We start from the raw sequence: 51,356 nt of genomic DNA, 5'->3' as shown, positions 1-51,356 counted from the left end.
CGGGAAAATTAAAACAGCAAAGGACTCTCTCTCTCTTCTCTCTCTCTCTCTCTTTCTCCCCCTCCTCTCTCTCACACACGCGCGCGTGCCTTGGGCGACCGTTTAATTTGCAACGTTCAGCCAAACGTGCTTTGCTTTAAATGAATTAGGTCTGTATGAATTTACGGGCTGTGCACAACAAGTGTTGATGCAGGACCAGGTTCTACCGAGGACCAGGTTCTACTGAGGACCAGGTTCTACTGAGGACGAGATTATACCGAGGACCAGAACACACCTTCCAACCTCCGTGCGTAAAAGGGGAGCAGAGCATGGATGAACTGTAAAGGCTCAAATAGGGCGCAGTTCTCTCAGATGTGCGTCCTTCTTCTTCACGCGCTTTATTTCATCAGTCGTTTAAACTGTTTGCTGACTTTATAGAGTTGCTCGTTTTTTTCTTCTTCTTTTTTTGATGCAGCGTTGCAGCGCGGTTGTCAATCCAGACCACCCACAGTGTCCCAGATCAAAACACGTCTTCATTACGCATGGACACATCCACGGGTGTTCTGCTAAAAGACGTTTAAAAAGCAAATTAAAAAAGAAGAAAAAAAAAACAACATTGTTATATAAAGTGGCAGTTAGGTGGCTTCGCAGTCACCACAACACATGTATGAAAATAAGTCAATTCCCGTTCCTATAATCCATATAACCACTTCCATACGCTCTATTGCTGAATGGGCGTGAGCCTGTTTACGCACCATTTATTCTGCGCACTTATTCTGTTCCACAACAACTGCGGATTTATTTGCATTTGCCTTTTTTTAATTTATTTTTTGGCCACTGGGATTTTTTTCTTTTCTTCTTCTCGGTTTTTCGTTGAGGTGTGGGGAAGAGTTGCTGTGTAACTACAATGTGCAGCATCGTGTGCACCTTAACGCGCGCAGGCTGCAGCGTCCGCACACAGCGGTGGGTGGATAGACGTGTGCAGGCGGAGCGGGGGGGGGGGTGGCGGGGGTGACGTGAAATCGTTGCAGCTTAAACCTCTCATATCCAGCCCCGTCTCTGCTGTGCTAAGGAGGTCCCATCGCTAATCGATGCGTCTTTCAGGCCCACCACCCCGTCCTGAAGGACACGCGGGACAGGAGACGCCGTGCCGATGATGACGTGACGAGGATGGACGGATATGCCAGCGCAAGCTGTTTGTGTGTGTGTTTGTGTGTGTGTGTGTGTGTGTGTGTGTGTGTGTGTGTGTGTGTGTGTGTGTGTGTGTGTGTGCGCGTCAGTTCGTGTGATTATGCACCTTTGCGCATCGTGTGTGTGTGTGTGTGTGTGTGTGTGTGTGTGTGTGTGTGTTTGAGAGAGGTCATTTGTACCTACACGTCATATTATGACGTCATGTCCAAGACTGACCAGCACAGTGAAAAGACAGACAGGTCCTGAGAATCAAGGCCTGGACGATGATTATCAAACTGAGTAAGTATCATGACCACTGCAAAACTCAACACATCTCATTCAAATTATATAATATAATGTAATGTAATATAATATAATATAATATAATATCATACAATATGTTGTTATATTGTATTATTATTTATTTTCGAGTCGTGTTATATTCTATATGAAACTGGTTATTATATTTCTCAAATTATTAATAATATCTGTCTTTTTTGATTCACAATAATTTACTGTGCTTCATTATTTGGTCATTTGGAGCAACCACTGCAGTCACAAAGCCACCAGATGGATTTATTACGAACAAAATATCTATTTTTGCGGTATTTGGCTGCTCGTGATAAGATCTAAATGTGTACCAACTAAATGGTGAGAATGAGACGTCCTCTCCAGTCGCGTGTCAAATTAGACGTACACAATCTCCAGTGGCCAGTTACAAACACACACAAACACACACAAATACACACCGACTGGTTTCAGTGGAGCCGATTCAGACACGCAGTCAGACGATGATGGGTGCGAAAGGGTGCGCGCACGGAGGAGGCTCCTGGCAGGGAGGTGAAGGGGGTGTACTCCTGGCAAACGCGACTGCTGCTACATTACTTTCACTCCATACCCGCGCGCGCATGCACGCACGCACGCACGCACACACACACACAGACACACAGACACACACAGACACACACACAGACACAGACACACACACAGACACAGACACACACACACAGATACAGATACACTCACGATGCACAAAGGTGCGTAATCACACGAACTGACGCACGCACGCACGCACACACACAGACACACACATACACACACACAGACACACAGACACACACACAGACACACACACAGACACAGACACACACACACACACACACACAGATACACTCACGATGCACAAAGGTGCGTAATCACACGAACTGACGCACGCACGCACGCACGCACGCACACGATGCACAAAGGTGGGGAATCACACGAACTGACGCACGTACCCACGCACGCACGCACGCATACACACACACACTTCCATGAGAACAAATGTGGGAGAAATAGTCAGAGGCTGCAGCTCTTTCACGTCAACCATCAACCTTGATGGGTGTACCGGGCTGGTGCTTATATTAGTTGCTGAAAACACACATATCCTTCCTTTTCTTCCTTCCTTCCTTTCTTTCTTTCTGTGTGCGTGCGTGTGTGTGCGTGTGCGCGTCAGTTCGTGTAATCACGCACCTTTGTGCATCGTGGGTGTATCTGTGTGTGCGTGCGTGTGCGTGCGTGCGTGCGGGTGGGTGCGTGTGCTGTGGATGAGACCGCTCGCCCCCACAGAGCGCGGTGGAATGCGCCGGGCCGGTCCCCTGGCTCCCCGGCCTGGAGGAGAGGCGAGCCGTGGCCCCGCACCGCCGCTATAAATCACGAGCCTCCCCCCTCGCGGCTCCCCGCCTCGCTGCAGCCGCGGTGTTTTTGCAACAGACAGAGGAATCCTCCGCTTAATTAATTTAGAATGTGTAAATAAAGCCCGGACAGTGAACTCCCATCATCTCTGGAAACACAATATTAACTTTGGAAGATCTTCGCCCCGTCGACTCGGACACACTACACGCACACCTGCTGCACGGAGGGGCGGCATCCCACACACGGAGCGCGCGGCCAGGGGGGATTCGTGACCGCGTGGCTTTCAGCCTGCAACCATCACCAGAACATGATAGCAGGTGATGTACTCCCACCGTCCCCAGCCCTATTTTGGAAATGTGTGCGTGTGCCTATACGTGTGTGTCTGTGTGGTTGTGTGTGTGTGTGTGTGTGTGTGTGTGTGTGTGTGTGTGTGTGTGTGTGTGTGTGTGTGTGTGTGTGTGTGTGTGTGTGTGTGTGTGTGTGTTTCCACGGGTGCAGTCGTAAAGCACGCACACATGCCGGGACGTGCGGGGGAGACGACGCCGGGTGATTTTTTTAAAAACATTTTTTGGCCCCCTCTCGTTTTAAGAAGATGATTATCTCCATGGAAACCCAGCCATCTCGCCTGTCTGTCTGTCTGTCAGTCTAATTGAGAGGACACTCCTCCCTTTGGAATTGTGGTCGGTTTGCGTCGTGACGCATGGAAGAGGAAGCAGACCGATCCAAAGGAAAGGCTCAGCTGTTCCTTACGCACGGCTGAGCCAGCCCGGAGTCACGACATGAGCCGTAAATACCACGCATCGCTGCTAAGGCCGCGTCGCCTGCTATCACGGCGCCTTCTCTTCTCTTTCCTCTCTCTCTCTTTTTCCTTTTCTTTGCGTGTCATCCCCCCGCGCCGTTTTCCCCGCAGACGTCACCTCTCCTTCTCCGCCCGCGTCACGCGCCGTAACGGCGGCGGCTCCGCACGTCAAACAGCTTCTTCTTCTTTTTTTTCCCGGCAGACACCGCACCTGACCGTGACATCACATCCGGACCTCACCCAGCTCCTCCCCCTCCTCTCGCCCCCCCACGATAACCGGCACACCTTCATTGACCAGCGCCGCGCGGCGGTTCGACGACACGCGTGACGCAAAAACGCGCCGTGATACCACGCGACATGACCTTAGCAGCGGCGCGCGCTGTTCATACGCAGTCACATGACATCCCGCCGGACAGGCAATAAACAAACAAACAAACAAACAAACAAACAAACAAATAAATAAATAAATAAATAAATAAATAAATAAATCGTTGTTTAAAGAACCACTCAGCGGCAGGGAAAGTGCTCAACAAATAAGGAGCAACACAATCCAGAGTCCAGCACACTCTGCATGAGACACTACAGCCTGTTTCATGCCGCGAGCTTCACCAGCTGTCAATCACGATGATTCAATCATGCCAATTTCATGTCAGAATCACGATGATGTCAGTCAGCTGTCAATTGTCAATGTCTCTCTCTCGCTCTCACTCTCTCTCTATATACACACACACACACACACACACACACACACACACACACACACACACACACACACACACACATTGGCACCCCCCCATGCACCAGCTTTTTTACTTTGTTTCTACTTTTTTCGATGCTAATGGCTGGCTCACAGACCGGACTGACGTGGAATGGGAAGGTAGCCTATAAAGTCCTGACGGTGTCTGTGATGCGCCGTGTGGAAACACAGGCCCGGTCCCGCAGCCTCCTCAGCACCGCCACCTCTGATCGGTCGGTGGATGTGCGCGTGGATCCAACGCACGGCACGCCGCGCCGCAGCGCGTTCCTCGATTAGTCTTAAAACACAGCTGGCGTGCGTTAAAACACACCTGGCGTGCGTCTCCCTGCCCAGATGTCGCTTCCTTAACGATACAATTAATTAAGATAAAATAGTTAAATAGTAAAGTAAGTTTCAATGTGAAAACACGGAAACATACTAGTATTTACATCAGGGTATGCGTATTACAATAATAATGATAATAATAATAATAATTATAATAATCATAATAATGATAATAATAATAGTAGTAATAATTATCATAATAATGATCATAATAATAATAACAATTATTATCATTATTAATAATAATAGTAAAAATAATAATTTATCAATATTATTATTGTTATTAGTAGTAGTAGCAGTAGTAGTAGTAACAACAACAATAATAATAATAATAGTAAAAATAATAATGTATTATTATTATTATGATTATTATCCATTATATCTGATGTGCTTCGAGTGTAGGGATTATAATCCCAGACTGATTCAGCAGTGCAGTAGAATGTGTAAAGCGAAGGCGTCGCGGGAAAACAGCAAGTTTTCACTTCCGGTCATGCATATTAATTAATCCAGCCGTGGCGCACACGGACATTACGCGCTTTATGTGCTTTACGTGAGGGCTGCACGGTTCCTCTCCCGACGCCAGTCAGTTGAGCAAGGCAGGGGCCGGGCGCGGGAGGAATACCTGCAGACGGAGGGAAGAGGGGCTTGGCCGAGGCTGACATCCAATATCTTTTCCACTGTGAAAGTGTGTTTTCCAAAAGCCGTGAAAAACCTCGCGATGAGTTGGAAGTTTACTAGGCGGGGTGAAACGTGATCGGGCCGGGGTCGAGGGGCCAAACTTTTTAAGACTAATGTTTATTTAGAGAAGGGAGCGCTGTCTGTGCGCCTCCCCGTTCCCCCGCAGCAGCGTTGCGCTAATGTCTTTACCAGACCCGACCAGACCACCGGCGCTGCCCATGCACCGCCATTACCGGCCTGCGCCAGCGACGCGTTGCGCGTCGAGCGGACTCCCCCCCTCCCCTCCCCTCCCCCCCACCGGCCCCTTCAGATCGACTCCTACACAGCCGCCGCACCAGACACGACTCCTCCGTGGACACGGACGGTCACGACCATACCGAGTCCCTCACAGCCTGCATACAGGGGCAGCTCCGCCGAGCGAGCCCGCGTGTTTTCTTACAGTTGGTGAAATTGAATTAGACGCGGTGGTGGTGGTGGTGGGGGGGGCTGACCTCTTGCCAGACCCTCACATTTCTGCACACCCTCAGGTTTATGGCGCTCTTTGGTTTTTCTGTTTTCTCAGCTGGAATCGCCATCGGACGTTGCGACCGAGGCGACCGTATCTATGTAGCCCATCTCCGTCTCTTTACTCCTCCTGGCTTTTGGCCGCGGGTCTGGGTCTGGGTCAGCCCCCCCCTTCCCGACACGCCAACCTGCCTCTGCGGACTGCCCACCTGACCTGAGGCTGGACGTGGACTGTCTACCTGTCCTGGACATGAAGCTGGACACCGACTGGACGCCCGTCCGGAGGCTGGATGTGGACTGGACACCTGACCTGAGGCTGGGCATGGACTGTCCACCTGTCCCAGACGCCTGACTTGAAGCTGAACGTGGACTGGACGCCTGACCTGAGGCTGGACATGGACTGGACGCCTGACCTGAGGCTGGACATGGACTGGACGCCTGACCTGAGGTTGGACGCGGACTGGATGCCTGACCTGAGGCTGGACGTGGACTGGATGCCTGACATGAAGCTGGATCTGGACTATCCAGCTGTTCTGGACGCCTGACCTGAAGTTGGACGTGGACTGGACGCCTGACCTGAAGCTGGACGTGGACTGTCCACCTGACTTGAGAATGGACATGGACTGGACTACTGACTTGAAGCTGGATCTGGACTGTCCACCTGTTCTGGATGCATGACCTGACGCTGGATGTGGACTGGACACCTGACCTGAAGCTGGACAGGGGCTGGACACCTGACCTGAGGCTGGATGTGGACTGGACGCCTGAGAGTGCTGTCCAAGGTCACGCGCACTAGTCTGCACGCATACGTGCATGCAAACCCGAGGAAATGCGCGCGCCCATGTATGAACTAAGCGGAAGTGAACGGCATGGGTCTTAAGTCATGGCCATTCTACAATGAATAACAGAGGTCAACAATGAGTCCTGTAAAGTAAAACCAGGAAAACCCAGTGAATGAGTGGGCTATACACGACATCCCATTAAAGCGGAAATCCGGGATTTTTCACCATGAATAAATCATCATCTTATTTTTCCCGACCGAAGAGTCAGGCAGCATAATACTAACGGGGCTCTTCGTAATCTCCGCATACCGCTGCTGAGACTTTTAAGCAGGCAGGATGAAAACCGGTGCAGCGGCAAACATGTTCCGACTCAAACAGGAAGAAGGCTTGAAAAAAATATTTATTTCTTTCAGTATACTTTATTGATCCCCGTAGGGGACTTCCTCTCTGCATGTAACCCGTCCTAGCTGTGTAGCTAGCAGCAGCGGGCACCGCCGTGCAGCACCCAGGGACCAACTCCAGTCTGTCTTGCCGTGCCTTGTTCAGGGGCACAGACAGACAGGAGTATTAACCCTAACATGCATGTCTTTTTGATGGCGGGAGAAACCGGAGCACCCGCAGAAAACCCACCGCAGACACGGGGGGGGGGCATGCAAACTCACGTGCTCATGAAGTGGGAAGACAATGTGGCGATGCTTCTGCTGGACGGGTCAGTATGACGTCACAGCAGGGTTGCCATACAGTTGGATGTAGTTTGCAATACACTGGATAGCCTGCGTTAGCTTTGGGCCGAGGAGGCCATGTTTACAAAGGTTTACTGACGGCACACCAGCCACAATGGCCGCCACACCTGGTTTGCAGTTCTTGCTGCCAGCGGGGGAACAGATCAGGGAAATCACGGATTTTCGCTTTAGTTTTACAGTTGAAGCCTGGCTACTTAGGAACAGCATGCATTTGCATAAAACCTTTGTTTCACATATTTTGATAACAGCTTTGTGAAGGCGCAGACTTCTTGTTATGAACACCAATTGTGCTTTAGAAGAAATTACAACTTGTTACCTCAGAGGAGACACACAAAAGTGAGCTGAAGTTTAGACTGGATTGTGGAGCGCATAAGTGGCTAGAAAAGTTCTGAACACTGATTTCCTTAAAACACGAGGCCATGTTTTAAACGTCGTGGTAATTTGGCCCTGCCGTCTTGTGCTGATGGTGTCGGTTCAGTACAGGTTTGCTCAGGGTTCTGGACGCCCTTTTCCACGCTCATCATCACGCGCTTCCCCGAATCAGAATCAGAACCAGAAACACTTTGTCATTTCATTTCATGCACTTGCGCACATGAAATGAAATGAAACATGGTTTCTCCCAGCCCACAGCAGTGCAACACAAAGACAACAACACATCCGAAAACTACAAGTACACACATATATCCAAACTAACACATATATCCAAACTAACATATATATCCAAACTAACACACATATCCAAACTAACACACATATCCAAACTAACACATATATCTAAACTTTAGAAAACAAAAAATCACTGTCCAGGAGAACGAACGCCAGCCAGGAAGACTAGTGGAACTGCTGGTCTGCATGGGCTAGCAGTTAGCTTAGCCTGCCCCGCTCCCCCGCTCCCCCGTCCTGCCAGACCGCCCTCGGTGTTTCCTCTTCGGGCGCAGCTCCGGTCAGCGCCATGGTCTTTGGGCTTACAGGACGCAGCAGATCAAGCTCCCTCAGCCGATCCAACGCCAGCTCTCCCAGCCAGAGACCTTAGACACACCTCCCTGCACTCCACACCACGACACTAAAAACACAGTCAAGGCTAGGCTAGGCGGCCACCATCGGAACTGCCGGTCTGCATGGGCTAGCAGTTAGCTTAGCCTGCCCCGCTTCTGCATCCTGTCAGACCGCCCTCGGTGTTTCCTCTTTGGGTACAGCTCCAGGCAGGGACGTGGTTCCTGGGCCCACAGGATGCAGCAGACCAAGCTCTCCCAGCCGATCCAGCGAAGCCAAACTTAGACACAGACGTGGACAAAGACACTGCATGGACGGTACTGGGTGAGGCCGCCGCAAACGTGAATTTGCGCCGCCATCTTCTCACACCGGAAGCGGAAATACGGTATATATATATATATATATATATATATATATATATATATATATAGATAAGGAGAAGGAAGGAGGGGGGGTGATAGTGTCGGAAAGAGACTAGAGAAAGAGAGACGGAGCAATAGAAATAGTTAGAAAAAGACCAAAAGAAGTACTGAGACAATTAGAGGGGGAATCATATTGATAAAAACCCACCTCCCGCCTGCAGACAAAGATGGAGCGAGACATGAATAATAAATGGTTATAAAGTTTGTAAACCATCGCAGTGCTTTCAGTTGTTGGAGTCCAGCAGTAAAGGGACGTTCACCACCCTCCAGGAGAAAGCCTGCTGAGAAGGATGGCGTGGAAGAAGCATCCATCTCCCTTTTTTACATTCATTAGTTTTGTGCACAGGGACGTCCAACACAGATGGTCCCAATGACTTGAAACACTGTCAAAACAAAGCCACTGTGGCATTATCGTGCTATCTGTGTTGTTTTTACACAACCAGTCATCTTATTTATTCGTTATTCACATGCAGACGGCTCAGTAGGGACATGTCTAATGGAATACATGGGTGGGAGTCCTGGGCCTTTAATTCCCAAAGTGAACTGGACTCAGGCAGGGGGACGTTCAAGACTCTAAATGTTCCAGCCCCACCGCCACACACACACTTGCCCTGATTAGAATGTGTACAATGCGAGATGGCTTGAGGAATTTTGGGACAACGGTGTCCTTGAGGAAGGGGTAAAATTTGGGGGTCATGCTGCATATGTTGAGCATCAAAATGCCACAAATATGTCATCACCCTCATGAGAAATGTTTTTAATGGCTAGGCGGTTAGCTGTTGTGTTAAGTGAACTCACACACAAAGAAAAACAAACAAATGCACACACACACACATTCCACATTTATGCATAAGCAATATATTTAGGGTTAAAGTACTTTGGCCATTTCCACAGTTACACAGATAAATCCGACAATAATTTTTTTTCTCCAACAGTTGAAAATGGAAATGAAAATGACAATGGCGGCGCGAATTCACGCTTGCGGCGGCCTCATCCGGTACCGTCCATGCAGTGTCGGCTGGGGGAGCCTGGTCTGCTTCGTCCGGTGGGCCCAGGGACCACGGCCCTGCCTGGAGCTGTGCCCGAAAGAGGGAACACCGAGGGCGGTCTGAGAGGACGCGGAAACGGGGCAGGCTAAGCTAACTGCTAGCCCATGCAGACCGGCAGTTCCGACAGTCCCCCTGGCATTCACTCTCTTGGACAGTCATTTTTATTTCTTATTTTTGTGTGTGGTTATGTTGGATATATGCGTTTTGTGGTTTTTTTGTAGTTTGGATATATGTGTTCTTGTAGACTGGGTGTGTGTTGCCTTTGTGTTGCACTGCTGTGGGCCGGGGGGAAAGATACGTCGTTTGACAAATAAATGTTCCCGATTCCTGAAAATGCAGACTGAGTTGAGACGTTTTCCAGGACTTTCAGCTGCACTATTACACAACGACAACACGGTTCTCACAAAGAATAAAGGCAGCTAAATGTTGACTGTGACAGATTCCCTATCTCAAGCAAGGTTCAAGCCTCTGCAAGTTGATTTTCGTACCATGCTGAAACGAAGTGAAACCAATGGCTGCGTGGAAGGTAGGGAAAAACCCATTCAAACATGTGGAACCCCTCAGCAGGCTGTGGAACACGGTAGGGGGCGATGTAAAGTATCCCCCGTTTGTACTCAATGGGCTATAAAATGCAAAAACTCCGGTATGTCCTTTAAGCTCTTTTTCATTTGATTTGGCATTTTGGTGTGGATGCCAAACTCTGGAAATGATGTGAAAATGCTCGAATGGACGGAAAACCCTCGACCTGTTTTCAACATGAAAATGGCTTTTCTCAATCTCCCGGGATTAGCCACAGACACACAGACTCACAACCCAACATAGACACACACACACACGCACACACACACACAGATTGCCTTCTGATTTTTAAAACAGAAGTTTTAAGGCAAGGACACTTGCACAGAAGGAGAGGGATGGCAAGAAGACACAAGACCCTATTTCACTCCTACCTTAAATGACCGCCCACGGGTTTTAAATTCTATAATATTCCGTCGAGATAAAGACCCAGTTGACCGGGCTGTTCTCATTCCCTGGTCGTAGTAAAACGTACGAAAAGTAATGCACTAACGTATACACGCCTTCACCCGAAACGAGTAAGAACACAGGTTATTTTTTTTAAGAACACAGGTTAATGTGAGGCTGCTGCGCCCTAGATGACGTCACTATTTGGTGCTCTATAGCGCCCCCTGGCAAGATTTTCCGTTGCTCGGCGGCACAGCGGAGCTGAGACGGAAGAAGAATCCTGTCGCTTTTTGCCGGAACTGCTGCCGGGTCGACAAACAGAGCTGCCGGTTGCCGGAACGCGTTATTATTTTTCCCACCTGGATTCCGGGAAGACTCGCCCCTACTCTTATCTCTGATTGGCTAACCCTATCCCTAACCCCACCCTAACCCTAACCTTAACCAACCTAATCAACGGAGGCAACGAGTACTATCCAATCAGAGGCAGAGTTCCCGGAATGCGGGTCGGAAAAAAAAGAAGGCTGCCGGAACCGCTGTCAAGTTGGCTGAGCGGAGCCGCCATGGTTTACCCTCTCCGGGTACCGGCAGAGTTACCGTCTCCAAGCCTTTGCCTAAAGAGGCATCGACCCACAAGGCAGCAGGTGGATTTGAAACCAGAGTTCCCTAAATGCACTACAATTCGTACGTAACCCACATAATCGTGGAAGGCTGTGATCACGTGACCTAGGCTGGGGCTGTCGTAAAAAAATGGCGGACGTTTTTTTTTTATTCTCAGTGGAAAACGCAACATTTTTAAGACAGTTTGGCCATTAAAATGCGGTCTGATAACGTTTCTAGCGAGTGATGTGCATTTTACTGCCACGATCGTGGTTTATTGAATATGTACGATCTTTAGTTTATTAGTTATTGCGAAGTTATTGCGAAGCCTATACGGGTTCTATCGTTGCTATGGCGGTTGCTGTGGACGCTGTGTATTTTTCTCTGGGTGTCCATCCAACTCATTCATGTTTATTTAATGGAGTAGCTCAAATATTCTATTCTTTAAACAGGATAAATGGGAGTCAGGCTGGCAAACGCTACAAGATCCGAATTTGTGGAAACCCCTTTCGTCATTTTCTCGGATTTTGTAAATGAACAATCATTTTCTTCTACCCCCAGTAATTCGAGAAGGTAGGCCAGACGGTGAGCCGTCAAAGAGTCACTAGGCGGCGCTGTTAAGTGTATGACAATAGGAGCGATCAGCGTGACGTCACAACAACAAACAACCTTTCTTCCGGGTGGCTAGCTTCGCGGAGCGCAATGTTTACACAACACAGAAGGCAGAGTCGAAACGCGTCGGTAGCAAGGGGTCTGTAAGGTTTGTCCCACGTGTGTATGAAATAAAGAGCACAATAAAGTAATTTTGAGTGCAGATTAAATTAAACTATTTTTTTGTGTTCATTTTATCTTCAACTTGCTGTGAATAACGTGTGTAAACATCAATACAAAAGTTTGTTGGATTATGCTCTCTAGCCTAGCTAACGTTATTTGTGTTGGAGCCTAGTCCCACAGTGGGACATTCAGCTCAAACCGGTCTCGAGGCATAATATGCCTGTGTCCCCTTCTCGAGACATATCTCTCGAGACATTCGTAGGATTATCCACGAAAAATTGTGCAAAACTTTTCGTACGATATCACACGAACCGTTTCACGAGAATACGTTAAACTGACATATTAATGCATTGCATATGTTAGTATATCTGTTAAGAAACGACTGACACCAAAATTAACATTTTAACAACTATAATACTATTTTAAAAAAATTAAACTTTAGAGAAACATGGTCGAACTTGAATAGCAAAATTGAAAAAGTGAAAATATTACCTGAAAAACAAAACAGAAAACTCATATTGCTGATCTAACAAACGTAACAAGGTCTATAAAACGTGAAATATAAAAACAGGAGAAAAAAAACTGACGCGTACGACATACGTCATCAATGGTGACATGACGCGCACGATGACGCGCAAATTACGCGCCGTCATTTTGACCCTCTGTTGTGTAGCGGTCCAAGCATCGGCTTTGTGTCGATGCAGTTGCCCACTGGGGACCGGGGTTCGCGCCCCGGTCTCGTCAGATCCGACCATGGCCGGACTCGACGAAGCAGCGATAATTGGCAGCGCTGTCTTAGGGAGGGGGGCGGAGTCGGCTGGTGTTCGTCACATGAATGCGTCTCTGTGTGTGTAGGGGGAAAAGCAGCGGTTCGGCCTGGATTCGAGGCGTCTCCTTCGAGACTGCCGGCCGGAGAGATGCAGGTGGCGAACGCATGCAGTACGAGGGTAGGTGTGTGAACTAAAAATAGGGATCGATTGGCCGCTAAACTGGGCGAAAAAGGGAAAATCGGAAATATATATATATATATATATATATATATATATATATATAAAGGCAGACGTTATAACTTATAACGTGATCTAAAACTCATTTTAATGCAAATATGCAAATGTAGACGCGCTAAGGGAGCGGCAGGTTTATATCTTTTTTTCCACAAAGTTATTAAACTTTGAAAATCCAACACCGTCAAAATGACCACCTTGGTCGTTCTACTGTGCGTTTCTCTTTTCATAATGCTGATCAGGCCATGTTCTTTATCTGGCACTATTCACATAATAACACGTTATTGACTGCTGCCTCCCTTTGAATAACTAATATTTAGGCTTATTTTTCTGAGTTTGCACACCTGTGAGTGGAGAGAGAGAGAGAGAGAGGGGGGGGGGGAGGGAGGGGGGACGGCGGGCTCACAGATGTGTCTTCTTTGAGGCGGGGATGAAAGGTTGAAGTCCAATTAGCAATGATGTTGCATAAATCCGATGTGTGTGTCTGCCTGTTTCAATGTGTGCGTAGGTACTCGTACAAGTTCATACTGTCGAAAGACCCCCCCCCCCACCCCGATAAAAGAGGAGCTGTGCGGGTTCAAAGCCAAGGCAAATGAAAAGCTGCAAAGATGATAAGGCCACTCTGAGGCCACTTACAGAGGAAAAAATGTTGGCATGAATGAAGGAAGATGCGCAGAGAAACAGTGGACCCCACGCTGAGGGGCTGATGCAGGAGTGAAGTGGCCTGAGATTGCAGTCTGAGTAGAGGTAAAGGGGCATCTGATTAGGTGTGTGTGTGTGTGTGTGTGTGTGTGTGTGTGTGTGTGTGTACGTGTGTGTACGTGTGTGTGTGTGTGTGTGTGTGTGTGTGTGTGAGAGAGAGAGAGAGAGAGAGAGAGAGAGAGAGAGAGAGAGAGAGAGAGAGAGAGAGAGAGAGAGAGAGAGAGAGAGAGAGCGAGAGAGAGAGGTGGAGAGAGTGAGAGAAAAAGACAGATGGAGAGAGAGAGAGTAGAGCAGTGAGTGTGGGTAAGATGTTATTTATGTTTGGTTTTCTGTGTATTTGTACATCCTGTGTATTTTGTGTGCAGGACTATGTGCATGCATGCACCCAAATGTGTGTGTGTGTGTGTGTGTGTGTGTGTGTGTGTGTGTGTGTGTGTACGCGTACGTGCGTGCGTGCGTGTGTGCGCCGGTTCCATGCATGTTTATTTGTACGTGCGTATTTTTGGACGGAGGGGGTGATAATGTTGTTCATGTCTAATAGAGTCATTTTGCAGGGCAGGCTGGAAGGATGGATGATGGATGGATTGAAAGAAGTTGAAGGGGCTGGCTGATGTGCGACCATAGAAAATGAGGTTAAGCGGTAGTTAGATGTTCCAGATCTAAGTAGATGGAAAGAGAGAGTGAGAGAGAGGGAGAGAGAGAGAGGGGGATCAAGCGGATAGATACTAGAGACGTAAACACGATGGAGCAGAGGATGGGCACCGTCGACACATACTGGTCACATTAGCGTCCTCTCCATGACGCTGGTTGTTGATATGCTGTTCAGGTTCAAGTAAGGTCACACACACTAAGAATTTGTCATTTTAAAGCAGCAAACAGTAAGAGTATCCAACAATTATACATTTTAGAGAAAACATATCCACACCTAACAACAGCAGCTATCTAACTTAAGTTAGCATGGAACTGGGCCCTGCTGCCAGCTGACTTCCTGTTAACTGTGGGTACACACAGGAGCCCTGTATTTTGAGAGAGGAGAGCTCAAGATGGAATGTACGGTTTAAGGAGATCAGAAAGGTATGATGGCGCAAGCCCATTTAGGATTTTATAAGTCAGCAGAAGCACCTTGAAGTCTGATCTAACACGGGTAGGAAGCCAATGAAGGGAGGCAAGAATTGGCGTAACATGGTCAAATGTCCTAGAGTTAGTTAGGATTCTAGCTGCAGCATTCTGAACCATCTGAAGACTTTTAATACTTTTACTAAAAATCTGAAAAAAAATCTGAAATGTATTTATGAATTAATTTATGAAGACTTTCATTACTTTTGCACAAAATCTGAAAAAAATCTGAAGAAATTATATATGACATTTATCTAAATTAAATGTAAATTTAAATTAAAGTATTCAAATTAGATTTATAAACATTTATTGTGAAATGTATTTTTGAAAAAATCTGAAATCTTAAATTTATTAATGAATTTATTTATGAAGACTTGTCGTACTTTTTAGTGAAAATTTTTACAAATTTTTTCATTAAAAATCTGTAGACTTAGTGAGAGAGCGAGACAGAGTGGGGGGTTAAGCTGATAGTTACTAGAGACGTACACATGATGGAGCAGAGGATGGGCACCGTCGACACATACTGGTCACATTAGCATCCTCTACATGACGCTGGTTGTTGATATGGTGTTCAGGTTCAAGGAAGGTCACACACACTAAGAATTTGTCATTTTAAAGCAGCAAACAGTAAGAGTATCCAACAATTATAAATTGTAGAGAAAACATATCCACACCTAACAACAGCAGCTACCTAACTTAACAAGTTAGCATGGAACTGGGCCCTGCCACCAGCTGACTTCCTGTTAACTGTGGGTACACACAGGAGCTCTGTATTTTGAGAGAGGAGAGCTCGAGATGGAATGTACGGTTTAAGGAGATCAGACAGGTGTGATGGGGCAAGCCCATTTAGGATTTTATAAGTCAGCAGAAGCACCTTGAAGTCTGATCTAACATGGGTAGGAAGCCAATGAAGGGAGGCAAGATTTGGTGTAACATGGCCAAATGTCCTAGAGTTAGTTAGGATTCTAGCTGCAGCATTCTGAACCATCTGAAGACTTTTAGTACTAGCATGTGGCAGACCTGAAACCAGAACATTACAGTGATCAAATCTGGATGAAACAAATGCATGTATTAAAGCCTCTGTGTCTGTCAGCCATGGACAGGAAAGACAACATTTTAGCCATGTTATGTAAGCTACTATACTATACTATACTACACTACACTACACTGTATTGCACTACACTATACACTATACTATACTATACTGTACTATACTATACCACACTATACTATACTATAATGTAGTATACTATACTTTCCTACACTGCACTGTACTGTACTACACTACACACTATAATATACTATACTACCACTATACTACACCACACTATACTGTACTATACGACACTATACTATGCTATACTATACTATACTGTACTGTAATGTACTGTACTTCACTACACACTATACTATACTACACTACACTACATTGTGCTGTACTATACTATACTATACTTCCCTTTGAGACTTCAACTGTGATTTGGGGCTGTACAAATAAACCGGACTTGACTAGACTATACTATACTATACTATACTATACTATACTATAATGTACTGTACTATACTATACTATGCTATACTACGCTACGCTATGCTACGCTATACTATACTATGCTGGCAGCCATACCAACATGTACCCTGGATCTGCCAAATGACAGAAGCTAAGCAGGTATGGGCTTGGCTAGTACTTGGATGGGAGACCTCCCGGGAAAATTAGTTGCTGCTGGAAGTGGTGTTGGTAGGCCAGTAGGGGGCAGTGTTCCCTCTGGTCCTAATAATAGCAACAAATATCAGATCCCAATGCCCCAGTGTAGTGATGGGGACACTGTGCTGTAGGAGCTGCTGTCCTTCAGATGGGGCGTTAAACCGAGGTCCTGACTCACTGTGGTTATTAAAGATCCCACGGCACTGATCGAAAAAAGTAGGGAGTCCCCGGTGTCCTGGCAAAATTCCCATCCTGGCTCTCTCCTTCTAGTCACCTAATCACCACCCCCGTGCGATTGGCTCAATGGTTCCTCCCTCTCCACCTCAAGCTGATGTGTGGTGAGTTTTCTGGTGCAAAATGGCTGCCGTGCATCACCCAGGTGGTGCTACACATTGGTGGTGGTTGAGGTGAGTTACCCCCTTCAATGTGAAGCACTTTGGGTGTCTAGAAAAGCGCTATACAAATTTAATGATTATTATTATTATACTATACTATACTATACTATATTTGTATTGTGATTATACTTTACTATACACTATATGTCATCGTGTGGAGTGCGGGAAGGTGTGTCTTGGTTTGATGGCTGGGAGAGCTGGCGTTGGATCGGCTAGGAGAGCTTGGTCTGCCGCATCCGGTGGGCCCAGGGACCACGGCCCTGCCTGGAGCTGCACCCGAGGAGGAAACACCCAGGGTGGTCTGACAGGATGTGGGCAGGCTAAGCTAATTGCTAGCCCATGCAGACCGGCAGTTCCGACAGTCATCCTGGTGTTCGCTCTCTTGGACAGTGTTGTTTCTTTTGTTGATATGTTGGATATATGAGTTTTAGTAGTTTTTGTTAGTTTTTTTGGATTTTGGATATATGTGTTGTTGTGGTTTGGATGTGCTTTTATCTTTGTGTTGCACTGCTGTGGGCTGGGGGAAATGACATTTCATTTTATTTCACGTACACAAGTGCATGAAATGAGATGACAAATAAATGTTGCTGATACTATACTATACTATACTATACAGTTTTCAGATTTTGTGGTGTGGTACTCATGAGTGGTACAGTGGTACAGTGTTGGGAAGAAAAGATAACACCTCTAAAGTCTTCTCTCAACCACCACCACACCCTGTTTGACTCCACCTACTCTCTCTCTTTTTTCACAGCCATCCAGAGTCCCCCCCCCCGCTTTCTCAACATCTTCTGTGTTTGGGCTAGATGAATAAAGTGGGGGTGGGGGTGTACCAGGGTCAAAGGTAAGCTTCCAGGCAGCGGTACGTGTTAGAGACAGCGGCTGCGAGGGGTGCGGACTCAGGATTTGGAGGGTTTTTGTGTGTATGTGAGTCTGCGTGTGTGTGTGGGGGGGCTCTGTGTATGTTCTCACGCCTGTTTGTCTTTCCCCTCCGTGTTCTGGGTGAGCTGACAGGGCGAGCCGGCAGGGTGGCAGGCCTGTCATGGGGCCTGTCACGGCGCTGTCACAAGCCATTGCGGCCGAGCAGGATTGATGAGGAACAGGGGCAGGAAACGTGTGGGCTGCTGGGAAACAGGATGGGGAAGATGAGGAGACAAGAAGCAAGAGGTGGTGGACAAGGAAGAAAGTGGTCAGCACGGAGCTCCAGTTGCAGGTAGATATGAGAGGGAGAGTCTCTCAGGCTCCACTTGGTTAACAAGAAGAAGAAAAAGAAAAAAGGAAATATGCTAAATGAAGTCATGCAGCACGCGGCTTCAAATAAGTCGAACAGGATGACAGATTCACAATGCTGCAGCCAAGCCAAATGATTGAATAGGCAGCAGAAAAATGTCAAAAGTTTATGCTTGTGCACAGGAACCAGCAGCCAGTTTTTCTCAATTATTTAACACTTGACCTCTTCAGATATTAGTTTGGCTTGGACATTGATGAAATGGTAATTACGTGAATCATGGGGTTGTTGCACCGAGGCGCTGTCTCACTCCCGCGTCCTCTCTTCTGTGTGTTATCTTGAAAAATTCCGGGCAACGTGTCCATCCAAGTGGAGCTCTCATTTAACATGTGTGTGATGGGAGATTTTCTCTCCCCTTCTGTGCTGTCCAAGAAAAATACCAGGCCTTGTCCTAATCCGGTAAGTAGCCAAACAATAGTTGCACATAGCCCGCCGGGTCACCTTCCTTTCAGCTCCGCATATGAAGCGTTTTTCCATGATGGGACAATCAGAACCAGAACCAGAATCAGAAACACTTTGTCGTTTCATTTCATGCACTTGAGCACATGAAATGAAACGGCGTTTCCCCCAGCCCACAGCAGTGCAACACAATGACAAAAACACACCCAGAAACGACAAGAACACATATCCAAACAAACACATAGTATATCTAAACTAACATATAGTATATCTAAACTAACACATAGTATATCTAAACTAACAAAAAACAAAAAAACAAAACAGAAAAAAAATCACTGTCCAGGAGAACGAACGCCAGCCAGGATGACTGCCGGAACTGCGGGTCTGCATGGGCTAGCAGTTAGCTTAGCCTGCCCCGCTTCCACATCCTGTCAGACCGTCCTCGGCGTTTCCTCTTCGGGCACAGCTCCGGTCAGGGCCGTGGTCCTTGGGCCGATGGCATGCTGCAGACCAGGCTCCCTCAGCTGATCCAGCACCAGCTCTCCCAGCCAGACACCTTCAACACACCTCCCCGCACTCCACACCACGACACTAAAAACACAGCCAAGGCTAGGTGAGGCCGCCGCCGGACCGCCCTCGGTGTTATTGGAACTGCCGGTCTGCATAGGCTAGCAGTTAGCTTAGCCTGCCCCGCTTCCGCGTCCTGTCAGACCGCCCTTGGTGTCTCCTCTTCGGGCACAGCTCCAGGCAGGGCCGTGGTCCCTGGGCCCACAGGACGCAGCAGACCAAGCTCTCCCAGTCGATCCAGCATCAGCTCTCCCAGCCATCAGACGAAGACAAACAAACGCAGATGTGGACAAAGACACTCCACGGACGGTACCGGGTGAGGCCGCCACAAACGTGAATTTGCGCCGCCATCCTCCCACACCGGAAGTGGAAATTTAGTTAACAACTTGGTGAACGGCAGGTAAATCGTAATCCACAACACAGGGACACAAAATAGACTTTCAGGACTTCTGTAACCAACTGACTGTGGATTTATACTCGTCTAACCGTTCTACCACTGACTATCTTGTCCTGTGATGTGACCCCCACGTCTGTTCCTCGGCAGCACGTTGGCCCAGTTAGGTGGCCGAGCACTGTTGCTTCTCAGCAAGAAGGTCCTGGGTTCGAGCCCCAGGCTGTCCCAGCTCCTTTCTGTGTGGAGTTTGCATGTTCTCCCCGTGTCTGCGTGGGTTTCCTCCGGCTGCTCCGCTTTCCTCCCACCATCAAAAAGACACGCATGTTAGGGTTAATACTGCTGCCTGTGCCCCTGAGCAAGGCCATGGAAAGAAGACCTGGAGTTGGTCCCCGGGCGCTGCAGCTGCCCACTGCTCCTCTACAATAGGATGGGCTACATGCAGAAAACACATTTCGTCGCGAGAATATAAGGTCAAATGAAGTGGCTTTCTTCTTTTTTCTTCTCCGGGGAATTTTAACACAAATACTCGTTGACCCAGCTCCTGCCTCATCCTCCTCACTTTCTGCCGACTCAGCTCTCGCTCTTTTTTTCACCTCCTCTCCAGTGATCCTTCCGTCCTCTCCGTAATGCTCCCGCTCTCCCTCCATCTTCGTTTTTTTTGTGTTTTTTTACACAGACATCTCCTTCACACTCATGGGATGTAACGGCTGATGTACTGAAGGTAATGGCCCTCCTCTTCCTCCTCGCACCCCTGGTTTCCTCTCCTCTCCTGCTCGGTTGCTCTCCTTCCCCTAATTCAATTCTAAATGCTTTTCTTGGCTTAACCGGAGACCTACCCACTCAACGCTCTCTCCCCTCTTTCTTTCGCTCCTTACTCCACTTCCTTGTTCTCACCCCCCCACACGCACGCACGCACAGACACACGCAAACACACACGCGCGCGCACGCACTCTCAAAACACACACACACACACACACACACACACACACACACACACACACACACACACACACAGTCTCCCTCTTTTTCTGTGCCTCGATCTCTCTCGTCTCCACCCTCTTTTGCCTCTCACCTCCTATTTGTGTGGGTGTGTGTGTGTGGGGGTGTGTGTGTGTGAGAGAGAGAGAGAGAGAGAGAAGGTGTGTGTTTCTGGATGGAGGGGTGATAATGTTCATGCCTAATAGAGTCATTTTGCAGAGCAGGCTGGAAGGATGGGATGATGGATGGACTGAAAGAAGCTGAGGGGACAGGCTGATGTGCGATCGTAGAAAATGAGGTTAAGGGGCAGGTAAATGTTCCAGCTCCAAGTAGATGAGAAGAGAGAGAGAGAGAGAGAGAGAGAGAGAGAGAGAGAGAGAGAGAGAGAGAGAGAGAGAGAGAGAGAGAGAGAGAGAGAGAGAGAGGCACACAGCCTTGCTATTGAAAAGAGGAGACACAGGAAGACCTGCAGAGCAAAGGCTGTGCTGCCACTGCACCCTCATCATCATCGTCATCGCTGCACCCTCAGTGAGTCCGAAACAGACCTACACTTCCTCACCACATGTGAAAAATATAGCCATGTTAGAGAAGCACATTTTAAACAACTCCAACTAATAACTAAAGTTTTTCTAAACCTACCACATGAGGAAAAACTACCAATCCTACTAGAGGAAGACCCAAAGAGCTGTAAGGTAGCAGCAGTCTACGTTGCTGCCTGCCATAAAGTGAGGCACAGTGAGTGTAAGTTAGCAGCAGTCTATGTTGCTGCCTGCCATAAAGTGAGGCACAGTGAGTGTAAGTTAGCAGCAGTCTATGTTGCTGCCTGCCATAAAGTGAGGCACAGTGAGTGTAAGGTAGCAGCAGTCTATGTTGCTGCTTGCCATAAAGTGAGGCACAGTGAGTGTAAGTTAGCAGCAGTCTATGTTGCTGCCTGCCATAAAGTGAGGCACAGTGAGTGTAAGTTAGCAGCAGTCTATGTTGCTGCCTGCCATAAAGTGAGGCACAGTGAGTGTAAGGTAGCAGCAGTCGATGTTGCTGCCTGCCATAAAGTGAGGGACAGTGAGTGTAAGGTAGCAGCAGTCTATGTTGCTGCCTGCCATAAAGTGAGGCACAGTGAATGTAAGGTAGCAGCAGTCGATGTTGCTGCCTGCCATAAAGTGAGGGACAGTGAGTGTAAGTTAGCAGCAGTCTATGTTGCTGCCTGCCATAAAGTGAGGCACAGTGAGTGACAGTCACCTGACACACGTTGTTGCCGTCATATTTGATGACAGTATGCTTTTTTGTTTTGTACTGTTTCTTTGCTGTAGTGTGTTGTTTTCAACAATGTTTTCCAATTACTGTTGAGCTTTTTCAATGTTTAAACCCATGCTTTGGCAATATGTACACTGTTACGTCATGCCAATAAAGCCATTTGAATTGAATTGAGAGAGAGAGAGGGGAGAAAGAGACAGAGAGAGAGATAATAAATATCAAAATCAGATCACTTAAATTCTGGATGCACCCTAAATCAAGTCCCCACGACACATTGCAGTTTAAATAATTCCAAATCCAGGAGCTATAAGGAAGAGTCCCCTCAGTCAGTTGGTTCTGAAACTAACTGACACCGTAACCACTGACACAGATGAGTTTCAGACCCACCACAGATCAGAGTAAACCACATCATCACACCATGCAAACACTCATATGTGGAACATAGAAACCAAAGTATACTGAACTAAATATAAACGCAACACTTTTGTTTTTGCTCCAGTTTTCCACGAGTTGAAATTGAATATTTAACAAGACTTTTTCTATGTACACAAAAGGCATATTTCCCTCAAATTTTGTTCACAAATGTGTTTAAATCTGTGTCAGTGAGCACGTCTCCTTTGCTGAGGTAGTCCAGCCACCTGACAGGTAGGGCATATCAAGATGGGGATTAGACAGCAGGATTACTGCACAGGTGTGCCTTAGGCTGCTCACAATAAAAGGCCACTCTACAATGTGCACTTTTACCACACAGCACAATGCCGCAAGTTTTGAGGGAGCGTGCAGTTGGCATGTACATCCAACCGGCCTCAGAACCGCAGACCACGTGTAACCACGCCAGCCCAGGACCTGCATCTTCACCTGCAAGATCGTCTGAGACCAGCCACCCGGACAGCTGATGCAACAACTGGTTTGCATGACCAAACAATTTCTGCACAATCTGTCAGAAAGCGTCTCAGGGAAGCTCATCCGCATGCTCGTCGTCCTCACCAGGGTCTTGACCTGACTGCAGTTCGTTGTCGTAACCACCTTGAGTGGGCAGATGCTCACCTTCGATGGCGTCTGGCACTTTGGAGAAGAGTTCTCTCCGCGGATGAATCCCGGTTTTCACTGTACCGGGCAGATGGCAGACAGCGTGTATGGCGTCATGTGGGGGAGCGGTTTGCTGACGTCAACGTTGTGCAAGTGACCCATGGCGGCAGTGGGGTTATGGTATGGTAGAGGCTAGTTCCCATCGATGCAGAGAACGGAAATGGAGTAGAGAACGGTCAACTGAGCATGCGCGAAATGCCTCTACCATGCCCCCACATGCCCCGCGTAGCATCCAGGCGCTAGGATTCTAGGAAGACCCAGCCCTACTCTGCGTCTGATTAGTTAACTTTAACCCTAACCCCGCCCTAGCCTACTCAAACAACGGAGGCAACGAGTACTTGCGCATGCTCAGTTGACCGTTCTCTGCATCGATGGGAACTAGCCTCTACCGTTATGGTATGGGCAGGCATATGCTACGGACAACGAACACCGGTGCATTTTATTGATGCCATTTTGAATGCACAGAGATACCGTGACGAGTTCCTGACGCCCATTGTTATGCCATTCACCCATCACCTCATGCTGCAGTATGATAATGCACCGCCCCATGTTGCAAAGATCTGTACACAATTCCTGGAAGCTGAAAACATCCCAGTTCTTGCATGGCTTGCATACTCACCGGACATGTCACCCGTTGAGCATGTTTGGGGTGCTCTGGATTGGCGTATGACAGCGTGTTCCAGTTCCTGCCAATATCCAGCAACTTCGCACAGCCGTGGAAGAGGAGTGGACCAACAGGCCACAATCAACAACCTGATCCACTCTATGTGAGGCAAATGGTGGTCACACCAGATACTGACTGGTTTTTCCTGACCCCCCCCCCCCCATATCTGTGAAATCCATAGTTCAGTGCCTAATAAATGTCTCTTCAAGATAAAACTGCACATTTTATTGCGAGCAGCCTAACGCACACCTGTGCAATAACCATGCTGTCTAATCAGCATCTTGATATGCCACACCTGTCAGCTGGATGGATTATCTCGGCAAAGTGGAAGTGCTCACTAACATGGATTTGAACAAAAATTGAGAGACATGGGCCTTTTGTGTACATAGACAAATCTTAGGTCTTTGTGGTTTCAGCTCATGAGAAATTGGAGCAAAAAGAAGTGTTGTGTTTATTTTTGTTCAGTGTTTAACACAGATGAGAATGTTATGGGGTCCTACAAAGAGAACACAAACTGGCTGGCTGTCTGTCCACTGTCGGAGACAGTCAGCAGAGACACATCCTTACCAAGTACAGGCTCGGTGACCACAGCCAAGCCACTGAAAAGGGCAGATACAAAAAATCTTAGTTATCAAAACAGCAAAGAATTATGTGGTCACTGCATGGCAGGTGAGGTGGACAGAGATGCACTTCCTGCTAAATTGTGAGAAATTCCAGAACATAAGAGGAAAAACACCAGGAGACATTTGAAAATCAGATTCCAAACGTTCTACTCCTGGATGAGAGAAAACAATGGCCACTTATTTTAGGAGAGGGTCAAAGGTCATACCTTGCAGCACAATTTGTGTTACAATGCCATAGCCTAAAGGTCAGTGAGTGACCAAAACACTGTCAGTTGCTGTTCTATATTTCTACTAGTTCTACCTATTCCTTTTTCCATTTATTTATTTATTTTTTTTGGTTTAATACTCTATTAACCCATTTCACTGTCACCTGCTTTGGGAACATTGTAATGGATGCAGCCATGCCAATAAAGCATCATTGAATAGAGAGAGAGAGAGAGTTTATAACCGCCACAAGTTTTACAATACAAATTACTTTTCAAAATGCTCAGCTATCATCCTCCAGTACACAGTGGATATTCTGAACACTGAAACAGTAAAATTACATAAAACAAGAATGCGTTCATCGAATTTATTACTTCAATTTTCTATATTTTTTTAAAAACACTTTCTAATCTTTTTTTTAGGTTTTTCAATTTTTAATCCGTTTCCCCCCCCCCCCCCCTGCTCTTTTTCATCGGTAAAGCAGGTTTCAAAATGTTCAATCTTCTTAGACACTGGGAACCCCAGCAAGGGTGGCGGACTTCTGAGCAGCTTCCTCGGCCTGGTGGGCCTGAAGCACAGCCACAGCCTGGTCCATCTTGAAGGGGAGAGCTTCTGGTGACTCCAGCATGTGGAGCAGCTCCGAGATGTCAATCTCCAGCAGCATACCAGTGATCTTCTGTGCAAGGCTGGGGTGCGTATTCTGGATGAGGGGGAACAGATGCTCACCAACCATTTGCTTCTGTTCCTGAGGAGGTGCAAAAGCCAGCATGGAAGCAGTCAGGGGCTTCTGTCCTTGGACATGAAAAGCAGGCTGCTGCATGCTGACCTGTGGCTGAGAGGCCATGTGCTGCTGAGGATTGCATACACCGGCAACATACTTGTACTGGGGCATGGCGCACGCTGGGGCAGCAGCAGCTGAGGCACTGGCAGGGCACTGACTGAGGGCTGGAGTGGGCATATGCTGAGATGTTGTCATGCGTGGGACCTGGGTGGTGGTGGGTTGCATGGCGTTGAAGGTCTGTGGCCTGGGGGTGGACGGATGCGTGGCATTCGGCATGTTCTGGAAGTGCTGGGGTCTCACACCCTGAGCAGCCCTAGCGGGGCTGGGGTGAAGCTGGGGCAGCTGATTGGTTGAGTAGTACGCAGCATGGTTCTGAGCCTGAGCAGTAGCAGCCATAAAATAGCCAGAAGGCGGGGCAGGCTGGTAGGTGAGGTGGGCCTGATGTTTCTCCTTGTACAGGACTAGGGCCACATCCAGTGGTTTGGTAGTGACGATGTGGCCATTCATCTCTGTCACAGCCTTGGTGGCGTCTTCAGGAGAGGAGAAGCAGACAAATCCAAAGTCTTTGCTCTGACCGCCCTTCATCATTACCTTAGCACGTGTTATGGTTCCAAAGGCTGAAAATTCTTTGCAAAGACGTTCAATATCCCAGCCATCATCCAGGTTTTTCACACACACATTAACACTCTGGTATTTAGTCTTGCGATCCTGCTTCATTTGCTCTAACTTGCAATTGAGTTCCTTCTGGCGCTCTTCATTCTTTTGAGCACGGCCCACATAAACCTGCCTGCCATCTAGCTCTTTGCCATTCATGTCATCAACAGCCTTTTGTGCATCCTCGTGTCTCTCAAAGTTGACAAAACCAAATCCCTTTGATTTGCCACGGTCATCTGTCATGACACGTATACTGAGGGCAGGTTCATATTTCCCAAAAATCTCTTTCAGCTTCTCATCATCCATGTCCTCCCCAAAGTTCTTAATGTAGACATTTGTGAACTCTCTAGCACGGGCGCCATGCTCAGCTCCTCTCTCTTCCCTGGACTGGAAACGCCCAACAAACACTTTTCTGTCATTGAGTAACATGCCATTCAGTTTCCCAGTGGCCCGCTCCGCAGCCCCATGGGTCTCATAGTGCACAAACCCGTAGCCCTTTGAGCCGTTTTCATCACAAAACACCTTGCATGAAAGGACGTTTCCAAAAGCCGAGAAGGTGTCATACAGGGCCTCGTTGTCAATGGACTTGTCAAGGTTCTTGATAAAGATGGTGCCCGATCCACTCTTCCTCAGCGAGGGGTTACGTTGAGACCACATGATTCGAAGGGGCCTGCCTTTGATCATATCAAAGTTCATCGTGTCTAAAGCACGCCCGGCATCAGCGGGCCGCTGGAAGTTGACATAGGCGTAACCAAGGGACTGGCGGGCGATCATGTCCCTGCACACACGAATGGAGAGGATGGGACCGGCCGGACTGAATTTCTCATAAAGCATGTACTCTGTGACGTCTTGATGCAGATCTCCCACGTAGAGGGAGGCCGTGGGGTAACTGGGCGCGCTGGGATTCATCCCTGACGACACGCTTTCAAAGTACATGACTAAAAAAACAAAACCAAAAACACACACACATATATATATATATATATATATATATATATATATATATATATATATATGACAGCGTAGGCTATCTAGACGGCAAACCGAAATTAGCGAGCGAAATTAGCGACAAACTGAAGCTGGCGAGCTAACGAATCTTCGGTTAGCAACGTGCGCTAACAAGCTAACCGGAGACCGCGCGTTAAGACTTAAAATAGCAGTTTTATACGCAGCAGGTCGACGAGCCAAGTTGCGCGTATCACACAGATTCAGCGTTCTCGACTACAAATGAACCGACGATCCCCTTCAGACGGGACATACAGAGGTTATTGCCAGGCCGAGGTTAACCGCCGACGCTTTCAACACTGTTGCTAACCAGACCAGCTAGCTCTTTTTTTTCTCGCTCCGCCAAAGTTCCACCCACCCGTTTCGTCATTCAGGCTTTCCGCCAATCAGGCTTTCGCGTCATCGCCTTGTTGCTATGGTTTCGCAAAGCAAATCGAATCCTGCTTCACCGATGTTGTTTTTTTTTCTTTTCTTGTAAAAATGTCTGCGCCTTTACTCCAGCTTGTGGTTTGTTTCATAATAATAAAATGTGCGCCGAGACTAGCTCCGGAGCACACAACCTCCGCAGGGAGAGAGAGAATTTATTTCCAATTGATGTTTCGTTTTTTTCAATGTTTAAACTGTAGTGGTTATGGGGTTACATAATTCCCCTTATTGAGCTAGTAGGAACGTTAGTTTACAGCTGCTGTTTTCTCGGTTCGGGTTTACAGTGACGCACTTCCGCTGCGCGGGTTTTTGTTGTTGTAATGGTGGAAGGAATAAATGGTGCTCATTGTGTAGCCGAAAGAGAAAGTTGTCACGACTCCTGCTTGAGCTCCTCTACAAAACGCTTGCTTTGGCAATATGTACATCATTAAAGCGATTTGAATTTGAGAGAGAGGTTTTTAATTTTAAACCAGTTTTTAATTTAACATACCTTTTTAAACAAGTTTGACAACAACAAATTTAACAAAATTGTTTAACAAAAAATAGAGAGGAGAGAGCGCAGGGAGTGAGCGACAGGATAGCCCAGGCTGACGAAGAGCGCTTGATTTAATATCGGACTTTTGGATTGTTAAGAGAGCGACAAACACCTAGAACAAGAGAACTACCTCCATAAATAAGATCGTTAGCCGGGAAACCTCGGTGTAGGTTTATTTTATTTTATCCAACTTTGAATTGCTAAGCAAAGCTAGCTAACGTTACTGGCTAGCTGGCTAACCAGTTAGCCCCTACGCAGGCTTTTTCTAATCTTCCTACGCAGTGACCCTCAGCTATTTTTCTATCAAACCAGGTAGGAAATAGCATCGTAGCTATAGTAATATTAGTTACTAGCTAAAAAAAAGAAGCTTTTTCTAGCTAAACATTGTTTATTCGACTGCCATAACCACATGGCCACCGAGACAGTGGCGGTGGCTATGGGCACTTTGTCCCTCCGTTTTTTTTAGTGTACCCAGAGGAGATAAAATCAGAGCACGGAAGAATACAGTTCAGACATAGAATTCAAAGAGAACACCCAGAGACTTTATATGCTGATTGCTGTAATAACACTGGTGTTGTCACCAACTTGCTCTTTTTTTTTACCGAGCATGCCACTGCATGGCATACAGCCATATCAAAGCACCACAGCTTCATCTCCAAGAGAGGGATCTGCAAGGGGAGACAAATTCACATCTTTGAGAATGAAGACAAAGACCAAGAGAGAAGGCTCCTGACTGTCAACTTTTACTAAAACGGTACAGTCATGGTGCAAGGTAATGAAGCTGCCCTTGGTTCCTTTGTACAGGACTTTCCCACCCTGGAGGAAATGGCAGCATCTAAAAAGAATACAGGAAGCATTCTGAGCTCTCCCATCACCACAGACACCCCGACAGCAGACAGCCAGGTCCACAGCACTGCTCAAAACGCCTGGCTGTGATAACCAACATCCAGACCACCACACCGTCAGTCTCCTGAGAGACAGACTGGCTCTACTAGAAATGGAGCTCACTGAGATGAGAGAACAGCTACTCCCCACCAGCACCATATCACACCCTGACCTCCAGGAACAACCCAGCCAGTGTAAGCACCAGCTGGAGACTGTTACACAAGAGCTGAAAGAACAGATCTCCAGCCTGCAGGAGAAAAATCAGGCCCTCACCATAGAGGTGATGGAAACAAAGGACATCATGAGAAAAGAAGTAGTGCAGGTGAGAGACGAGATGACAAGGGAACTATCAGCCATCATGACAGAGCTGCAGCACCGAAAACAGACCGTAGAAATGTCTACCAATACGAAACAGCCACAATCCCTCACCCCCCCAACCCTCTCGACACTGAGCCCCCACCAACCAGCGAGGACGCAGCAGAGAGATGCTGTCAAGCCCCAGATGCCAACCCTCATAGCACGGAGCCCCCACTACCCAGCAAGGAGGTGGCAGAGAGAGCCCCTGTGCCCCCCTCCCCCAGCATCTCACACCGTAAGCCCACCACCCTGAAAAAAGATAGAGGTTGCAGTCCTCATTGATTCGAATGGCAAGTTCATTCAAGAAGAAAAAAAACCTCTTCCCTAACACAAAAGTGTCAAAGATCTGGTGCCCCACAACAGAGGATGCACTCCAAATCCTTTTCCACCCCGAGTTTGGCACTCCAGGCCATATTCTGATCCACACCAGCACCAACAACCTGCAAGAGGAACAGGAAAAGGTTGGAAGTGTGGTCACCAAAATAGCAGAGAAAGCATCTGTGTCCTTCCCAGACTCACACATTACTATTTCTACCCTGCTACCCCGAAGAGACTTTCACCCTAAGACCATCAATAGGGTGAAGACTAACATCACCAGAGGGTGTGCCTCACTCCCGAATGTGCACGTTGCACATTATCCATACATAACTCCTGAGCACCTGCATGACCACTCCCACTTAAAAAAGCAGGCAGTGTGCATGTTTATCAAAACACTAAAAGATGTGGCATTGGGCTGTCAAAGTCTCCATCTCATACCAGCCAGAGGACCTCCCAGGGACCCCTACTATGCCCCAGACTTCACCAGGAGCCAAAGACCTGCCAGAGACGCTTACTACGCTCAGCCCTTGTCAGGAGTCAAAGACCTCCAGACATCCACCCCGACCCAGCGCACTTCACAGCCCGCCCCCCCCCCCCCCACCAGAACATCACCACCTCCAGCAACACCGGCAGACAGGCCCTGGCTCAGGCTACTACCCCCCACCAAACCAGAGACTTCACCAGAACCAAGAGCCTAGCCCTCGACCCCTGCCCAGCCCCGGAACACAGCATGCAGAATCACACCAGGCCCCACGCAGCTACGCAGAGGTCATACAAGGACGAGTGGACTGTAAAGGAGTGAGTGAGATCAAGCAGCTCCTCCAGTACATCTACAGTAAGCTTAACTAGTGTTATAATGAAACAGACCCGCACAGCCAAATTACCCTGTACACACACACACACACACACACACATTTGAAAAATACAACATTTATACAGTTCAATGTACCTCTCTTAACAAGTCAATAATTACTGCTTTACCATCTCTCTTTTGTAATGAAATCCCTATCAGTATGCATATGGAATATCCAGGGCCAAAACTCTTCAGCCCAAAGTCTGAAGAGTTTAGCCCCAGAATTCAAAACAAACCTTAAAGATATCAACATCATCATTCTACAGGAGACATGGTATAAAGCTGACACTGTCAACCACTGTCCCAACGATTATAGAGAAATAGTAGTACCATCTCAGAAACACAGCAACACCAATAGAAGTAGGGAATCTGGACACTTAATCATTTGGTATAAATCTGATATACATAATCAAATTGACCCCCTAAAAATGGGCAAATATTACATATGGTTAAAACTAAAAAAAGAGCTTCTATTAACAGAAAAGGATTTGTTTATCTGTGCAATATACACTCACCGGCCACTTTATTAGGCACACCTGTCCAACTGCTCGTTAACGCAAATTTCTAATCAGCCAATCACATGGCAGCAACTCAGTGCATTTAGGCATGTAGACATGGTCAAGACGATCTGCTGCAGTTCAAACCGAGCATCAGAATGGGGAAGAAAGGTGATTTAGGTGACTTTGAACGTGGCATGGTTGTTGGTGCCAGACGGGCTGGTCTGAGTATTTCAGAAACTGCTGATCTACTGGGATTTTCACGCACAACCATCTCTAGGGTTTACAGAGAATGGTCCCGAAAAAGAGAAAATATCCAGTGAGCGGCAGTTCTGTAGGCAAAAATGCCTTGTTGATGCCAGAGGTCAGAGGAGAATGGCCAGACTGGTTCGAGCTGACAGAAAGGCAACAGTAACTCAAATAACCACTCATTACAACCGAGGTATGCAGAAGAGCATCTCTGAACGCACAACACGTCGAACCTTGAGGCAGATGGGCTACAGCAGCAGAAGACCACACCGGGTGCCACTCCTGTCAGCTAAGAACAGGAAACTGAGGCTACAATTCGCACAGGCTCACCAAAATTGGACAATAGAAGATTGGAAAAACGTTGCCTGGTCTGATGAGTCTCAATTTCTGCTGCGACATTCGAGATGGTAGGGTCAGAATTTGGCATCAACAACATGAAGGCATGGATCCATCCTGCCTTGTATCAATGGTTCAGGCTGGTGGTGGTGGTGTAATGGTGTGGGGGATATTTTCTTGGCACACTTTGGGCCCCTTAGTACCAATTGAGCATCGTGTCAATGCCACAGCCTACCTGAGTATTGTTGCTGACCATGTCCATCCCTTTATGACCACAGTGTTCCCATCTTCTGATGGCTACTTCCAGCAGGATAACACGCCATGTCATAAAGCTCGAATCATCTCAGACTGGTTTCTTGAACATGACAATGAGTTCACTGTACTCAAATGGCCTCCACAGTCACCAGATCTCAATCCAATAGAGCACCTTTGGGATGTGGTGGACCGGGAGATTCGCATCATGGATGTGCAGCCGACAAATCTGCAGCAACTGCGTGATGCTATCATGTCAATATGGACCAAACTCTCTGAGGAATGTTTCCAGTACCTTGTTGAATCTATGCCACGAAGGACTAAGGCAATTCTGAAGGCAAAAGGGGGTCCAACCCGGTACTAGCAAGGTGTACCTAATAAAGTGGCCAGTGAGTGTATATCCCCCCCCTCCAAATCCCCCTACTTCTCAGAGTACATCTTCCCCACCCTTGAGACAGAGACATGCCATTTCCAGGCCCAGGGAAATGTGCTCATATGTGGGGACACAAACACACGCACAGGAACACTTGCTGACCTCACAGATCCACAAGGGGACATTTACATCTCCAATGAAAATATCTCTCACCCTTTCACTCTCCCCCACAGGACCAATAGTGACCAGGTCATCAACAAGAGCAGAAGAGACCTCCTGCAGCTCTGTCAGAGCCTCAGTCTGTACACTGTCAATGGTAGGATACGGGGGACAGCCTGGGTAGATTCACCTACTGTTCCCCTCTTGGCCACAGCACTGTAGATTATATAATCACAGACCTTGACCCTTCCTCTCTCAGCTCATTCACTGTCAAACCACTGACCCCTCTGTCTGATCACATCCAAATTACCCTGTTTATTAAAAGATCAGACATTAAAATGGCACACACACAACCCAGTAAGCTGTACAACATCACAAATTCATACAGATGGGACCAACATATGGGGTAAAACATATGATATTATTAAATCAATGTATTCTGGCAATATGTGCAGCATAAAAAGAACAGAATTCTTTACCCAAGGGCGAGGTGTCTGTCAGGGCTGTACCCTCAGCCCTGCACTCTTCAATATATACATCTCTGAACTGGCCACTATACTAGAAAAGTCCTCTGTCCCCGGGGTAAGTCTCCACATTCAGGGGGTGAAATGCCTACTCTTTGCAGATGACCTGGTTCTGCTGTCCCCCACAGCAGGTGGCCTACAGCAGAGCCTGGATCTGCTAGAACAGAAACACCAGTTAGAATTTAGTTAAAATTAATTGAGTGTGTTATTGAACCAATTGCACTCTATGGCAGTGAGGTGTGGGGTCCACTTACAAAACAAGACTTTATCCAATGGGACGAACACCCCATTGAGACCCTGCATGCAGAGTTCTGTAAGATCCTCCTATATGTCCAGAGGAAAGCTGCAAACAATGCATGCAGGGCAGAATCAGGCCAATATCCACGAACACTAAGCATACAAACGAGCAGTTAACCTTTGGACACAACTAAAACTAAGTGACCCCTTCTCGTATCATCGCCAAGCCCTGCAACGCCAAGAGCTGAATAGTAATAGGAACCCCCTTATCCAACTGGTCCTGAAGCTGAGACCCCAAACCTGCTCTACTATTAACACCTCAGCAACACAACACATCACCAGCCAGACCCAATTAAATCATCAAAAGTTAAAACAAAACTACACCACACATTGTAACACAAACAAACACACAGAGCAACATGCAGTGCTGTCTGTCTCTACATGGACAGTGCTGTCTGTCTCTACATGGACAGTCCACCACAGCAGATGATGTGAGCATGGTGATGGACCAACAACTAAAAATAACCTTGCTGTTGAAAAGGGGAGACACAGGAAGACCTGCTCCCTGCAGAGCAAAGGCTGTGCTGTCACTGCACCTTCATCATCATCATCATCATCATCATCATTACTGCACCCTCAGTGAGCCTGAAACAGAGCGACACTTCCTCACCACATGTGGAAAATATAAACATGTTAGAGAAGCACATTTTAAACAACTCCAACTAATAACAAACGTTTTTCTAAACCTACCAAATGAAGAAAAACTACCAGTCCTACTAGGGGAAGACCCAAAGAGCTGTAAGTTAGCAGCAGTCTATGTTGCTGCCTGCCATAAAGTGAGGCACAGTGAGTGTAAGGTAGCAGCAGTCTATGTTGCTGCCTGCCATAAAGTGAGGCACCGTGAGTGTAAGTTAGCTGCAGTCTATGTTGCTGCCTGCCATAAAGTGAGGCACAGTGAGTGTAAGTTAGCAGCAGTCGATGTTGCTGCCTGCCACAAAGTGAGGCACAGTGAGTGTAAGTTAGCAGCAGTCTATGTTGCTGCCTGCCATAAAGTGAGGCACAGTGAATGTAAGGTAGCAGCAGTCTACATTGCTGCCTGCCATAACGTGAGGGACAGTGAATGTAAGGTAGCAGCAGTCTATGTTGCCCGTCTGCCATAAAGTGAGGCACAGTGAATGTAAGTTAGCGGCAGTCTACGTTGCTGCCTGCCATAAAGTGAGGGACAGTGAATGTAAGGTAGCAGCAGTCTACATTGCTGCCTGCCATAAAGTGAGGGACAGTGAATGTAAGGTAGCAGCAGTCTATGTTGCTGTCTGCCATAAAGTGAGGGACAGTGAATGTAAGGTAGCAGCAGTCTACGTTGCTGCCTGCCATAAAGTGGGGCACAGTGAATGTAAGGTAGCAGCAGTCTATGTTGCTGCCTGCCATAAAGTGAGGCACAGTGAATGTAAGGTAGTAGCAGTCTATGTTGCCGTCTGCCATAAAGTGAGGGACAGTGAATGTAAGGTAGCAGCAGTCTACGTTGCTGCCTGCCATAAAGTGGGGCACAGTGAGTGACAGTCACCTGACACTCACTGACCAGTATATTGTCATCAAGTACAATAGCAACAAGCTATTGTACTTGATGACAATATACTGGTCTTGTTTTGTACTGTTTCTTTGCTGTGCTGTTTGTTTTTAACGATGCTTTCCAATTATTGCTGAACTTTATCAATGTTTAAACCCATGCTTTGGCAATATGTAAATCGTTACGTCATGCCAATAAAGTAATTTGAATTGAATTGAGAGAGAGAGCGAGAGAGAGAGAGACACCTATGTTTTAATATGTGATGTAATGTGAATTTAATGTGTATTTAATATGTGTTGTAATATTTTAATCTTCTGCAAACTGCTTTAGCAAAAACATATTTTTGCCAATAAAGCTATTTGAATTTGAACTTGAGAGAGAGAGAGAGAGAGAGAGAGAGGGAGAGAGAGAGAGAGAGAGAGAGAGAGAGAGAAAGCTAAACAGGACCGGAACGTTGTAATAATATTCTGGTATCTTGCAATCTGCTTTTTCCTCCTACTCATCCTTTTTTTCTTTTGTACATTTATTTATTGTTTCATTGTTGTATCGTTCTATCATGTTGCTCACATAATACTTCTGATCTTATTGTGATTTTGAATTTAATTCGCAGTTGTACCCACAGGCGTGACCAGTCAGCGCCGGTCCCTGATGCAGGATGGTCAGAGGGCCCCGGCCTGCCCGTCACAACCAGGCATAACTTGACGTCATGTCAGTAGTGGGTGAAAGCATGCAGCTTTGAAACGACCATCCATCCATCCATCCATCCATCCATCCATCCATCCATCCATCCATCCATCCATCCATCCATCCATCCATCCATCCATCCATCCATCCATCCATCCATCCATTATCCAAACTGCTTATCCTACACTCAGGGTCACGGGGATGCTGGAGCCTATCGCAGCAGTCACTGAGCGGCAGGTGGGGAGACACCCTGGACAGGCCGGTAGGCAATCACAGGGCCCATACACACACACACACACACACACACACACACACACACACAGCAACAGTGAAATGCACTGCACAGTTGACACCTAAATGACACGACTACTCGGAGACCGCCGTGCTGCAGAAGAGGAGTCATGATAGTCAGGCCCAGATAGTGACAGACTAGCCTGCTTAACAACATCTGGTGTCGCAGCTTCACAACAGATGAAAACGTAATCGGTGGCGGTGAACCTGCACAGTATGCATGTCTGTGTATAGGCCCCACAAACACAAAACACACGTGTGTAGGTTGATTATTAGTACAATAGATAACAAATAAGTTCTGCTTACATCGTGGGCACACTCTCCGGGCTTTTTGCAATGTGAAGTCTTGACACGTGGCCAGCTAGCTAACTGCTAGCTAGCTGTGTGGATTTTGCTACGCAGTAGTGCGCATGTCCATAATCACGCACGGGCCACTTTGCACATTTTTTTAAGCATACCATATACCATGGAGTCAGTGCCCAAGACCTTTGATACGACAGTGGTGAGGTAGAGAGGGGTCCATGCCTGCAGGCCCTAAACTGCTGCGGGCCCCAATGCAGCGGCATTACCTGCACATATGTAGTTTCACCCCCGACTACCTTATAGAGTGTGCTTTAACAATACTGTGCATAACAACATAACTACCGTCATCCTAAATTGTGAGAGAGAGAGAGAGAGAGATTGGGTGAGTAAGCTTACAGATAGACACACATGACAGAGCAGAGGACTGTTTACAGGGTGGGGATGGTGTTGGACATGATGTCTTTTGTTGTTCTCTTTCATCCATTGTTCCCAACTCTCTCTCTCCCTCCCTCTCTCTCTCTCTCTCTCTCTCTCTCTCTCTCTCTCTCTCTCTCTCTCTCTCTCTCTCTCTCTCTCTCTCTCTCTCTCTCTCTCTCTCTCTCTCTCTCTCTCTCTCTCTCTCTCTCTCTCTCCCGCTCTCTCTGTACAGGTGTGTGTGCCTCTCTCTCTCTATCTGTTGCTCTCTCCTTTAGTGTGTGTGTGTGCGCCTCTCCCTCTCGCTCTCTGTCTCTCTCTGTCTTCCCCCTCCCAGTTGTTCACTCTCAGTGCTGCCTTTGATTTGCAGCCCCTGGATGTTCTCCATCTCTCTCCCTTTCTCCAGGCCGTCTGCCTCCCTCCGAGGGAGCAGCTCACCGGGGCTGAGAGGGGTCACTCCTGGGTGAGGGATATCACTTCTCCCCTTTTTCCCCCTCTCCTTTTTCCCTTATGCACCCCTCTCTTCCTCTCTCTCTATCTGTCTGAATCCCACCTCTCTCTCTCTCTCTGTCTGTCTGTCTCTCTCTCTGTCTGTCTCCCCCAGACAATTCTCCTTAGTCTGCTTGGCTCGCCTCTGCGTCCATAAGTCTACATGTGACATCAGTAATTTGACAGAAAACTTCCATCCAAGCGGATCAAGCCCAAAATCCGGTCACCGCCTTACTCATTTGAAAAAAAAAATCAGCACGAGAGACACGTACTATAAAATATATTTGAAAACTATTGAAGCATAAACATATCTGGCTCCTATAAATATACACATTTATATGTCCCCCCTTTTGTGTTGACACAGGCGTGATTTATAGGAGAAAGTGTGAGTGTGTGAGCAGGCTGATGAATGAGTGAGCGTCTGTATACGTGTGAAGGGGGATCCTGTCGAGGGGCTTTGTGTACACAGATGCAGATCAGGGGCTGGGAGGGAAGGAGGGAGAGAGAAAGAGGGAGAGAGAGGGAGAGAGAGAACCGTGGGCAGAAGAGACAATGATGCACAAAGAGAGATGAAGGACTGAGGCAGATAGGCTGTGGAGTGTGTATCTGTGTGTGTACACACACCCCACACACACACACACACATATATATATATATATATGCATGTGTGTGTTTCAGTGCATGTGTGGGGTAATTGAGGGGATCACCCCCCACCCCCCAAGTCCCTCCTTGGCCCCAGCCAGAAGCCTCTGGGGGTCCCTTGGTTCCTAAGGAAAAACATCTCGGCCCCCATCACCCCTGAACCCAGCGCTGGGCTGTTTACCTTGGCCAGGCTGCCTGACAGCTTTACTGATGTTACATACAGGCGCATAGGGACCCCCGAGTCAGAGAGGGAGAGCAGGAGCGCAGGGAGAGAGAGGGGAGGAGAAAGGATAAAGAGGAGGAGGAGGAGAGGAAAGAGGAGTAGCAGAAGGAGCAGGATGGAGGAGAGAAAGGGGACAGATATGGGAGCACATAGAAGTGGGGGGCGGAGAGAAGAGAGTATGGAGAGCGGAGAGGCAAGAGATGAGAAGGAGATTCGGGCAGGCGAAGGATAGAAAAAGAGAGGGAGAGGTGAAGGTTGAGCAAGAGGAGTAAACAGAGCCAGAGAGAGAGAGAGAGAGAGAGAGAGAGAGAGAGAGAGAGAGAGAGAGAGAGAGAGAGAGAGAGAGAGAGAGAGAGAGAGAGAGAGAGAGAGAGAGAGAGAGAGTTAGTAGAAGTGTTGGTTTACCCTGATCTTAATCACCACGTTCAAACCCATTTGGGGAGATCTGCAGAAGGGGCGAACCATTCGGAGGGCAGCAGAGTGCACGCTGAGTACACACCGAGAGAAATATGGCTTGCAGAGCTCTGCTCTAAAAACACAGGCATTAATTTTCATCGACTCTTAACTGCATCGTTGTGTGTATATAAAAGTGGTATTTTGTTTTTAGGGTCACTGCTCGACGTGCTGCATTAGATCTGCAGACCCGACGAGGATTGAGGAGTCCGTGTTTTTGACAGGAGCTAGCGTTACTGAGCAGAACTCGCTGCAGCCATTTTGGAGAGCCACTCTCTACTGTTGGGCTTCACACGGGCCAAAAAACACCCCCAAAACAACACCCTTAAAATCCGCCCTTGGTCGGGTCAGATGACTGCAGTAGTCACGGGTATTTACCGGCTCCACCTCCGGTCGGCATTGACGTAAACGCGGCGCCCGGGTGGATGCGCTAATTTGCGTGATGACGTAGCGCCATTGCCTGCGCGCCAGCGATTTTATGCCCTCTCTTTTGTGCCATCTCGGCCACAAATTCCACCCATCTCCGTTCAATCAGCGCTCGAACATCGTTCAGTCTGCGCCGAGTTTGTATGCTTTGAAAGAGAGACTGAAGTACAATATATCTATCTATCTATCTATCTATCTATCTATCTATCTATCTATCTATCTATCTATCTATCTATCTATCTATCTATCTATATCTCTCTCTCTCTCTCTATATATAAAGTAACGTTAACCACCGTCTCTCTGGCTTCCGTACTGCTTTCTACTGTTTACTTCCCTGTTTTCCGGCGTGTTCATGACATCACGGACGTCATGACGTCAAAGACGACGCTGCAGAAGAAGAGGGGAAAAAAAGAAAAGAAAGGCAAACTCGCCCGCTGGCAGTCAGACCCGGGTCTGCTGATTGTCAATTTTTAGCAGGTTCACCCGCGTTTAAAAAAACCCCCGCTTTTCCGCGCTACTGTTGGTGCCAAAAGGGAGACGTGACGCAGATCAACAGATTACCGTCGCATTACGGCCGCGGGGTTAAGAAAACACGGCTTTGCGTCACAACGACGCTTCGAGCGCGTTGGCTTTGCACCGGTACCTTGCTTATGCGTGCAGGCAGGCGTGTGAAGAAAGGGTTGCAGGTTCGTGTGTAGGACGTGAGTGTTGAGCAGGAACGTGCCAGGCGGCCAGTTTATTATCAGCCGGTAGCTGAACAACACAACAAGGATCCGAACTGGTTTGTTGAGGATTCTGATTCCCATATACCCATCACCGTCTCGGAGCACGAGTTTCCCCTCTAGCTGGCAGTTTGTCTATTTGTGGGCGTTTGTTTGTCTATCTCGGGGCTGTGATGCTGGCTTGGGTCGCTCCGGTGGGGTTTCTGGTGCTGGGGTGGGAGGTCTGTGTTTTGCTGCTCAGAGCATTAAGTCTTGTTTGTCCGTCCTGAGCAGCTGGACAAGCTGTAATAACACAAACAGGCCTTTGAACAGGCCGCCATTTTGTGTTGCTCCAGCTTGGGTTTCATCCCACACGCACGCACGCACGCACACACCCTTGCACCAACACATAAGCAGAAAAACACTCTCAAACACAAATACACAAATAACTGCAGACACCCTCAAAGACACACAAATAACTGCTGACACAGATGTATGCACAGAGGTAAGCAGGCACGCAAACACACATACACGTATGCACACATACATGAACATGCCGATACAAACATGCACGTGTGCAGGCATGGACACGAACACACATACATAAATACATTCACACACACGCACACATACACAAACAAAACACATATATGGATATTCACTCAAACATTTACACCACAAACATACGTAGACACACATGCAAGCATACAAACTCGTGCACACGTGCACAGTTGATTGCAGTTGATTGCTTCTGGTAGCTCCTTGATGAGATCACCGACGTCTCTGTCCGTCCAGAAGTGATGGATCCTCCCTGCACTGGTCCGCCACGCCGCCTGCTGACCGGCTCTCGTCTGCCAGCGCCCGTCTCTTTGTTAGTGTGTGTGTTTGTTTGTGTGTTTATACGGGCCTGTGGACGGCTTGCTCGTTGTTTGCTTTCGGCTGATCATTTGTCACAGAAGACAAATCGCCGGGGAGTTGCGTCCCCCCGCCTGCCACCCCCCCAGTCCTCCTCCAACCAGACAGTTTTTATCCCTCTTTGGAAACTGATTTAGTCCAACGCAAACACTTCAAGCTCGCAAGGCCGTCGCCCCCATTACTCGCTGGAAACTGCCTCGAAGTCGGGGGATGGTCGAGCGAGTACCATCCCAGCGCGTTGCACTGATGGACGACTTCCGCCGGCATTACGTAACGTTGCTGAGGGCTTCACCTGGCCTGGCCCGACCGCTGGCCTCTGGGTACACACACGGGGAGGGTGGGGGGGGGGGGGCGTCCCTCAGTGCTCGGTGCACTGGGAAGGCTGTAGATCACTCCAGGTTGAGGAAGAAAAAGGGAATTTCCACGATCAGGCTGTCCACGACCAAGAACAAAAATTATTTAGTGAGCTCTGCTCTGCAAAAACATCGAGGTCGACTTCTTTTCTTTTTTTGTTGTCATTTCTATTTGCGTCTTACTGTGTTGTTTTTGTTGAAGTGGAACTAAAATAGAGTCTACCGTGGCGCTGGGTAGCATTGCTCCACTAGATTAAAAAAATAAAAGTAAGCTGAGAGATATTTTTCAATGTTGTGCTTTGCAGCCCTGTCTCTCTGATTTAACACTAGAACGACCGGGATTTCACTCCTACCTAAAACGACCATGGGCGGTCAAAATGACCTCCGGTTTTTAAACGCTATATTCTGTCAAGATAAATACCCAGTTGAGGTATTAATGCATCAGATATGTTAGTATGTCTGTTAGGAAATGATTGACACCAAAATTAACATTTTAACAGCTATAATACTGTTTTTAAACAGTTGAAACTTAAGAGAGACATGGTGGAACTTGAATAGCAAAATTGAAAAAGTAAAAATATTACCTGAAAAACAAAACGGAAAACACATATTGCTAATCTAACAAACGTAACAAGGCTTATAAAACGTGACATGTAAAAACTACTACTACTTTCGGCTGCTCCCGTTAGGGGTCGCCACAGCGGATCATCCGTTTCCATTTCTTCCTGTCTTCTGCGTCTTCCTCTGTCACACCAGCCACCTGCATGTCTTCCCTCACCACATCCATAAACCTCCTCTTTGGCCTACCTCTTCTCCTCTTCCCTGGCAGCTCCATATTCAGCATCCTTCTCCCAATATACTCAGCATCTCTCCTCCACACATGTCCAAGCCATCTCAATCTTGCCTCTCTTGCTTTGTCTCCAAACTGTCCAACCTGAGCGGTCCCTCTAATATAATCGTTCCTAATCCTGTCCTTGTTCGTTACTCCCAGTGAAAATCTTAGCATCTTCAACTCTGCCACCTCCAGCTCCGCCTCCTGTCTTTTCGTCAGTGCCACTGTCTCCAAACCATATAACATAGCTGGTCTCACAACCATCTTGTAAACTTTCCCTTTAACTCTTGCTGGTACCCTTCTGTCGCTAATCACTCCTGACACACTTCTCCACCCACTCCAACCTGCCTACACTCTCTTTTTCACCTCTCTACTGCACTCCCCGTTACTTTGGACAGTTGACCCCAAGTATTTAAACTCAAATGCCTTTGTCACCTCCACTCCTTGCACCCTCACCATTCCACTGTCCTCTTTCTCATTCACGCATAGGTATTCCGTCTTGCTCCTACTGACTTTCATTCCTCTTCTCTCCAGTGCCTACCTCCACCTCTCCAGGCTCTCCTCAACCTGCACCCTACTCTCGCTACAGATCACAATGTCATCCACGAACATCATCGTCCATGGAGACTCCTGCCTGATCTTGTCCGTCAACCTGTCCATCACCATTGCAAACAAGAAAGGGCTCAGAGCCGATTCTTGATGTAATCCCACCTCCACCTTGAACCCATCTGTCATTCCAACCGCACACCTCACTATTGTCACACTTCCCTCATACGTATCCTGCACCACTCCTACATACTTCTCTGCAACTCCTGACTTCCTCATACAATACCACACCTCCTCTCTCGGCACTCTGTCATAAGCTTTCTCTAAATCTACAAAGACACAATGCAACTCTTTCTGGCCTTCTCTATACTTCTCAATCAACATTCTCAAAGCAAACATCGCATCTGTGGTGCTCTTTCGTGGCATGAACCCATACTGCTGCTCGCTGATCATCACCTCTCCTCTTAACCTAACTTCTATTATTCTTTCCCAAATCTTCATGCTGTGGCTGATCAACTTTATACCTCTGTAGTTGTTACAGTTCTGCACATTGCCCTTGTTCTCGAAAATCGGTACCAGTATGCTTCTTCTCCACTCCTCAGGCATCCTCTCACTTTCCAGGATTGTGTTAAACAATCTAGTTAAAAACTCCACTGCCATCTCTCCTAAACATCTCCATGCCTCCACAGGTATGTCATCAGGACCAACTGCCTTTCCACTCTTCATCCTCTTCATAGCTGCCCTCACTTCCTCCTTGCTAATCCACTGAACTTCCTGACTCACTATCCCTACATCATCCAACCTTCTCTCTCTCTCATTTTCTTCATTCATCAGCCCCTCAAAGTATTCCTTCCACCTTCTTAGCACACTCTCCTCGCTTGTCAGCACATTTCCATCTCTATCCTTGATCGCCCTAACTTGCTGCACATCCTTTGCAGCTTGGTCCCTCTGTCTAGCCAATCGGTACAAGTCCTTTTCTCCTTCCTTAGTGTCTAATCTGTCATACAACTCACCATACGCCTTTTCCTTTGCCTTTGCCACCTCTCTCTTTGCTTTATGCTGCATCTCCTTGTACTCCTGTCTACTTTCTTCATCTCTCTTACTATCCCACTTCTTCTTTGCCAACCTTTTCCTCTGTATAATTTGCTGTACTTCCTCATTCCACCACCAAGTCTCCTTGTCTTCCTTCCTCTGTCCTGATGACACACCAAGTACCTTCCTAGCTGTCTCCCTCACTATTTCTGCAGTGGTTGTCCAGCCATCTGGCAACTCTTCACTACCACCCAATGCCTGTCTTAACTCCTGCCTGAGCTCCACACACCAGTCTTCCTTCTTCAACTTCCACCATTTGATCTTCGGCTGTGTCTTCACTCGCTTCCTCTTCTTGGTCTCCAAAGTCATCCTACAGACCACCACCCGATGCTGCTACGTTCTCCCCTGTCACCACCTTGCAGTCTCCAATCCCTTTTAGATGGCGCCTTCTACATAAGATATAGTCCACCTGTGTGTACTTTCCTCCACTCTTGGATGTCACCCTGTGTTTTTCCCTCTTCTTGAAATATGTATTCACCACAGCCATTTCCATCCTTTTCACAAAATCGACCACCATCTGTCCTTCCACATTTCTCTTCTTGACTCCATACCTCCTCATCACTTCTGTTCCCTTCACCAACATGTCCATTGAAGTCCGCTCCAATCACCACTCTCTCCTCCTTGGGTACCCTCTCCACCATGTCTCACACCCAACTTGCGGGGCATATGCACTGAACATTCAGCAATAAACCTTCAATTTCCAGCTTCATACTCATCACTCTGTCTGACACTCTCTTCACCTCCAGCACGCTTTTGACATACTCTTCCTTCAGAATTACCCCTACCCCATTTCTCCTCCCATTCACACCATGGTAGAAGAGTTTGAACCCACCTCCGATACTCCTGGCCTTACTCCCCTTCCACCTGGTCTCTTGCACACACAGTATGCCTACCTTTCTTCTTTCCATCATGTCAGCCAGCTCTCTCCCTTTACCAGTCATAGTGCCAAAATTCAAAGTTCCAACTCTCACCTCCACATGCCTACCCTTCCTCCTCTCTAGCTGCCTCTGGACATGCTTTCCCCCTCTCCTTCTCCTTCGCCCAACAGTAGCATAGTTTCCACCGACACCCTGCTGGTTAACAGTACCGGTGGCGGTCGTTGGTAACCTGGGCCTCGACCGATCCGGTATGTAAGTCTTATTTATGATCCGCATATTTGATTTGGCGAAGATTTTACGCTGGATGCCCTTCCTGACGCAACCCTCCCCATTTGTCTGGGCTTGGGACCGGCACTAAGGATGCACTGGCTTGTGCATCCTCAGTGGCTGGGTTTGACATGTAAAAAAAGAACTGAAAATAAATATTGAAACAGACCCAAACAACGACCGGAACTTAACAAAATGACCGCCACGGTTTTGAAACTCTATATTCTGTCAAGATAAATACCCAGTTGAGATATTAATGTATTACATATGTTCGTATGTGCATTTTAACAACTTTAACACTATTTTTTAAACAATTTAAAATGGCCGCTGTTCAACGCCTGTAAATACGATTATGTCCAATGTCATGTTGGACATAATCAGAAATCAAGTTTAGACTATTTCTCTGCACTGGAGGGCGCTAGTGTGCTTCTAGGACAGAGCAACGAACTTCACGAAGGAAATGACGCGGCCAACACACGTCATAAATACTGACATGACGTACACGATCACGCGCAAATTACTAGCCGTCTTTTTGACCGCTCATGGTCGTTTAAGGTAGATCTTATCATACCCTTTTGTGCAATTGATCGAAAACTCAATTTAATGCAAATATAGACAATTTTAGGAGCATTCAGGGAGCGGCAGGTCTGTATCTTTCTTTTTCCACAACGTAATCGAACTTTGAAAATCCAAAAAGGTCAAAAGGACCGCCTTGGTCGTACATCCCTCTTTTTTTGCTTTTTTTTGGGGGGGGGGTTCCCCCTTTTTCTCTCCAATTTTACTTGGCCAATTACCCCACTCTTCCGAGCCGTCCCGGTCACTGCTCCACCCCCTCTGCTGATCCGGGGAGGGCTGCAGAGTACCAGATGCCTCCTCTCATACATGTGGAGTCACCAGCCGCTTCTTTTCACCTGACAGTGAGGAGTTTCACCAGGGGGACGTAGCACGTGGGAAGATCACGCTATTCCCCCCGAACAGGCGCCCCGACCGACCAGTTAAGACGCTAGTGCAGCGACCAGGACGCATACCCACATCCGGTCTCCCACCCGCAGAAACGGGCAGTTGTGTCTGTAAGGGCACCAGACCAAGCCGGAGGTAACACGGGGATTCGAACCGACAATCCCCGTGTTGGTAGGCAACGGAATAGACCGCTATGCTACGCGGTTGCCCCGGTCATACATCCTTCTTGCATTTCTCCTTTTTTTTGTGCAGTTATTTGCCTGAGCTTCCTTCGTAGGAGTCTTTTCCCTGACAAGTCCGGTACGTATAAGTCTTCCTGTTGACCACATGTTATGATAGTCCGGTAATGTCTATGTCTTCCTGTTGACCACATGTTATGATAGTCCGGTATGTCTATGTCTTCCTGTTGACCACATCTTGTGATAGTCCGGTAATGTCTATGTCTTCCTGTTGACGACATGTTATGATAGTACGGTATGTCTACGCCTTCCTGTTGATCACATGTTATGATAGTCCGGTAATGTATATGTCTTCCTGTTGACGACATGTTATGATAGTACGGTATGTCTACGTCTTCCTGTTGATCACATGTTATGATAGTCCGGTAATGTATATGTCTTCCTGTTGACCACATGTTATGATAGTCCGGTAATGTCTATGTCTTCCTGTTGACCACAATTTATGATAGTCCGGTATGTCTATGTCTTCCTGTTGACCACATCTTGTGATAGTCCGGTAATGTCTATGTCTTCCTGTTGACGACATGTTATGATAGTACGGTATGTCTACGCCTTCCTGTTGATCACATGTTATGATAGTCCGGTAATGTATATGTCTTCCTGTTGACGACATGTTATGATAGTACGGTATGTCTACGTCTTCCTGTTGATCACATGTTATGATAGTCCGGTAATGTATATGTCTTCCTGTTGACCACATGTTATGATAGTCCGGTAATGTCTATGTCTTCCTGTTGACCACAATTTATGATAGTCCGGTATGTCTATGTCTTCCCGTTGACCACATGTTATGATAGTCCGGTAATGTCTATGTCTTCCTGTTGACCACATGTTATGGTAGTCCGGTAATGTCTATGTCTTCCTGTTGACCACATGTTATGATAGTCCAGTATGTCTACATCTTCCTGTTGACCACATGTTATGATATTCCGGTATGTCTATGTCTTCCTGTTGACCACATGTTATGATAGTCCGATAATGTCTATGTGTTCCTGTTGACCACATGTTATGATAGTCCAGTATGTCTACATCTTCCTGTTGACCACATGTTATGATAGTCCGGTTTGTCTATGTCTTCTTGTTGACCACATGTTATGATACTCCGGTATGTCTATGTCTTCCTGTTGACCACATGTTATGATAGTCCGGTAATGTCTATGGCTTCCTGTTGACCACATGTTATGGTAGTCCGGTAATGTCTATGTCTTCCTGTTGACCACATGTTATGGTAGTCCGGTAATGTCTATGTCTTCCTGTTGACCACATGTTATGATAGCCAGGTAATGTCTATGTCTTCCTGTTGACCACATTTTATGATAGTCCGGTAATGTCTATGTCTTCCTGTTGACCACATGGTATGATAGTTCGGTAATGTCTATGTCTTCCTGTTGACCACATGTTATGGTAGTCCGGTAATGTCTATGTCTGCCTGTTGATCACATGTTATGATAGTATGGTATGTCTACGTCTTCCTGTTGACCACATGTTATGATAGTCCGGTAATGTCTATGTCTTCCTGTTGACCACATGTTATGATAGTCCGGAAATGTCTATGTCTTCCTGTTGACCACAATTTATGATAATCCAGTATGTCTATGTCTTCCCGTTGACCAAATGTTATGATAGTCCGGTAATGTCTATGTCTTACTGTTGACCACATGTTATGGTAGTGCGGTAATGTCTATGTCTTCCTGTTGACCACATGTTATGATAGCCAGGTAATGTCTATGTCTTCCTGTTGACCACATGTTACGATAGTCCGGTAATGTCTATGTCTTCCTGTTGACCACATGTTATGGTAGTCCGGTAATGTCTATGTCTTCCTGTTGACCACATGTTATGATAGTCCAGTATGTCTACATCTTCCTGTTGACCACATGTTATGATATTCCGGTATGTCTATGTCTTCCTGTTGACCACATGTTATGATAGTCCGATAATGTCTATGTGTTCCTGTTGACCACATGTTATGATAGTCCAGTATGTCTACATCTTCCTGTTGACCACATGTTATGATAGTCCGGTTTGTCTATGTCTTCTTGTTGACCACATGTTATGATACTCCGGTATGTCTATGTCTTCCTGTTGACCACATGTTATGATAGTCCGGTAATGTCTATGGCTTCCTGTTGACCACATGTTATGGTAGTCCGGTAATGTCTATGTCTTCCTGTTGACCACATGTTATGGTAGTCCGGTAATGTCTATGTCTTCCTGTTGACCACATGTTATGATAGCCAGGTAATGTCTATGTCTTCCTGTTGACCACATTTTATGATAGTCCGGTAATGTCTATGTCTTCCTGTTGACCACATGGTATGATAGTTCGGTAATGTCTATGTCTTCCTGTTGACCACATGTTATGGTAGTCCGGTAATGTCTATGTCTGCCTGTTGATCACATGTTATGATAGTATGGTATGTCTACGTCTTCCTGTTGACCACATGTTATGATAGTCCGGTAATGTCTATGTCTTCCTGTTGACCACATGTTATGATAGTCCGGAAATGTCTATGTCTTCCTGTTGACCACAATTTATGATAATCCAGTATGTCTATGTCTTCCCGTTGACCAAATGTTATGATAGTCCGGTAATGTCTATGTCTTACTGTTGACCACATGTTATGGTAGTGCGGTAATGTCTATGTCTTCCTGTTGACCACATGTTATGATAGCCAGGTAATGTCTATGTCTTCCTGTTGACCACATGTTACGATAGTCCGGTAATGTCTATGTCTTCCTGTTGACCACATGTTATGATAGTCCGGAAATGTCTATGTCTTCCTGTTGACCACAATTTATGATAGTCCAGTATGTCTATGTCTTCCCGTTGACCAAATGTTATGATAGTCCGGTAATGTCTATGTCTTACTGTTGACCACATGTTATGGTAGTGTGGTAATGTCTATGTCTTCCTGTTGACCACATGTTATGATAGCCAGGTAATGTCTATGTCTTCCTGTTGACCACATGTTATGATAGCCAGGTAATGTCTACGTCTTCCTGTTGACCACATGTTATGATAGTCCGGTAATGTCTATGTCTTCCTGTTGACCACATGTTATGATAGTCCGGAAATGTCTATGTCTTCCTGTTGACCACAATTTATGATAGTCCAGTATGTCTATGTCTTCCCGTTGACCAAATGTTATGATAGTCCGGTAATGTCTATGTCTTACTGTTGACCACATGTTATGGTAGTGCGGTAATGTCTATGTCTTCCTGTTGACCACATGTTATGATAGCCAGGTAATGTCTATGTCTTCCTGTTGACCACATGTTACGATAGTCCGGTAATGTCTATGTCTTCCTGTTGACCACATGTTATGGTAGTCCGGTAATGTCTATGTCTTCCTGTTGACCACATGTTATGATAGTCCGGTAATGTCTATGTCTTCCTGTTGACCACATGTTATGATAGTCCGGTAATGTCTATGTCTTCCTGTGGACCACATGTTATGGTAGTCCGGTAATGTCTATGTCTGCCTGTTGATCACATGTTATGATAGTACGGTATGTCTACGTCTTCCTGTTGACCACATGTTATGATAGTCCGGTATGTCTACGTCTTCCTGTTGACCACATGTTATGATATTCCGGTATGTCTATGTCTTCCTGTTGACCACATGTTATGATAGTCCGATAATGTCTATGTCTTCCTGTTGACCACATGTTATGATAGTCCAGTATGTCTACATCTTCCTGTTGACCACATGTTATGATAGTCCGGTTTGTCTATGTCTTTCTTCTTGTTGACCACATGTTATGATACTCCGGTATGTCTATGTCTTCCTGTTGACCACATGTTATGATAGTCCGGTAATGTCTATGGCTTCCTGTTGACCACATGTTATGATGGTCCGGTAATGTCTATGTCTTCCTGTTGACCACATGTTATGACAGTATGGTGTTTCAGTTAATTTTGTTTTTGTGTCTAAAAACGTGACATCACTGATTCTTAATTTATGATGTCAGTGTCCTTCTGAAAATGTGACTAGACCATGGGTTCCCAAACCTTTTCATGCCGTCACCCACCCATGGAGATACTGGGACCATCCAAATATTGTTTTTGCTGTAAAATGAGCAACACATTCTCATTATCTGTCAAAAAGCATGAAAAGCAAGATTCATCTCTGTAATGTTCATTAACGCACTATTCCCCTTTTCTGTCTTCAGCCGTGGCCTATACGTACGTATGATCAGATGCAGCACCCAGCACAGCATTAAACATTATTTCAGTGATATTTTGGGGTGCAGTTAGATCGTTGCCTTGTTTGCATTGACCCCAAAAAGTATGACAATGAATGTTTTTTCTTTCTTTCTTTCTTTCTTTCTTTCTTTCTTTCTTTCTTTCTTTCTTTCTTTCTTTCTTTCTTTCTTTCTTTCTTTCTTTCTTTCTTTCTTTCTTTCTTTCTTTCTTTCTTTCGTTCTTTCTTTCGTTCTTTCGTTCGTTCTTTCTTTTTTAAATTTCAATTCTGTTTCCAAACAAAATGTGTTTATTGCTGACATCCTGTGACCCGCCTGGCCCCTCGCTGTGGACCACATGTGGGTCACGACCCATAGTTTGGAAACCACTGGACTGGGCCATTCATTTACTAGGGTACTGCTTCTAAACAGGATTTAAGATTCCTTTTAATATCAGAGTATTTTTTCTACTGTTTTCAGTCAGGCTTATTCAACAAGTTAGTTAGTGTATATTATATATATATGTATTAGTATATATTAGTGTACATTATATATGTATTAGTGTATATTATACATGTATTAGTGTATATTAGAAACAGAAACAGAATGTGAAGGAGAATTGCCTAAATACCCTCAAGGGCCGTGAAAAATCTGTTAGTGTATTAGTGTTAGTCAAGTCAAGCCAAGTCAATTTTATTTGTATAGCCCATTATCACAAATTGCACATCTGCCTCAGTGGACTTAACAGCAACACAACATCCTGTCCTTAGACCCTCACATTGGATAAGGAACAACTGCTTGGAAAGAAAGCTTTAACAGGGAGAAAAAATAGGAAGAAACCTCAGAGAGAGCAACAGAGGAGTGACCTCTCTCCCAAGACGGACAGCGTGCAACGATGTTGTATTTACACAATTTACACAATACAACATTGAAAGAGGATAATAGAATTATCATGGAATTATAAAATACATGAAGAATATGATGAGGAGGATGCCAAGCAGCGTCCAGATGCCACCAGAACAGCCCAGGAGCTGAGCCACGTGACCACCATGGAGACCTGACAGCAGGACAGACTACACGTGCACACAGGCAGGCACGTAGCCAGGTAGGTGGTTTTCGTGTCTGAACCCCCCCCCCCCCGAAACCCCACGGCCCATCTGAAATAGCACCAATAATTATTTAGTTATCGTTTTGATTATTTGTCACCGCCCCTCTAGCCTACTCATACACTGCATCTATCGTGACTGACAGGCATTAAACCTGTCAGGTAATTTGTTTCCAAACATGATGTATCTTATTGGTCTGTTTCGTAAAACAAATAAAATCGCACGCTTTTGATTGGCTCAGGGGTCTGACGAGTCAGCTAAGCAACCTGCCACTGGTTATGCTAGCTAAATGGTCGATCTATAGTTTGCTTTTCAAAAGCAATGGAGCCGCCGAAAGCTGCCTGTAAATCAGGCAAGAGCAGTAAAGTTAATATTCGTAAAATCAGTGATTTTTTTGTTTCAACGTGTACCGACTCAAAAAAGAAAAACAAGAACATTACAGATGATCTGGTCACTAACGTTACCGATTTTCCGCAGCAAGTGTTAGCAGACCCACTGCCCTCCTCCTCGGAAACGGAGCCAGAGTTAGCAGACCCGCCGCCGTCCTCTACCTCGGAAACGTTTTCACACGACTTTGTGGATTATATTGGTGGGAAAATATCAGACGAACAGAGAACAGAAATATACTCACTGGACTGGACGGCCAATATCGGACAAACATTCCCTACAAAACTAGGAGGTAAACTACGTTTCCAACGTCATTGGATTGACCAGTTTAGCTGGCTAGTATACTCAACAAGGTCCGACGGTTGATTTTGTAAG

General features: G+C 46.7%; 1 protein-coding gene across 1 annotated transcript; it reads right to left on the bottom strand.

Moving 5' to 3' along the window:
• Positions 1–25,092: 25,092 nt before the first annotated feature.
• LOC130110489 (polyadenylate-binding protein 1A-like) lies at positions 25,093–26,931 on the bottom strand. The gene has a single exon (XM_056277601.1). It carries the CDS (start codon positions 26,929–26,931, stop codon positions 25,093–25,095), a length of 1,839 nt encoding a protein of 612 aa, XP_056133576.1.
• Positions 26,932–51,356: the final 24,425 nt, after the last annotated feature.

The sequence above is a fragment of the Lampris incognitus genome, chromosome 3, assembly GCF_029633865.1.
Source record: "Lampris incognitus isolate fLamInc1 chromosome 3, fLamInc1.hap2, whole genome shotgun sequence".
NCBI lineage: Eukaryota > Metazoa > Chordata > Actinopteri > Lampriformes > Lampridae > Lampris > Lampris incognitus.
This window is presented reverse-complemented; position numbering and strand designations above follow the sequence as displayed.

Excerpts from the sequence above, each read along its gene's own strand:
- LOC130110489 (XM_056277601.1), bottom strand. The coding sequence starts at position 26,931 with ATGAATCCCAGCGCGCCCAGTTACCCCACGGCCTCCCTCTACGTGGGA.